Below are 72,089 nucleotides of genomic sequence, written 5' to 3'. Positions count from 1 at the left end.
ATTTGTATTTATTTTAAATACACATTTACACAAATAAATCTATCAATAATTATTTGTCAATCTGAAATTTTTAGACGCCAAGAAAAGGAAGATTGAATTTAAAAATTCTTAAAATGAAATTTCAATACCATAGACCTTTTCACGAAGTTGACGCTTATTAAAAAAACTTAGATGTCAATGTCACTTGATAGTATCAACGAAATGACAACCCGGGGTAAATAAAAACACGTGCGTTTTAGAATTAAAGTTACATATAAAAAGTAATTAACCATCTATGTTAATGTAATTTTATTTTTTCGAGTTGTGAATACATTTAATTACAATGACATCAAAATCCAGCAGTCAAATATTCACCGGTTCCAGAGTATTAGGTTATGTCAGTACACATGTACCTTTTGTGGCCAGATTTATTAAAAGACGCGGAGAAACACTGCTATGTACAAGTGTGGGAAAGTGGTTTCATACCTATGGATGTGATAAGTTTCGTTTGCTTAGTATAAGTGGTGAACATCCCGGGCCTATCACTTGTATGAGTGGCGACAACTTCCACGTATATACAGCTAGTGAGAACGATATATATGCTTGGAGACGAGGAAGCGAATTAAAGCATGTTTACAAAGGTCATCAAGCAGCTATCCACAAGATATTACCTTTTGGTATACATATCATATCAATTGATAAAAACAATGTACTAAAAATATTTGACATAAAAGAAGAGACGGAATTCTTGGAATTAGGTTTTAAAGAAAAAGATTTTAAAATAACTACCATATGTCATCCTCCAACATATTTGAATAAGATATTACTTGGTAGCCAGCAAGGAAAACTTCAAATATGGAATGTGCGTACTTCAAAGTTGGTGTTCACATTCAATGGTTGGAAATCTCCAGTGACAGTTACAGAACCCGCACCCGCTGTGGATGTCGTCGCTATAGCTTTAGCCAATGGGAAGATAATTTTACATAATTTGCGCTACAATGAGGTAGTTATGGAGTTTGTTCAAGATTGGGGCAAGGTCAGTTGCTTGTCATTTAGGTTGGATGGGATCCCTGTAATGGTGACTGGGAGTACTAAAGGACACATTGTGATATGGAATTTAGAAGAGAAGAGGGTAATGTCACAAATTCAATCGGCTCATTCATCCCGAGTGGCTGGTCTGCAATGCTTGGCATCAGAACCTTTAATGGTGACAAATTCGCAAGATAACTCTTTGAAGATGTGGATCTTTGATATGCCTGATGGTGGTGCTAGACTTTTGAAGATAAGGTAGGTTTAAACAAGTGTACAAAATTTTTCAGAGGAAAAAATAATACAATAATCTCCTATTAGGAGTCAATGAATATTTAAGTTTCCAAATTATATGTACTATATGTGCATAAACAACCCTTTTATGACACCCCTTTGGTGAAACTCACAAAAACAACAGATTTTTCAATGGAAATACTCAGTAATATTGTATTCAATAATTTCATGCTTTCCAGAGAAGGGCTTTCTCGGCCTCCAAACTTGGTGCGTCACTGTGAACCTACCGGAGAGAATCTTTTAGCCGCAGGACGTGACAGTAGTCTGCACATCATGAATACTGTCACAGAAACATTTAATAAAAGCATGGGAAAAGCATCTTATAATAGAAAGGCTTCTAAAAAGAAAAGTAAGTTCAATAATTTTTTTTAGCTTTTATATGAGGATGAAATTTGATTTTACTACAAAGAATGTGGTGCTTTTGCACATATGCCTTTATAGTCTATTTTATTTTTTCCAGAGTTAAATTAGTATAGTGTAATCCTATGAAAATGATTATTTTAATAAAGAATTTAATTTATTATCCCATAATAACTTTTTAAACATTTTCAGAGCGAACTGAAGTAGACTACTTAGTTTTACCACCAATAACAAAACTAAGTTCTTGTATGCAACGAGATAAACAATGGGACAGTATAGCTTCTCTTCACGATGGCATGTTTATGGCCACCACTTGGTCGTACAATAGGATATGTATGGGCGAACATAAGCTTAAACCACCCGATATGGAAAAAGGTGTTCAGGCTACATGTTTAACGGTTACACATTGTGGAAACTTTGTTGTTATAGGTATGAAATAGTTTTTGCAATACATGAAATAACTTGTTTAAAAATTTACTTTCAGAGCCAGACTGTGTAACATTTGAAAGTTATTTATTGCCAAATTTAAATAAGAATTGTCATGTTATGTCATTATAATTATTTTTTAAGCCATTTAATTTTATGTATTTTAATATTATATTATATTAAATTTCATTCTAGGATTTTATAAAATTTTTCAGACAGCATTTTTTTTAAAATATGAACATTTTCTAGGTTACACTAATGGACAAGTGCATAAATTTAATATGCAGTCAGGTATTTATCGAGGATTTTATGGCAAAGAGAAAAAAGCAGCTCATAAAGGTGCAATTAGAGGTGTTGAGACAGATCTTTGCAATCAAAGAGTATTTACAGTGGGTGCTGACGATAAAATAAAATTTTGGTATTTCAAATCAGGTAATTTATTCTATGTTAAAAACTTATTTGGTCGGGTGAGAGTAGCTGTGTTATCATGGTTAGTTCTGTCAGAAAATAGAAAAGTGTACTCGGACACTGAAAATGACATGACAAAATAGCTTTAGTTCAACAAAGATTTTTATTGCACTTTTTTTAAGTTGACACATTAATTTGTTAATAAAAAAGCAGTAGTAATTAAGCCTGAAGTGTAATCTATGTCTGACTAATAATATAAATCTTTGGGTGGATTGATGGATGTTTGTTAAAAGGTGCTCAGAATGGCTTCATTGATCACCTTAAAATTAGGCATTGTAGAACATAGTCTGGTAAAAAATTTTGCTACTAATTCAGTTCTTTTTAATTTGCCGTGGACGGAGTCGCGGGTTATAGCTAGTTTGCTATAAAATGGACAAAGTAAATAGAAAAATTGTGTTGTAGCGACCAGCCCATTCCATGTAATGAAGCTAGAAGAATCAGTTAACAGCACAAAATACCACAGAGACAGTGCCTTGTTGGCTCTGGCTAATGAAGATTTTACAATAACTTTGGTTGATGTGGATACTATGAAAGTTGTACGAAAATTCGACGGACATGTCGCTAAGATAAATGATATTGATTTCGATTGTCAAAGCAGGTGCGTAAAAAAAATTACTAGTGTAAGGAAAATATTGACCATAAATAATATTTAAGGAAAAACAGTATTTAAAAATAAAATCCAGCAAATTATAAAAGTTAATTTTTATTTTTATTTAGATGGTTGGTGACTGCATCAATGGATTGTACGATTTGTACTTGGGATATACCGAGCGCACAACTTGTGGATATATTCTATGTAAGTTATATTTATACTGTTTAATTAAATAATATTTCTTTCCAGTATTTTAATTTTGCTGATTTGTGACGACATAAATTGACTTATATAATATATTTTTTTTTTTTACAACTTGTAATTGCAAGATATTTTATGAACCATACAATTTTTTTTTGTTTTTATTTAAAGTTCTGATTTTTTTTTTCTTTAAATATTATCTTTTCATTTTTTTTTATTTTAGGTGGAACAGCCTTGTACATCATTAAGTATGTCTCCCACTGGAGATTATTTGGCCACAACACACGTCGGAGAGTTGGGTGTCTTTCTTTGGGCGAACAAACTCTTGTATGAAAGAGTTTTCCTCAAAGGAATTGACAGAAATTCAGTTGATATACCCAGATTAAGTATGTTTTACTCATTTTATTTATTAAATGTTTATATATAAAAGATTTTATTGTCATAAAAAAATTCATGTGATTTTTTGTTTTTCTCAGAATTACCAAATTCGTCAGTTGAAAAGCCCGAAATAGAAGATATAGGAATCATAGATTTGGGTGAACCCGAATATAAATCGCCCGAACAAATAAGTAAAGAACTTATAACTTTATCAGATCAACCAACTTCGAGATGGCTGAATCTTTTGAATTTGGACATCGTTAAAATGAGAAATAAACCAAAAACAGCAATAACGGTTCCAAAAGCCGCGCCATTCTTCCTTCCTACTATACCAAGTCTTGAACTTGAGTTCGATTTGGAGAAAGACAAAGATCAAAGTGATAGAAAGCTTTTGATACCAGAATCTTTATCAACGTTGTCGCCCTTCTCGAAAAAACTAATCGCTTGTAACAATCCAGAGGAATATGGACCTTGTGCGGATAAACTTAAGACTCTATCTCCCGCTGCCATAGAAGCAGAAATTATAAGTATGGGTGTAGACGCGGGTGGTTCAATAGAAGTCATGAAACACTTCTTGTCTTTGGTCGGCTGTATGCTTAAGACTAACAGAGATTTTGAATTGGCGCAGTCCTATTTAAGTTTATTCCTAAAGACTCATACTAAAGCTATATCTCAAAGTAAAGAGTTGCTAAACGTCCTTGAATCGGTGGAAGAGGCTGCAACTGAGACGTGGTCCCGATTACAGGCTCATCTCATGTATAATATTTGTGTTGTTAAAGCATTAAAAGATATGTAAGAGTTATGTGTTTTTTTCCTTTCCTTTTCTTATCTTTAAGCAGATTTAGACGTGAGTAGTACGGAAGAAAAAGATTCATATATAATTGCCAGAAAAAAAAACGCTACTTCTAACCGCCAGTCAAAGTAATTAAATGGTTACTTAAACATTACTTAGTGGCGATATCTATTAATACATCCTTACTAAAATTTTCCTATGTGTCAATTTATCACGTCTGACTTCGGCACCGTGTCTCAGTATTTTACGTTAATCTTTTTTACTTATTAAAAAGGGATACTAAGACGGAGAATAGGCTATTAGTGCCTCTAATGAGAACGGTTATTTTCCTAAAGAAGCCTAATAGGAGTTCTTGAATGGACGCTTTTCCTAATACTGTTTATTGTTAACCAAACTCGTTATGAGCATTAAACTTTTTAACGAGGAACAAAACAGGAAGCACTTAAGCTTTAAAAGAGAAAATTGGAAAAGACTTCCAATATTGTTTGTATTCATAATTATTATGGTACGTGAACTTTACTTTTTCAATATTTTATTAGTTTATAGAGTTTGCCAGCATTAATAATGCACGCAAATTCATGTAACAAATATATATATTTAAACGGAACAGTCTACGCAGTCTTAGTATTGTCTTTGTATAAAATATTAAGGAAAACTTTAATATAAATATGTAAAAATTGAACACGAACTCATTTATGATTTTTTTAAATAGTTATTAATGGACACTCATGAATTTACAAAACGATAAATAAATTAATTAATATTGACATCACAGGGGCCGAAGAGCTGTCAGCTACCTTGGAAAAAGAATTAGTTTAGCTATTCAAAGAGGGAACGCTGCCAGTATCTTCGGAACCTTGCTATAAAGGAACTCCTTTCAATAATATATTTTAGGTATTCGTTTTTAATGTTTTATTTAATATCATAGATTTAATTAATAAATTTTGTACATATCGTAGATCGGGTCAGCTTTTAACACAATTAGCTTTTACTACTAATGGGTAACAATATCGTTATCTCGTAATGACTACAACTGATACGTTTTAGTAGAAAATGATATAACTAAATTAGTAACAAAATGAATTGACGTAAATTAACTTAGATAATCGTTTCTCATTTAAACGTCTATTTATCAATCTTTATTTTATTTATTTAGACCACAATAATAATCAACGTTTTAACACACTTTTGTTAATAAAGACCCTCAACAGAACTACTGTGTTATAGAGGTTAAAATTTAAGTAAAATAATTATACTAATACATTTATTTTACTTAATATAGATTAATGGATGTTTGTTAGAATGTATGACCCTAATGGCTCAACGTACCTGGATGAAATTTGGCACAAAAGTAGAACATAGTCTGCAAGTACACGTAGGCTACTTATTATTTTTTTTAATTCCGCGCGACGGAGTCATGGGTGACAGCTAGTCCAATTTGAAAAGTATAAACCTTAAAGTCATATTTTTTTGAAAATTGTACATTTTGAATAGAAATTCTAATAGTAGAATATACCGAGCATAGGATAGATGCAGATTAGTCGTTAACAAAGGCATTTTTAATGGGGCGCAAGGGTAAACCACGAACCGCAGTACACAACGTAGCTTAATTCGTTGCTGCAATAGCAAATCACCGCGCGGAGGCTTAAAATCTGATTACACTGATTTGTGGTCAGGCGAGGCTGCGTCGCAACGTTTCGTGCTGTTTGCAAACTAAATATGTAGCTTACTATTTTTTCATGCTATACAAATAAGAGTCTCCAATTTAGATAAAATATCCAACTCGAAGGATCACCTCTGTTATTAATTTAAATACATTATTATTTTTAGAAATATTTAGAAGAGAACGGAATAAATAATAAATAAATAAAGAAGAAAATATATTAAAAATAAATACATAAAGTTTCTTGAATTCGAGGTAAGGTTTAAGGAATTTTCTTGTAATCATTCTACAGAATGCATTCCAAAATCAACTTCAATTCGCCAGTAAACACATCGCATTGATGTGAAACTTCAAAGAGCTTTGCTCATGGCGGCTCTGTTTGAAGTGCAAACAACTTGCGTTTCCTATCTCAATGGTAAATTAACCTAAACAAAAGTGAAGTAGTTTCTTTGACTTCAACTATTTAGCATTATTTTTTGATTCTCAAACATTTAATTGTTGGCTTACCGGTGAGAAATATATTGATGATGACAAGTTGATGATGATGGACTTTTGATTGTTGGTTCAACCGCTAGCAATTTAAAAAAAATAATTCAACCATATTGAATGTCTCTGTAAATCTACAAAATCCGAGGGTTTGTAAAATATTATTATAAGTTAACAAAGTGCGGTTTGAAGGAAAAAAACAGACGAAACGTAAAAGGAGACGTATCGTAGTAGACATAAATTGCATAGCAAAGCATTTGCTATTTGTCCGATGCCGTGCTATTAAGACATAAATCTAGGATTCAAAAGTAATAGAAGCAAATATATATTTTCTGTTTAATGAAACAAGTTTTGCATATTATTTTGTCGTTGTCTAAATAACTAATATAATTGTTCACAAATGCGACGAATGAAGTAGGAACATGGTAGGTAAATGGAAAGCATAATTTACCAGTAACAATAAACAGTGACTAATCGGATTTCGTTCACGAATCCAATATTGCATTCACATTCGCATGATCATTACTACAATGAAAATCGTAAGCTGCTTTGTTCATTAATTTCAATGAAGACGAATAGGAAGTATGAAAAGTATATCAAGAGTTATGTGCCATATCTGTTTCTTTCAATACGATGATGATATGTTGAACCGTTGCGGAGTTATCGAATAAATATGTAAATTAAATCTATCTCACGGCAAACAACAATGTCTGGAATTATACGTATCCTATGTTCTTCCAAAATATGTTTTGGAGATACCTTTTAGCAAACATCGGTTCATCTAAACATTCGCATTTATAACATTAGTAAGATTTATTGCTTAAAATATTATAAGCAATGAGACAATGATTTACAATGGTGTAAGCCAGTCTTTCCCAAAGTGGACGATAACGTCCCTTGTGGGCGCTGCAGGTCTCAAGTTGCGGGTTATAGTAAAAGTTTCGTTTAGAATTCTCCGTTAATATACATATATAGATCACAATAATTAATTAATTTAATTTGAAGTTATAGTGGTTTTAAAATATGTGAAAATATGGGGGTGCTAAAAAAATATTTAATATCAAGTGGGCAGTAGACAAAATAAGTTTGGGGACCACTGGTATAAGCAATGTCGGCCTCATAGTCAAGAACACAGACAGCGAAGGAAGAAAATCGAGAGTTTTGCACAATATAGTCCTACTAGTCAGGGGATAACGGAAAGTTAATGATTGCTTAAAGAAGTCATTGAAGAGTGTCATAGGTTGATACACGTTGATAAATTATGACTACATCTTTGAATTAAATTCGAATACAAAAATGAGAGTTTCGTGTAGAAAAGAACCGAAGGGTCTTCCGTAACATATTGTTTGGCTTTATCATTCGTTTTCAAGATAAATCCGTCCCCATTATATCTGTATAGTTAAATTATACGATTTTTTTCTTACAAAATGAAGGCGAAATTTCATTCGAAATGTTTTCTTTGAGGGTATTAATACAAAGAGGGTTTCGAAGCTACATTATGTAAAGATATGCGTAATCAATTGTTCATGGTATAACGGTAAAAGCGGTCAGGAATCTGAATGAATATTAAACAATTCTCAGTCTTTAAATAGCTCTCTCGACATTATTGACTTTAAGATTAATTAGCGAGCGTCGTAAATTAAAACCAGTAAGGCAGAAAAACAAGGATTCAACTTTTTAAACAAGTTTACTTTTTAAAACCTTTATTATAAATAATGAGTAGATGAAATCACAATGGTTGGTTGTTTTTAAATTGTTAAGTAATTAGTCCATTCGGTCAAATTTGAAACAAAATTTTGTTTCGTATCTGTTACAAAGTAATTCAAACTAACTAATTTATATTTGATCAATATGAAAACGAACTTTAAGCGTTGAAATGGGAGAATCAAAATTTCCAATATACTTCAGAATTGAACGAATTAAATATTGTTTTGTGTTGCAGGGAAATGAGGGTACCGTGTCAATACAGTAATTAAAAAATTATACGTATTTTCTGAACTTCTGATAAAATATTCATTAATTAGTAGGTTTTTTATCACCAACATATCAATTACGCTGTTGCGAAATAATCACAAATGATAAACTATTTGAACTCTAAGCGTATTTGTGTTAATAATTTGAAATAAGTATAAAGCTTCAACATTCATTACCAAAGAATACGAATAATAATCATTATAATAAATAAAATATTATTTTTGTTACATATGATATATTATCCATACAATTAGTAAAATTGTCTATATCTATATTGTAAAAAAAATTAACGAACACAATGTTTTTTGTCTATTTGTCCGCAATCCGCAAAAGAAAAGGGCTAAACTGATTTTGACTAGGCTTCCAGGAGATAGTAGATGTAGTCGATGCATGCCATTACAATTATATTCTACTATATTTCTTTTAATCACGAGCTGACGAAGTTGCGGGCGACCGTTAGTATTAAATGTCTTTGTTCACAACGATCCCAGGTCATTGTTTGCCCCGGGGCACTATTGTATGTATTTTTCGCGACACACGATTTGGGAAGTCATGCGTAAAAGCAAATAAACGATGAATTTTAAACTGGTTGAAAATACCTGCATTGCTGTAGCATGAATAAATAACTAAAATTGTGCCTGTTTCTGTTTTCAAAACGTAATGCGCTTGGAGCGTGGTGGTGTTGTGAAAATATTTTCTTACAGCAATGTAAAGACGATTCTTGTGATAATGTCTCGTTCTCTGCAAGATTTTGGACATATATTATGGTAACGGGTTTATTACTCATACGCCCTTTGTTCACTTGTAACATTTGGCAAACGAACAGATGAATTCGCCGAAATAGCGAAGCGTTCGCTGCCATAGACATTCACAATTGCAGTTGCGTTCCCTACCTTCCATAGACAAAGGAAGTGACGCACAAAAATAGGTTATTTCCTTTTCCTATGGGCCCCTCCTACGTAAAAAACAATATGAGTTACATTACAGCTGTTTGCTCATTTGCTTTCTCTTATAAAAGAAACAAAAAATACTGTATTATTAATTATGAGTAGAATTATTGTTTGGAATACTTCAGTTAGATTAATGTAAGTTTCTTGACAAACTAAAGTTTAGATTCGAATAGTAGTACTATAATTACGAACGTTTCGGTGACGAGTCGAGCCCAAGGGATGAATAATGGCAATAAATTAAGCTTAAATTTACAATGTGCCGTGAGTTCGCAAGTCAACACACAGACACTGATTTGTTTTAGTATCGCTTTTGCGAAATGAATAAGGATTTTCCATAATCTGAATACGCTTTCCTTAATAGGACAGAGTGTGGGCTTAACGTTTTAAATTAATAATGTATCGTCGCTTTTAGTAGCACGAAATTACGAAAATGCAGAAGAAAAATACAATTTCGATGCTAAAGCGAAATAGATTGTGTCATAAAACTGGGCGTCTATATTGATAGGCAATCGAATGACGTTTTATTATTTACGTAACTCGAAGTATTACTACTAAATACTCTATGTGGTATATTCATACTGGTCAGCTATTTAATTTATTAAAGTATAGTGAAAAGTTCATTTATTTCTGACGTGGTGAACTTAATTTTCGTTCACGTGTGCAAATGAAGACTGTAGCGGATGTGGTGCTCGTAAATTGTTGTACGTGGCGTTTTTCCGCTTCCACGCAGACTGTTGCCCGTAATTTTACCTCAAATTTATATTTACCTTTTAATTGGTGGATGTGGAACAAGTTTTCTTTAATTATACCCTATTTATTCACGAATATTACTATCGATTTTATAAGTTAAAAAATCAGAGCACCAGGAGCGTAGATACGCGGTAACACAGATAAAAAGAACAATGGAATTGATAAACTCCTTCTTTTAGAAGTCTGCTAACTATGATGCATTAATTATTGTTAAGGTAAATATAAATATAATCATGTAACATAATGTATTATACATAATTATAAAAAGAAGCAAAAACTAAATAATCAAGGCAATAGAGCACTACTTTTTTAAGAAAAACTTAGCGTAGGTTGTAAAAATGATTTGCCTCTTTGTATCCTTATTAAGGTGTTTAGCGTTTTCCTTGATATATATGAGGAAAATTAACAGGAGTGCATGAAATGTTAAACAGCGGTAATTTCTGTGCCGTAGAGGGAAACGAATGACTGAAATTTACGAGCAACGCTTCCGCCATGATTTGCGTACGCCGCAAGGTGCCGGCTGGTTGCCAGTTATTTGTTTGTTGGTTTTATAATTAAGAAAATTTAAGAAAAAGTATATTTTACATACGTTTTATTGCTTCACCAAATGTACAAAATATCGTCAAGAAAGGAGTACTAGGGAAATATAATTTATAAGAAATAAATATAAGTGCATTGAAAGCAGATTTGGAGCTTGACGATTACGAATCAGTTTAGAACAAATTGGATTTTGTTACGTCAGTTTATTATCGAAGTAAAAGTTTGTGGATAAATTGTAAGAGGAAATAAATAAAAATGTAGACTGCCAGACTTCGGCTTTAACAAAGCTTTGAGCTTGGTCTTGAAGCAGTGAACTTTGTACTTCGTTAACTATTAACAAACTACAAGGAAAGTTGTATACTCAAATTTACTTTCATTTGTAAGTTAGTCACGATATCCGTGAGCTTACCTCACTTTTCTAATTTATTTAATACAAAACGATTTATAAGTTTTGATCTTTAATTGTTTTTTAACAAACTATTGATTTAATAATTTACGAAATTGTATGTTAACAAGTTTTTATTTAATTTATTGTCGAAACTTATAATACACAATTTTATTTTTATCTCACCTTTTAAAAGATAATGATAGGGATAACATAAACGTTTTTGTACAAGTTTTTCGGTGATGGGAACGCACGGTTAAAAACTAACTTAGTTTCATTGCCGTTTATTTATATGCAGAGTCGTGACAGCGGTGTATTTTAAAGCGACTTGTATAAATTGATATCAATTAACCTTAATATTGGTCGTTCTACAGTTTTAAACGAGAACTTCAATAAACTAAGTTTCATTCTTAATTTGGGTTGAAAATAATGTCGATTTTATTCTATTTACTTCCTTTTTAAAAAAATCGTAAATAACGCGAAAATTTTATCAAAATACAAAATGGAATAAACATGAAGAAGTCCGAAAAGGATGATCCCGTGTTGCTTTTAATAATTTACATAAAAAGGAGAGATTCCATTGCGCCGGATTTAAATGTATAATTCATGTATTTTAAAATGTACAATAAAATATTTGTATACAATGTCAACCTGTGTGTTTTGACTGTCGTGAAATTTACACTTAAACATAATGTCACTTTTTTGTTAAAGAGACTGCAAGAATGACAATACAGTCGAACCTGGTTAAGGAAGAAACTCGGGCTAGAGATAAACCTATATAGACGATAAAAATATCGCTTTCCTAGGTTTGATTTTTTTTAACTCACCGGCGACTTCGTTAACTCAGAATTTTACAAAATAGCCTACAATAACATCGCATTCATCAGCTGCCTACCCGTCAAAGTCTCTTCAAAATCGGTTTTAGGGATTACCCATAATAAACACGGTCGTGCGGATTTACCGACAAAGAATATAAGAATTGGTTTTACGTTATCAAGAACGCAAATACGTCATATATACAGAAATATGATTTATGTTAGATATAAGACATTTCTATTTTATTAATATTAGGTTTATACAAGTGTAAGTTGAATTCTGGAGTAATTCTGAATAATTAGTCACAAGTCATTTGAGTATTAAATCAATTTCAATTGTTTTTCAGTTAATCGAATGTTTACGTGTAACACAAACAAACACCTGTTTGTTGTGCTACACATGTTTCATTAACATTGAATGGAATTCATTTGTTCGCATGTCATAGGTTAATTAAAAACAAACACAGGACAGTGTGTTCTGGCGAACCGGGGCCCTCTGGAGGCCGCAGCGAACATGTTTACATTGAAGTGATTCTATACATTAACATAGAGCGAAAGCGAATAACTGAAGTAGAAAACTAATAAAAAATACTGTACATACCTAAAGTTTTTTAAATGTTCTATAAGATTCAACTAGTCAGAGAGAAAAAATCCAATTAAAAAGTATTATAAAGAGATTAAACAAAAGAGATAGATCGTAATCCCTTATTCGAACGGGCGTTTTTTTAACGCCGCATTTTAACTGTATATATATAGCGGTTCTCGACCGATGAAACGTTTTAAAATCATTCTTCTTTCAGTCCAGTCTTAAAAATGCAACAGTGCGTTGTAAAAAAGCGTCGCGTTATAAAAGCGCATTGTTTTATTTGAACGTTTTTTTAACGCGCGTTAACAAAGCGCCCTTGCGCATAGAGGTTTAGTAATTATCTTGTAAAGGTGAGCTACAGATACAGAGTAATGATGGTACAGAGAGATTATTGTCTATGCACAGAGGTACAACATGAGATAGTGCGATAATGTAACGTTAGTTTCTATTGGTTAAGACAAGAACGATGGATCACGTCCTAAAGTCGAAATATCTCAGTGCTGACGAGGATCAATAGTAGTGTCATGTATCATGCTGCACACCTCCACTGTTGTGATTAATGCCATCTCTTTCATTCTCACGGAATAAACGGAGATAGCTATAGTATTCATATGCAAGTATCACAATATTTCAAATTCCTGGTTATTATGACAGACATCCAATAAATGCATTTAATACCGGCAAAGTTTACTTTGTGAGAACATTTTTGTACGGCAGAGCTTCATATGTTTCTTTTCTTTTCCTTTTGTACTCCGTCGGGAGTACCCTAAGTAAACTATATAAGACGTTTTTATAGTTCACTTTACTACAGTTGAGTTGTTTTTTTCTCTGTATTACTTGAAGAATTTATCATATATCCACAATGATGGACATAACATTAATCACCGGCGGTGAAAGGGTTAAAAATAGGGTTTAACTAAACAGTGTCTAACTGTACTTTCTGATAAAATACAGTTAGTCTTTTTGTATTGGAATGGAATGAAAAAAGTAATAATTAGTTCCCGGCAATTATTTGAATTTTTCTCAACTTTTAAACCTTCCCTAGATCGCCACGAACATTTCAAGACAAAGATAAGAAAAATCTGTTCAGCCGTTTTCGAGTTTTAGCGAGACTATTCGTTAGTCTCGCTAGCTATTGATTTTTATATAATACATATAAATAGATTACTTTATAAGAAAAATATATCTAAACGGAACTTTTAGTCGAAATAATTAAAGCAATGTAGACGACGTTATAAATTAAAAAAATATAGAGTAAAGGGCTTAGCTTCTTAGTATAAAAAACATAGTTTATTGAAAACACAGCACAGATAAAAAACCAAATGCTTTAATTGGTATTGCTGTACTACGCACACTATAAAAATTCTATTCTATTCACACGTATGTTTTCATAAAAAAAGATATAAAAAAGCATTGAAAAAGTTTTCAATTCAAATAAAATGTTGAAATATTTTTTAAGGGCTAGATAACAGGCGAATAGATTAGGTGTTCGAAAGGGAAATGAAATGTCATCGTTTGATATTAATCGCAGTAAATTGTTCTCGGACCATTACCTTTTCCAATTTCAAAAGTGATCTTTGTTAAATTAAAAAAAAAAAACGTTTTCAAATATTATATTTGTAGATTCATTCATGTGTTTAATTGATTTTTTATTAAGTATTATTACTTTTAATAACCTTGATGTGTACATATTTTTATCCCCCACATTCCTTTGGAGAAAAACAGAGACAACATGTGTCTAAAAAGTTTCACGTCATTCAAAGTTTACAATAAAAATACGAGCTGTATGTTCTTTTGTTTTCGATATCGCATTCATTCGTTTTAAATTCAAAATAATATTACTCGTATCCTCGAAACATAAAACCCAAAGCTCAATTTTCATAGCTTCATCATTCACTTTATTTCAGTCCATATGTACGTTTTGAGCCTCTTTTTTGTACTAACTACCGCACTCAGAGAATTTAAGTGATGACTGATGATCATCAGTATAGGTTTAGTATAAGAAATCTACACTAATCTATTTCACAATTTGTTGCCGTTGAATTTTACTAAGTAAAAATTATCTATATGTATACTCGAGACAGAAACAAAAGGCAATTATTTTGGATAACGCGTGTAATGTAGGTTACTTTGAGTAATTGAGTCATATTCATTATATAGAGTGTATACAAATACAACTTCCTTCTTACTAATATTATAAATGCGAATGTTTGGATGGATGTATGTTTGAAGGTATATCTAGAACGGCTGAACAGATCTCGTTGTTATTTCGCATAGATGCAGAACATAGTCTGGAAGAACACATAGACTTCAATTAAGTTTTCTTTTTAATTCCGCGCGGATGGAGTTGGGGGGGACATCTAGTAATTAATATATGATGAATTAATAACTAAATGGAAAAACGAATAATACTAAATTAAAGATTTAGTAAGGCCACTAATAGTAAAGTGAGTTTACTTGTAACATGTCTATTGCATGCAGTGTCTAATATTGTCCGTTACTGAATTGAAGATGCGAGTTTAAGCAACATGTTGTCCAAATATAACCTGCGACCGAAGCGTACATTTAATAGTAGGTACAAGATCGATGCGAACAAAGCGAACGTCGGCGTAACCTAAACAAAATTGAAGAGATTTCAAAGTTTTATTTCTATTCTTATCTATTTCATTGAAAAATAATAACTTTTCATTTAATTTCCGTTTAAAACTATAAATAGAATAAAACAACATTCTATTAATAGAACCTTTAAATTGAAAAACAACAAATATTCTATAAAAAAAGAGTCTTGATAGACGCACGGGCAACAAACTGATCCTAAAGGGTTCCATTTTTTTCCTATGATGTACGGAACCCTAAAAATAATTAAAAAAAGAGTCTTGACAGACAGACGGACGGACGACAAAGTGATTCTATAAGGGTTCCGTTTTTTTTCTTATGAGGAACGGAACCCTAAATAAAATTTAAAAAAAAGAGTCTTGACAGACAGACAGACGAACAACAAAGTGATCCTATAAGGGTTTCGGGTATTTCGGGGATAAAAACATTAAGTTCTACTGAAAAAATTCAAATATCCGCGATGAGCATTAGTCTACTTTCAGTAGTCGAGCAGAAACAAAATTTAATTGAAGAAGAATCGTTTCAAATACAATTAGGACGTAATTGTCACGTTACATCAATTGATTTCCTTTGTTAATGCAAACCTCTTTCGCAATAAAACCCTTTTAACATTTTTTGCCATCACTAATTTGTACCTTTTTGGGAAACGAACAATTTTACTTTTAATATTATCAACAGAAAAAAAAGTTTGCTGGATTCTCACAGTGAGCTGGGTTGACTAGAGAGATCCGTGATCATGAAAAATAAACGCAAGTAGTAGATTTGGGGAAACTATAATCCCTAATAAATTAATTTTGAAATACATTTTGTATTATTTATTTATAAATAATCAAATTATATTAAATTACGCCCGCGACTTCCTCCGCGTGAATATATAAAAAACTTAATTAGTGTAGCCCACCCATCCATCCATCTACATCACATCCATCTAAACATTCGCATTTATAATATTAGTAAGTTAAATAAAAAGGAGCATCTTCAAGGCATAAATTCGATAAAAAAAGAATAAATGGTATCCTATGTCCGTCTCCTGGCTCTAAGCTACCTCCTCACAAATTTTCAGCCATATCGGTAAAGCCGTTCATGAGTTACAAATAGTGTAACTAACAAGACTTTCTTTTATATATAGATCATCGTGTGATAATATTACAATATTATAACATTAATATTTTATTTAAAATATGAGTATTACGTGTGCTTATTTTAAATTGTTCAAAGCGGTACATTTTAAAATCTCTATTGATTGTCACAGCGCTTATGAATCTTTTACCGGCAATTCTTTAATGCACATCGTTGAAAGCACTTTAAATAATGGCTGTACATTACTCTTTTGATTCCGAGTTTTCATAACCCATTTTAATAAAAGTAAGTTTTAATTTATTAATAAACAACAAGAACAGGGTATTTAATAGTGAACTATCTTACTAATATTATAAAAACTTAGATGAATGGATAAAGAAGAATAAATATTTAATGATTTTTATAGCATACTAGCTGTCGCCCGCGATTCCGTCCGCATGAAATGAAAAAAAAATAGTTCACGACAATTATTCGAATTTATCTCACCGTAAAAACCATCTTTGAACTTCAACGAACATTTAAAAAAAAGAATTGTCCAAATTGGTATAGGCGTTGTTGAGTTATGCGCTTACCAATATATTTTGCGATTCATTCTTATATTATAAGATTAATTACAATATCAATGAACGGATGGATGTATGTTACGAGTATCATATATCTCCGAAACAGGCGAATAGATCTAGCTGAAATTCAACATAGATGTAGAACATCGTAGGCTACTAAGTATTTTTTAATTCAGTCAATTAGTGTTGCGGGCAAAAGTTAGTTTTACCATAAATTGAATAAACAGCAGAATAATTAACAATTTGTTAGTCTTGTGGTAGCAAATATAAAATAAAATTTAGTAATTAGAGCTGTACATAACGTAGAGAATACATACTCGTAGTTATACAATTATTAAGTTCTGACAAGGGTTTACTTGGATTCAGAAAGTTTTAAGAAACTGACAACAGTAATAAATTACTTAAGTTGATTACGTTTACATGATATATTTTTTACTAAAATATGCTTTTATATTTACTTAGCTCTCGCCCGCATCTCCGTCCGCGTGGGTATATAAAAAACTTAATTAGGCCACCCATCCATCCATCCATCCACATCACATCCATCTTAACATTTACACATATTTATAAGTTAAATAAAAAGCAGCGCGTCAAGGCGTATATTCGAAAAAAAAAGTATCCTATGTCCTTCTCCTGGCTCTAAGCTACCTCCTTACCAATTTTCAGCCATATCGGTAAAGCCGTTCTTGGGTTATAAATAGTGTAACTAACACGACTTTCTTTTATATACATATATATTAAATTCATTTTAATAATGGTATAAAAGTATAATTGAATTATAGTATAAATTTTAATCCAAGTTTTATCATAATTGAAAAGGTAATGGCAGAAATATAATTACGGGGACAGAATCAAGTTAGGGCCATTTAATTTCCTTTGTTAGTGTAAATCTCTTTTATATTTCAACCCTTTCGACGATTTTTACCGTCATAAATTTAATTACTATTGCGGGAAAGAACAATCTTGAAATTATATCATTATTTAATTTAAATATTGCATTCTTTTATATTAATGAAATCATTTTTAATACATTCCAATAGAATTTAACAAACCGGTAACAAGATATGGCTAAGTTATAAATATTTGTATTGAATATGAAAATTTATATTTGTATTTCGTAAAAATAAGTAAATCATCATCATCAGCTCACTATACGTCCCCACCGAGGGGCTCGGAGCCTACCCTAAGTTAAGGGTGATTAGGCCATGTCAACCACGCTGCAATAATGATTGGCCTGGCCCCGGAGAACCAGGGCAACGCCTTCACGTGCGTGCGCGCCCGGGGGGTTCAGTGGTAGATGTCACTTTCGCCACCCCCGGCATAGGCGCACGCATCGCGTGTTGGCGGGTCCTGCAGGACGTGGAGACTCTGTCTGACCACCTTTACATAAGGTTCAGGGTCTCCACCGCGCCCCCTGGGCTGCGGGCCTCGACGACGGGCGGTCGAAGCGCCTTTCCGAGGTGGCAGCTGTCGCGTCTCGACGCGGACCTGGCAGAAGAAGCGGCCGTAGTCCGTGCGTGGGCTGCGGACCCCCCCCAAACAGTGGGGGTCGACGAAAGGGCTGCCAGGTTCCGTCGGGACTTGACAGCGGTTTGCGACGCGGCGATGCCCAGGGCAAGCTGCCCTGCACCTCGGCAGGGCGTGTACTGGTGGACGCGGGACCTCGCAGTCCTGCGTGCCTCCAGCAATACCGCCCGCCGAGCCTTCACCCGATGCCGAATACGGCGGGCGCACTATAGAGGCCATACGCCCACAGCTCCCGGAGTGGCTCGGGAGGAGCCATGGCTCCCTGACCTTCCGGCTCACACAGGTGCTGTCTGGGCACGGATGCTTCGGGCGGTACCTGTGTCGAATCGGAAGGGAGGAAACGACGTCGTGCCACGGGTGCGGCGACGGGGATAATACTGCGCAGCACACCCTCGAGGTTTGCTGCGCGCATGAAGAGGAGCGCCGCACCCTGGTGGCGACGATCGGGAGCGACCTCTCGCTTCCTGGCGTCATACGCGCTATGCTGGGAACCGAGAGGTCATGGACAGCGGTTGCCTCCTTCTGCGAGTCAGTTATCTCGCAGAGGGAGGCAAAAGAGCAGGAGCGCGAGGGAGATCCCCTGGCGCCCCCGCTCAGACGTAGAAGAGTGGGGCGGAGAAGGCGGCAGTATATCGCCGCCCTCCCCCCCCCACAATAGCCCTCTGGTGATGGACACGGGGGAGTCCATCACCGGCGACTGAGGGTCGCCTCCCCCCCGAGAGGGAGCTGCCTCGGCAGCTGGCGCAGACGGGGCCGCGGACGAGAGCGAAAGCGTGCCCGTGGTCCCGTCCCGATGCGTTGGAGGAACAGAGGGGTTTAGTGGGTATGCTTCCCATCCGGAAGAGAATCCCACATAACTACCGCGTCCCCCCCGGGGCGCGGAGTATGCATAAAGCATTCCCCTCTGAAAAAAGAAAAAAAAAATGTCAACCACGCTGGCTAAGTGCGGGTTGGTTGACTTCACACATATCTTTGAATTTCTTCTCAGATATGTGCAGGTTGCATCACGATGTTTTCCTTCACCGTAAGAACGTCGGATAAATGTACATATGTAAATCGGAAATCGAAAAACACATTAGTACATGGCGTGATTCGAACCCAGGACATGCAGATTGCAAGTCAAGTGCTTGACCACTGAGCCACCGACGTCTCATAAGTAAATAAGTAAAAGTAATTCTACTATGTACATAACATTTATGTGTTACGTTAGAATTTATTATTGCGTTTCCTGTAGATGTAAATAACTTCAATCTGTTTATTTAATCTTTAATCATCTAACACTTTTGTATCTTGTTAATTAATATTATAAATACGAATGTTTAGATGGATGTTTATTGGAAAGTATCTCCAGAACGACTTAAAGAATCTCGCTGAAATTTTTCATAGATGTAGAACTTGGTCTGTAAGAACACTTAGGGTACTAATTAAGTTTAATATTTTAATTCTGACCGTCAGAATCACGGACTACAGCTATTAAGTAAAAAAAAATACTGTGATCAGTCTTGCCGCGACGAAAACAAAATATACATTAGTCAACGGAATAAGAATGAAGAGATTAATTAACACCATTACTAACCTCCAGCTAGGGTTGATTTAGGCTTCGAAAGTTATTTGTTTCACGTTGAATGTGAACTAACAAAGGTTGACAATTAATTACTTGTGTTTAGTTAAAATATTTTAAAAGATCGATTAGTCTAACTTTTCATTGTGGAAGAGAAATAATGCCGCAGACAAAAGCATAAAGTTTTATAATTCGTACTAACTATAAGATACTTTATGTTATACTATTTAAACTTATACGTTATTTAAAATCGCCCTACATGACCTGTCGACGTATGGGCATGAGTAAAACTGCAAGACAAAGCTCGATAATTATATTAGGTGCGCAACTAAGTTCTCCTGTTTATCAGTAGATGGCTCTAGCAGTAAGAGCTGGTCGATTTTGACATATCCAAAACGTCATGAACCAAGCTTAGACATATGGTAAAGAAACCGTTGCGACACATGAGTAATTTTGTTTTCGCATTATATACTTCTGGTCAAGTATAATAATTATGAAAAGAATAAAGGGACACAAATTAACAAATCTAATTCCATTCCATTTAAATTGAGTATAAAGCTAGTTCCATTTTTGTCAAGAATTTGCAGAAAAAATGCGACTTTAAATTTCATTTTATCGTAATGTCTTTATAGCGCTTCCCATTTATCTATTGTCAAGTCGTCTGGAAAATTCGTCTGAAAAAATCAAGGATAAATTATTAAAAGAGTTTATATTTGTTATTATTATCATTTTGACGATAAATACATGAAAAAAGTAAAATAATAAATGATATTATACTTTTAAATTGTACAGTAACAGAACATACGCCAAAAAAACAATTATCACATTTGGGTTGTAAAAAAATAGCGTATTTATACTATTTCAATATATGTTTTATTATATTTTATTATCGTATTATCTGAATATACTAATTTCACGCAGAAATAATATAAAAAAAATAAGAAATTACTTTTTTTATGATAAAAAATAAGAAATATTCCATGTAATTATTGTACAATTCATGTTACCATTACCGTTTATTATGTATTTTTTGTTATATCTTTTACCATTTCCAAAGAAATAATATTCAAAATGGTTCTCCAATATAAATAGAATGTTTTCTGTAAAATTATTTATTATTTTCTCCCGTTGTTGGAATTCGTAATTGATATCAGTTTCGTCTTATTATTACAGCCATTACGCTCCAAGAAAAGTAAGCTTTAATCTCCAGATAATACAAATGACGAATGAAATATATACATACTGACATGAAGATATTTAATACTTCAAATAGTCCCGGCTTTGCTTCTGTAGTCATTTATTTTATGTTCATTTTATAAATAAACTTTAGTTCGTATTACCCAAAGATAATGTAGCATAGTCAAAGAATGTTTCAAAAGATTACGGTTCAGTTGTTTTTGAATTTCATATTTACAAAAATATATTATTTTCCGCTTTGTTATATTAATATTAGTGTGTATTATGTATTAAAATATCAATATAAAGAGGTTGGCTTTAACATTTTATATATTATGTCGGTATATAAAGTCATTTGAGGTGAACAGTAAATAAAACATATTTTATTATTTGTTATTTACAACTTCTGTTCGGATTCATTATGTGGTTTTGTTTATGTAACGTTATTTAACTTACACAATAATACTTTAAGTATCGGATTCAAAATCAACGAGTATTAAATCTATAGTTGACATTAATTTGCGGTGTGACAGGACAGTATCGGATATACACAGCGAGTCAATGTGTAACTATATCCTTTGTAATGTTAATGAAATACGATGTCATATATATAATTATTTACCTAATCACAATTGTATAACAAAACAAAAAGGTAATGAGATTGATGATGGGTACAAAGGTAGAGGAAGACCAAAGAAAGTATATACGGATTGTGTAAGAATAAGAAGTGAATTCAGATATGACGGCTGATAGAGATGTAGAGTAATATGTGCCGCCCTCCGTAGGGATAAGGTCAAGTTGATAAACCTAATCACGATTATTTTGTGTTATTGTATTAAAAAAATTGTAATTTAATTTATTATGCTCATGTTTTTTAATTTCGCAATCGATATACATCGTCTTTCTTTGATAACATTGTAGATCTTACCGATTATAGCGTTTATTTTTTTATTTAGCGTTATTGACCTCTATTGCTACATCGTCCAGGGTCATTGACACATTATACCTTGACTTCAACGAATTGTTCGGGTTCTTAGTAATTTCTTTTGTTATTTTTATTTTATATTAAAAAAAATATCCTATTCATTGTGGTTCATTATTATTAGTACTGTTAAATACTATCGAAATATAAGTTCGTGTGTTAGCTTGTATATCCGGCAATTGTTGCTTATACTGAAGAAAAAAATCGTTTATAGAGACAATGTCTGCCACTGTTTTAAAATGATTCACAAAATAAATTCTATGGCCTCTGTTTCTTTGTATTTGAAATGTATATGAGAAATAAAAATATATGTTAACGTAAACAACGTAGAACCACATTTTCCTGGAATTTAATTTGCTTCGACTGAAGATCCCTAAATAAACAAGATCTAAGAATTTTTGTTTTTCTTATATTGAAGAGCACGACAAAGCGACGTAATAAGTGTTTTTGACATCAACATCAATATATTCTAGGGTCAATCGGCATAACAAGGATGTTCCTTTGTAATTCATACCGCCTTTACGAACCAAAATCGTTGTTATTTTTTACAATCGCGAGTTTCTTACAGCCGAAATACCTGAACAAAAATATATAATGTTCTCTGTTTCATTGAAGAGAATGTGACAGAAAATAGTTGCTAGTGGAAACTCACCCTAAGAAATAAACCCCAAATAACTGAATCTCTATGACATAGCTAGTATGGATACGCATCAATTGACATCTAACTGTCTATGATTGAGGCTTCAGATTGTTGCTTGTACTTAGTGTGCCGTAACCGACGCGTTAGAATCCCGTGGCACAACCACATAATATTGTAAATAAATTAAGTAGCTCTTACCAACTCGATGGCCCGTTCACAGCTTGCAAGTGCCTGATCACTCTGTCAATGTCGATGATGATGCGCCCGATGCACTTCTTCCCGTAAGCGCACTATAAACGTGTCGATACCGATCCCAACACGGCGTAAAGTTAAGCGACCCTGCACGCTACACAGTCGACACGTCCTATGTGTAATTCTTTCCGTCCACCTTCCGTCGACTATCGATGCTAACACTCAACTGTGCCGACTTACTGCCCTACCCGCACAGCCCCCCCCCCACCTCGCGCTTTACAGTGATTTCTAACTACCCTCTTTTGCGGTAGAATAAAAAGGAATCGAGTTGTTTAAAATATCGAGATCGAGATGTTTATAGTTGTTTAAAAATGTAGTTCATTATAGAAGATGATAAATCACACTGCTTCTGTGCCTAAAACTTACTATATATTGTTATTAGTCTTCGTTTTACCAAATTAAAGCAAAAATATCCATAATAAAATAAGATTTTTGCATGAATGCTTTTGATATAGCCCAAAAATATTATAGTCCCAATATATTACACAGTTAATGTCATTTGTTGAACTTTGCAAGCGTTGCTTTAGTGTAAAGGCTACGCTTAATGAACCGAACGGAAAATTCCCGCTGTGCCAATTATTATTTATTTAATGCTAAAATTTGAGAAGTACTATTATATTTATGTATTTATTATTATTCTATTATACATAAAAACACACATTAAATAAAACAGTGCTATATCGTTCCTATGATCTTTTAAGTAGCTTTACTGTAACATGCGACTGGTATTCGTAGCATAACAGTAGGACGTTACGAATTAGGACATAGTTTCATTAATCAATAATTCGGTCGTTATATAGCATGAGCGTCGGTGGCTCAGTGGTCAAGCACTTGACTTGTAATCTGCAGGTCCTGGGTTCGAATCCCGCCATGTACCAATGTGTTTTTCGATTTCCGATTTACATATGTACATTTATCCGACGTTCTTACGGTGAAGGAAAACATCGTGATGCAACCTACACATAGTCGGTGCCGCCACCGGACGTATATACGTGAGTGTTCAGTCGTGTTTATATATCAGTTTAGTAGAATGTCTCACGAAAGTTTGAATAATTTATTAGCAACCTACACATGTCTAAGAAATTCAAAGATATTTGTGAAGTCAACCAACCCGCACTTGGCCAGCGTGGTTGACTATGGCCTAATCACCCTTAACTAAGGGTAGGCTGCGAGATCCTCGGTACGGACGTATAGTGAGCTGATACGAGACATTTCTTGTTCTCGCATGCCATAGCGCTCGCATAAAAGAACCGTTTACATTAGTCGTTGGCACCCGCATGCGTTTGTTGATAGTCCTTATTTTTATTTACCGCGCATTGTATTCCTATTTTTCGAAACAATCTACTCATTCATCTTCGTTTACATAATCAATAACACTGATTTAAATTGATATATTGCTTATATTTTAGCAAGTTCAATACAGCAAGATTTATGTTTGATTTTCTAACATCAATTTGTTTTTAGTTTTGAAGCACTTGTCATGTAGCGATGGCACTGGTATATTCTTTTATAGGTAGGGGAATGTTTTGAAAACACTTAAAATATATAAGTTATTTCATATATAAAATAACTGTTGGAATATGTGACCACAACATTTAATAAAATAGAGTAACAGACATGTAACAAATGGGTAGCCATTTTTTATAATGATTCAGTTTTCTTAGCTCACATTTTCATTTCTAAATAATATCGCACAATAAAAGTATAAATGCGAAGAAAGATTTTTCTATTATATTACATCCGTGTGAAATTTCCTCCGGACACTAATACTTCGAGGATTTGATTCCAATAAGGAAGCGCTGCCTTTTGAGGATTTTATATTTTTAAATTGCTTTCGGATTATATTTCAACAGTTCCAATGAATTCGAAATATTGTACTAAGCTTTTAATAATTTAGTTGAATTGAGATACAATGGCGGAGTCAAAAAGTATACTTCGTAGTATGAATTTAAAATATTTATAAAGGAAATTACGTTTTATATGTATGTATACGAGTGTCGGTGGCTCAGAGGTTGAGCAAGACTTGTTATCTGCAAGCCCTGGGTTCGAATCCCACTATGTAACAATGTGTTTTTCAATTTACATGAGTACATTTATCCGACTTTTTTACAGTGAAGGAAAATATCGTGATGCAACCTGCACATACCTACGAAGAAATCGTAAGATATGTGTCGACGTATAGTAAGCTGATGATGATGAATGTTTGTATACTTTATATCTTGTTTATTAAGATACTTTTGTATCGTAGAATACTGAAATTCAGTGGACGTAATCGTAAAAGAATAAATGAAATGTTACAACGTTGTCTTCTACTCGTAACAAATAAAATACGTAACGTAGTAAAAGGATACTCGTATAAGTGGAAAAGCCGTTACGTGACTTATACGTGATGCAATCGAACGTGAGGCCACGTAAATGTCCAACATAACTTGATTTACAGCAAAATTAAGTTACAAACTATGCCATGTGAATATAAACCACGAAGGACAGTTTGTTGAAATGAAATTGTATAGCAATAGTAAATTGTATTTCGTCCTTACTCTGTGCAACTATCATACTAATCATACTTCATACTAATATTATAATATAAATGTTAATGTTTGGATGGATGGATGTTTGTTTGAAGGTATCTACAGACCAGCTGCATGGATCTCGCTGGAATTCGGCATACATGTAGAACATAGTCTGCGAGAACGCATAGGCTACTTATTAAGTTTTTTTTTAAATTCTGTGCTGACGGAGTGGCGGGCGACAGCTAGTAGTAGTATAGATTAATAAAAAAAGTGGTTGATAAGTTGATTATGTTCCTCTTTTTGTTAGTGAATTTTGTAAATTGGTTCGGTATTTTTTGGATTTATCCAAATAAACCAAATCAATCTAATCTTTTTACAATATTATTATTATACATGTTATTCATAATTTAGTACATTTGTTAAGATGTCTGTGGAAATGTAGGTCATGCATTTAAAATGTGTCTGTACTTTTTGTAAAGAAAGGTTTTAGAAATAATATATGAAATTCTTAACATCTCTGGACAATTTTAAATCAAATGTTTTATATGTATGTTAGTTGATTTAACTACTTCGTCCTCCTTACAAAATACACAAGTCCTAGCTAAAAGTTTTTACTGACCACTTCGAAATAGCTTGTGCTCGTACCTGCATTGAAGTGTGGCCGCGCGCTAACCTAATTCAAAAAGTAAAGAGAGCTTTGATGCAGGTCATCTATACAAAGATAGCTCGCGGTCTAAGCAAACACCACTGGTAGTCCATTAGTGTTATGAGATTTCTAAGCCGATATTCTATTTTATACAACTTAACTACTTCTGTTTATATCGAAACATAAATATTTACGCTTATAAAAGAGCTTTGGTAGCACAGTTATGCGCTTAATCGGACCGGATCGTAATCTAAAACGTGCAGGTTCTTCCCCACCATATAGCAATGTGTTTTAAATTTTTGAATTTTATGTAAATTTATGTGACGTTCTTAGGGTAAAGTAAAACATCGTGATGCAACATGTGCATATAAACGAAGAAATTCATATGTGTGAAGTCAACCAAACCGCATTGGCCAGCGTGGTTGCCTATGGTCTAGTCACCCCTAAATTAAGTAGATTCTGAGCCTCACAATGATGATGTATAATGAGCTATCGACGAAATATACTCGTAATAATTATTGAAATCGTATGTATGTATCATATAAAAACGATATTTTAAGAAACAGTGTTAGCTATTCATAGTATTAAATTGTATACTTACAATAAGCTTTATGTTTGTAGGTCCTATAAAGCCTTGAGCTTATTCATTGTCTTGGAAATCGGCAACGTCGTTATAACAATTGCAAGTAAACGAACTTTAAATCAAGAAGCTAGAAGAGATAAGTGAATAAAAAACAAAAAAATAAATCAATAACAAAAAACAAATAAATAACAAAAAATAAGTTCATAGCCAATAGGACAATAAATAAAACGCACAAATTTAAATGTAACAATATATTTGTGTATTTACAATATAACCGATTAGAGTAAAAAGCGTTGACTTAATATTTAAATAGTCATTTAACACTAGTTTGGAAGCCCGACTTCGTTTCTGTGCCTCAAGTTCACTCACGTCTAGGCTTTTATCGAATACATTGACATCGTTATATTGCAGGTCTTCATATTTACTTGATATTGCTGCAAAAAACTATAAATTTAATATCAAAAGATAAAACCCCGCAATATTATATTATCAAATGCACGTTTCACTGTTCGAAACAATTATATATGATCTGAAATAAAAGTCAATTAATTATAAAACCACAACTTGTTCGTTTCTGCGAAATATTAATAGGCGTAGATTCCCTTTTTAAAGTACATCAAAGGAATAACCATGGAATCTAGGTAACGAGTGTACGTAAAAAGAGTAAAACAAACAGTAAATCGTGGGACGTATTATAAAAGATTATGAGCCTTACAGTGCTTTTCGTGGAAATATAATGAGCTAAAAAAAAACTTGGTTTTATTTAGAATATTGAACACTGTTTCTGACTTTGAAGTTTTAGCTTTCATTTTATAATCTTCTTAATGTCATTTTTCTTTGTCTACTTTAAACTTGACTGCGATATTAAAAATAAGGGAAAAATAATACTACAATTATTATTACCTAACATTATTAAGTCAAGTACCTTCTCTGGAAAGTTTTGCGAGTTTTATTTAAATGGATAATTCGTTAGAACACATTAATTTTTTTGAAAGTCAACAATTGGTCGAATTTCGACCATAATGCAAAGCCAAAGGATGGATGTTTGAAGGTATCGCCAGAACGGCTGAACGGATCTTGATAAAATTTGACACAGACATAGATCATACTCTGGAAGAACATATAGGCTACTTAAGTTTTTTTTTAATTCCGCGCGGAGGAAGTCGCAGGCGACATTTAGCTTGAAATAAAAATCGTTATATGCACTTATTCTCCAGAACTTTAATTATGCTAAATTTCAAGTCCAATCCGTTTTAACAATTTAAAAAGAGTTACAAAGTTTTCGCTTCACGTTTTAAAAATTTTATGATATTTTTATTTATTACATCCATAGAAGATTTACATTTATAAGGTCACCAGCTGTCGCCTAAAACACCGTTGTTGCGCAACTAAAACCTAACTTAATAAGTAGTAGGTGTTCTACCAGACTATGTTTCTACATCTATGCAAAATTTCAGCGAGGACCATGCAGCCGTTCCGGAGATACTTTTAAATAAACATCCATCCATCAATCAGTCCATTTATAAATTCGCATTTATAACATCAGTAAGAGTTAGTAATATAACTAAGATCGAAATCAGTTCAGTAGTTATTAATATTTACACATGTTATTCTAAAAAGAGAACATTTTTTCTATTTCTAATAACCTACATGAGAGTGAAATAAGCCTACGAGATTGCATGGATCGTTGTTGACTTTTACAATCCTAACGATTCTTGTGAAAGCGAAATATATGATTTTATTGGTTTTTTATGTTTGCCAACGTTTCATAGCTTTTATGTTTATTTTTAATAGCTTTCTACAAATCACGTGTGATATGATTTTCTTTATTGGTTCTGTAATATGTCTTTGGTGGTATCGAAACTAAAAAAAAAACTATCGAATAGACATCTATTTGAAAGAGTGAATCTGATAATTTATTTACGTTGTTATCATGAGTCCTTAGTAACGATAATATTTAATTTGATGACAATTTACTATGAGCATGATGAAGTCGAAATAATGTTTTACTTTTTATCGACCCATCATTAACTTGCTCTTTCTTATCTCTACGTGGGGTCGGCATAGTATGTACTGTTCCTCCATACATATCAGCTATCAACCTTCATATCTGAATCTACCCCCTTCCTACGCATATCATCTTTCACACAATCCATCCATACTTTCTTTGGTTTTCCTCTACCTTTGGAGCCATCCACATTTAACGTCAATACTTTTTTGTTTACATCATCATCCCTCCGCCTGATATGTCCAAACCACGCTAACCTTGTCCTTGCTAACCACGTTAACTATTTGCCGTCCCAATGTTATAAAACGTATCAGAGTAAAAACATACAACTTACGATATAACTTTATACTGCCGTCGGTGTCTCCGAGTGAATTTTTCGATACACATGTATATGTACCATAGGAATCTCTGTTTACTTTTTTAATTTTTAATTTCATATCTACTTCATAGCCTCGATCAATAGCTTTAATCTCATATTTCTTGTCATCTGTAAAAATAAATCAGTATAATATCTGTAATTGAATAGTTTAGTTCAAAGCGCCAATAGCCTAATGGTTAAGGGTACGGATTTCCGATCATGTGGTCAGAGTTCGAATCCCATCATTCGACTATAGTCTTAAACCATATTCTAGCACAAGCCTAGAGTTTAGTTGGAATGGTACAAGAAATATTAGTAAATTAAGACAAAAATCTGCTAATATTAAAAAAAAAGTTCTAGAACTTAAAAGATATACTCACTTTGTGAAATAATACGACCGTTAAATGTCCAATAATTAATAGAATTAGGAAATGCTTCCGAATGACATTCTAGTACAATCGATTCTCCATCCATACTTCCAACTAGTTGATTTTGTATTGTCATTATTGGTGGAACTGTAAAATGATATTTAACACGTTCAATGCCACTACGATTTTCACATACTACAGTAAACTTGCAGTCGAATCGGTGGCATAGAATGTGTTGAGTTTTGCTTATATCTAAAATCATAAGGCTGATGGTGTAAATGCCAATATCAAGCTACGTTACGGAGTTAAATCTTTTATTAATCTCTATCTCTAATATAGTATTAGTTCTAATCCACACCACCTCTAGAAACTCCTACTATCAGCTCCAAAATGGCGAAAATCAAATATGCACAATTAACTACGTCTTATAGCCAGTCATTTTGTAGAAGTCAGTAGATACCAGTGTAATATTTTTCATCGCATGGGTTATGTGTTTACTTACAATGTACAATTAACGTGATTCTCTTGCTAACTGAAGGCGGCACTCCATTGCTGGCTATACAGAGGTACGCGCCCATGTGTACACGTGATATCTTCACTATTTCTAACTTTGATCCGCTTATCGATTGATCTGTAAATAATGCCTAGAAAATAAATTAAAAGAGCACTCGTCGTTGTCACCGGAACGGGAAACAGAGACTTCGTATTCGTGCTGGTTCTCTTACCATCTTTTTAATGCGATAATCTCGTTGATAATGCAGATTCGTATAAAATAAATTTCGTTTTGTAAATAACACTCGATACTTATATATTATAAAGTAAATAAATATAAGAGGTTCTTATTCTTTCTTTTTGAGTATATATAAAAAAGAATCTCAAAAAGTGAAGACTTAATGTGCACTTAGTTTGGTTGTAATTTGTAGTGCATTAAAACAACTTATGGTAACCTCTAACTCAAGATTATGCGGTGGCGAGATCGTTTATTTATGTTGTGGATGTACGAGTAGTTGCAGAGAAGCTTTCCCTGTATAACATAGTTCGCGGAGCACTCGTTTTAATGTAAAAAGTTTTATAAGTTCAACTTCCTCATTGGTGGTGTGTAATTTATTCGCTACAACTTGTTAACATTTTCCGTGAAATATGTGAAACATTTGATCATTAATATCCCAAAAATATATAATTTTGTTCAAATGACCTGGCTACAACAATAAAAATTAGTGTCGATAATGCTGAGAATTAATTGAATGAAATGATAAAAAATTTCAAGGAACGATCATTTTTATGTCTTGGCATCATGTTAATAAAAACTACATTTACGCAGGATAAGAATTACTGTAAGAACTTGATAATATTTTGACCTTACTTTGGACATCACTGAAGTTCTTTGTGTCAAGCAAATCACCGGTTTCCTTTCTCCAAATAACAGTGGGCGTGGGAACACCGTGGGCGGCACAACGTAGAGTTATGTTAGAACCTTCTAGCACAACTTGATCCCCACTCGTTGCATAGTCCAATATGTCCGGTGGCACTAAATAAGAAAATATTAAATAAATAAACAATCCCACTGACAAAATCCTATCATCAAAAGTGGTAGAGCTAGCCAATGTCGAATAATCGTCTTTTAGCATAACATATCGTGATCTTTTCAATTATTAGGAGTAAAATTATTCCATAGAACGCAAAATTATGTTAAAAGTAATAACTGATTTCAAATATCGACTTCAAAACAAATTGTAATCGAGCTAATAATTAAATGAATACGATAATGAAAATGGACTCGAAATGATAAAAAGCTTTCAACGAAATGTGGTTGATTATATGTTGTAGTGTTTATTTTATAATATTTATTCATAGGAGTTTTAATACTTCCCTATAAATGTTAATATTTACCCTTTTGAAATCATGAGAAATTATATATACAAATTACTTTTGAGTATTTACATAAAATAAATATTATATGTAAAATTATAGTTTTAAATTCAGTAGATGATTGACCATTGATTGTTCTCAGAACTAAGAACGCCATTTCGTAATTCCGAGGTTTGCTACAGATTTAATAGAATTATGTTCGAAGTCGTATTGTAGGTTGACCATTAAAACGTGCGATAGCCTGACTACGAGTTACGTCGGCTTCAGTAAAATTTATTATACAGTTGTTGCACATAGTTCAAGATGTGTATGATTCTAAACACACGTCAGTTTCTATAGACCCTACGACTACAATGAAGACTGCAGCAAGGAAGAGTAATGAATAAAAACCGTACCAATGTCGTATGATTCTTTTTCTACTGAACTAGCCGCGCGATTTGATATTTCGCTCAAGAAAATAGCAAGCGAGATTGGTAAGCCTTAGCTGTTTTACTTCTACATTTGTTATTGTCGCTAGCATTCCATGTAACTAATATTATGAATTCGAATATTTGGATGGATGTTTGTTAAAAGGTACATCTAGAACGTCTTAATGGTTCTCGCTGAAATTTGGCATTGATGTAGAACAGCTTGGAAGAACACATAGGCTACTTATTATTTTTTAATAATACTGCGCGGGCGGAGTCGCGGGCGACAGCTTATGTTTCATAATCATGTGACTTACCTACTACATCTAGATGAGCGACTTGACTCTTCATAGGGTCAGTGTTGAGCTGGCACATATACCAGCCTCGGTCGGCTTGCCGAACCTCTAAAATATGCAGGAACCATACGCGCCTGTCGCTATGAGTTACTGCGATACGATGATTCTTGGTGATAACATGGCCAGCTATAGATAATATGGTCTGTGTATCCACGCGCAACCACGCCACCTATTGTAGAAAACAATAATTATAGGGGTTTAATAAAACGAAGTATAGTACTTCAAATAAAGGACGATGGATAAAGTAAAGGTTTTCGGTAGTTAAATGATACTATTTGTATTGTTAGGGTGCTACATACTCGTAATTCCCATTAATTATGTAGTAAGGTATTAAAGTGTACAAACAGTGGTACAGTCTATTAAATATTAACGATAGCACTGAATGTTTAACATAGTTTCACTTAATTTATATACGTAGTAGATACTAACAATGCTGTTATGATTTTAGTGAGTTTGTCTCAACATTGAACATTTTATAGATTACAATTTTAATAAAATAAAACAAATATAATTAAAGTTTTAGAATAGTTATGTCTTTGTTAATTATTCGAATAAAACGGGTTACAGATAATGACATTGGTTCCATGAACATATCACTTTAAAAATAAGTGACTCGTGAACACAGAACTCTTCTACGGAAATATCACAAAATACTTATAGAATGTCAAATAAAAGCTATGTTTATGTATACGTATTGTCAGTATGGTTCTAGTTTTAACTCATTACAAGCTCTGCTCAGTAGGCCTCTCTAATTAACGTCATGCTTGTTAGACGAACGACCCTAGTTAGGAACTTAGAAAATGTGTAGTTCAGAAACACAATGTTCTATTAAATATGTTCACGTAAGATATTTATTGGTATAACATAATTATAGTATTATGAAGCAATTGAAGAAAATTGTTGTATTTGGATAGCAATGTTAGCTAAACATTGTTGTATTTTGCTGTGTGTAACTTTTTTATTATTTTCCTTTTTACTTTGTATACCCCATATTGTAAACTGTTTTATAATGTACGTATAGTAACGATATTATATTGAAAATAAATTGAAAGAAAAAATCACCTTCAGACCTAATATTTTTAATTTTCTATCACAGTTGACGTTTGAGTTGTTAACGAACGTGAATTAACGATCTTTGTGATTTTACTTTTATAATTGAAATAAAATTGTAGACATCTTTAGTGAAAATAAACAAATACACACCCTGTATAAGCCCAGGTCATTTACGACGCAGGTAAATATAGCTTCTCTTCCCAGTGATACTGTCAGGTTGGGCATGTTGTTTTCGAAGCGTGGAACCTCTGGAAACAAATCTCAATATAAGAAATGATAATTATAAATTATAGTTAATTAAGTCTTATAGCTACTTAGTATAGTTAAAAGTCGAGCAACCTGTACATTAGAATTTCGGTCCATAGTTATCAAGTGATAATGGAACTGCAGTTCCACAGTCAGAGTTTAGGGAGATACATTATTTACAATAAAGCTTTAAGGTCACTTTCCAAATCAATACATCATACTCCATATTGTCGAGGTAATAAAAATATAACATATATATATGTATTATTAGGAAGAAAATCCGACACTGTGCCGGTGTATCAGCGCGACATCAGCCTTTTTAAAACATCAACATATATTCGCGCCAAAGGATTCTATCAAGGTCTAAAAGTATTGATACTGTAACTATTACAATTTATTTGACAGTAAGGTAAAAATAGAAACGAATATCATCTCGTAAAGCGATACGTCTTTTAAATGGGTTTTGGACATCGACGAAAACGCGTAGAATTCCTTTATAAAAGTTCAATCAGTCTGATTGATGTTAGCTACACGTACTACCGAAGCCTGCTTTTAAATAGAAGTCGAGAGTTCGATGAATGAAAAGGTCCACTCTCTTTCTACTTGATGATTGAATACGTCGATTGCTAGGAAATAAAACTAAATAGTAATACTCTCGAGTCCCTTAAACTATATATTCTCCTACAATACTTGGAATACAGACATATTCTTGGAAATAGTAGTGTGTAGACGAGTTAAGAACAAAACTAGCTGTTGTCCGATGCTCCATCCGCGCGGAATTAAAAAAAAAACATAATTAGTAGCCGAGGAGTTCTTCCAGATTTAGTTCTATGTGTGCCAAATTTCATCGAGATCCGTTTAGCCGTTCTTTGAATACATTCAGACAAACATCCATCCATCCATCTAAATATTCGAATTTATAATATTAGCAAAAGTAAGATTTATTTTGAGCTGTTATCCTACCCGGGTCATAGTACTTTGTTATAACTTAAGCTAATTTAAAAGTCTAGTTAAAAATATCTAAATCACAAAGGTTTTTAAGTAACAAAAAAAAGATTAAAGTAAGCAATTTATAACAATTTTATCTTGACTTCACGTCAACAGTTTTGAATAACTTAAATAATGGTTTTTAATGTTACCAAATATAACAATTGTAAAAATAAACATTTCTAAAATGTCTTTATAATTTTATGATTTATTATGTGCAATAAATTTAAAGTACGAAATAATGTTTTTGAGATATAAAGTTCTGCTAGTCAGTATAAATATCTGCGTATCGCCGTAAGCCCGGCGGCGACCCCTCGGCTCACACCTTAGCCCTATACAATTGTTCCTTGACACGCGAGCTTTTGCCTAAGCATAAGAAATTCATTTCTCTTTAAGCGACCGATCAATATCTTTTAGGGTAATATTGATGAATTAATTTACCCCAAAATTTATTACATCTTGAATAATTTAATAAATCCTTTTTTTTGGTATTGCACAACTTTTATTCTTAATTATTATTAATAGTCTATTGCACGTGTCCAGTATCGCCATTTATTGTCGTTTATGATAAACTTTATTTAGAAATTTTAAGATACAGATTTTAATAATCAGTTATTAATATCATTATCAATAGTGACTATGAATTTCTTATCTGTTCTAGAATGTGTACTTGAAGTCACCGAAAACAACACACAGACAATGTTATAAGGCAGTTAAGACTTTCGATAAGTCACGTGATCGGCGACTGGGGGGTAGTATAATGTACCAATCTGTTCTATACTAATATGAATTATTACTACTTTTCTGTCGCGTAGCATTGTCCCTCTGGGTTTCATTAAAACTAAATTCTAACGTTGAAATAACGTCTAGGTAAGGCGCTTATAACTAAAGTGAGTCGGTTGCGTGCAAACATTTCTTCGTTCCGGTTGGCCAGGCGGCGTACGCTAATGAAATAGCTGTACTAACGAGACGTACCATCTGATGTCTTAGGCAGCAAAGGTTAACGCGATATCAACCATCTAAACATATAGGAATAACCTATAGTATTAATGCGGGATTGTCAAGATAGGAAATCAATTTAAATTATATGATGTTCCTAATAATAGTATGGCAACCTTTAGAGTTCAAGTTTAAATAAGAAAAGACAATGGTTATTTTCAATATTGGCAAATTATAGCCATGAGATGTTTTATTTTGAATTATATTTCATGTAGTGATTTTTAAGTTTATTCGAATTATTTATATTCAAATAATTATGTATGAATGTTAGCAAATGTATTGATAGAATGCCTGAGAGTTAAAAATATAGGTCGATAAAAGTGGACTCGAGGTATGGGCCAGTTGGAAAGCTTGTATATCGTAGTAAGAAGTGTGTTAAGTGAAATAAACACTGATTTTATAGATTATTACTTGCATAACTAAGTATTATATATCTTGGATCGACTCAATAAGTGTATTAATAAAAAATATTAAAATATAACAATGCTATTTATCATATCGAGTATTTTTTTTCATTATTAATTAAAGATTTAAAGTTGATGGCTTTTCGTATGTAAGACAAATGTATAGAATTTTTTAATATTTTTTTTAAAGACCAGCTGTCGCCCTGTCTCCGTCCACGTGGAAAAAAAACTTAATTAGTTCCCGGCAGTTATTCGAATTTTTCTCACTTTTAAAACCTTCCCTAAACCACCACAAACATTTCAAGACCAAGATAAAATAAATCTGTTCAGCCGTTCTCGAGTTTTTGCGAGATTAACGATCAGCAATTGATATTTATATTAAAGATACATAACAAAATATAGTAGTAACTTATCGGCCAATAAAAAGAACATTTCGCCGTTGTGATAATTCAAGAATCGCAGTAGAGCGGGATTTCCTGAATCGCTAAATCCACGCGTCATTATTGAGATACGACTCACTGGGCACGCTTTTATTCTCACATCTGCCGAGCACAGATACTTTCTGCGTCGCTGTCATTACGATAATAGAATTATTTTGTATGAATAGTCACAATAAATATAATAATAATTATATTTATTGTGATAAAAAAAAAAAAACTTAATAAGTACTATATGTGGGTAGTTGTGCCACAACAAACAAGTTCTCCGTAATTATTTCTCTTATATTTAATTGCTTTTGATCAAAGTGATAGAACAGTGGTGTACTCTTATTCCTCCCAGTCCGCCCAAAGTCTACAATTGTTATCTCCAATTAGTTTAACCTCACACGAAAGTTTTAGTGCTTAACATAAAATGTTCGCGTAACCAACATTATCTAACAATATCGTGTACTGTTCACCGATATTTATGTGTTCTGTGCCTGAAAGTAATCTCACATAACTATAAATAGTGTAAACACTCGATAAAAGTGCAAAACAAAGTGACTGACTAAAAGTGACTAAATATCCGAATAACAATCTAAGGTCATTTGAAAACAAGTTCAACGGGTTTATACGAACAAAATTTTCAACTGTCTGTCTAAACGAACACTGGCCTAACGGATAAACATCTCTAGCGTACGCAGAAAGTTGGGAATTCGCGTCCGGCCCACCGATAATCTTTTTGTCAATATTTCGCACATGTTTTCCTTTAAATATTTTACTTGATAATTTTTTTTTTTTTTATTATTATTTTATTCTAAATTAATTTTTTGCTGCCGAAGTAAACAATTTAAACGGCTTACTTGAGAAATAAGATTATCGCAATGACGACAATTGGCCAAAGCTGCGCGGGCTGCCGTAGAACCATACAAACAAAAGAAATGCTCGCATGTCATACATGTAAACGCAAGTATGATATTGTCTGTGCGAATATATCCGAGAAACATTTCCGTTCAATGACACCAGAACGTAAACTAGCATGGATTTGCCCTCAATGCCACAGCCGTCAACCCAAAGGAGACAATACAATCTCACCACCTAGTCGAGCCGGCTCAGTTGCAGCAGATCTCGCCCATCACGCGGAAGACAATCACCTGAACGTGACTAAAAGAAAAAAAGGCAAAAGCCCTCCATCATCCGTACCCACCTGTAACTATATACCTGATGACCAAATGCAGCTGCTAATTAAAGAACTATCTAACTCAGTGGAGGTTAAAATTAAGGAACTAGTCACAGAAGAGCTTAAGAACATCAAAACGCAACTATGCGAATTTCAAAGCTCTCTGTCCTTTTTCAACACTCAAGTCGAAGAGATCAAGACCAGTCTAAATCAAAAAGACGAGATGATAAGAAAATTAAAAATCGAAAACGAAAGTCTTCAATCTGCATCCAAAGATTACGCCAACCGGTTGTGTCTAATCGAACAAAATCTACGACAAAGCAATATAGAAATCAACGGCGTTCCAGAACATAGAACCGAAAACATCATCTTAGCAGTGAATCATCTTGCAAAGACTGTTGGCGAACCCCTAACCGATTCAGATATAGTACAGGCAACCAGAGTTGCCAAGGTAAACAAGGATAATAACAAGCCCAGGGCTATCGTCGTGAAGTTACGAACACCACGCGTGCGCGACAGTCTACTGGCAGCAGTCTCACGGTTCAACAAAAAACAGCCCCTAGACAAATTAAGTTCTCAGCATCTAGGAATTTCGGGTGATCGCAAGCCGGTATACGTGTCGGAGCACTTGTGTCCAGCTAGTAAACAATTGCACGCCGCTACTAGAATAATGGCTAAAGACCTCTCCTACAAATTTGTATGGGTGCGAAATGGCAAGATATTTGTTCGAAAAGACGAACTAAGCCCTGCTTTGCTTGTGCGCAACCAAGAATTCTTATTACAGCTCAGTAAAAAAAAATAAAAATTAGAGATAATATATTATTTAACAAAATTATTTGCGAATGATCTAAAAGTTACTCGGTTCCCTTTATGGAAGAAGTTGTTATATACTACCAGAACGCCAGAGGCATTAGAACTAAGACGAATGAAGTGTACGAAAACGTCTTATGTAACAATTATAGTATAATCGCATTTACTGAAACATGGCTGAACCACAATATTCTTACTAATGAGATGATCGATAGTAGATATACAGTTTATCGCAGGGACAGACTATGCTGCCGCGGTACAAAAATGGATGGTGGTGGGGTCATGTTGGCAGTATTGCGTACTATTCCATCCTACCGATTGTATAGCTTCGAAAGTAATAACGAGGACCTCTGGGTGTCCGTACAGCTTTGTTTAAATAACGTTATTAAAAATGTCGCCATCTGTGTTGTTTACCTACCACCGCCAATGAAATTTCATATCTTGTCTGACTTCCTCGACAATACTCAAAAGGTCCTACATAATGTATCTGACGTTATACTCTTAGGAGATTTCAATTTAAATTTTATTAACTGGCTACCTGAAGACAGTAATTTGCATCTAACTCCTTCAAACTGCTCAAACTCATTAGGATCAGTTTTCACGGACTTCTTGGCAGTTAATCATTTATTCCAGTACAATAGTGCATTGAATGTTGATAACCGAATACTAGACCTAGTTATAAGTAATATTAGTAACCTTGTTGTAACTGTTGCCTCTGACACACTAACGAAATTAGACTCAAAACATCCACCACTCACAACATGCTTATCTTCTATGACTAAAAAATATCTGACAAAAAACAAAAACAAGCGTTTAAACTACTACAGAGCTGATTACGCGTCCATAAATAAATGTATAAACTCAATCGATTGGGCTGAAAAACTTAATCACGACGACATTAATGAATCTGTATCCTATTTTTACTCAAAAATCTATGAGATAATTGATAAGCATGTACCCTTATATCGACCCAAAAATTGTAACTTTCCTATTTGGTTTACACGGGGGATCATCAAAATTTTACGTGAAAAAGAAAAGTTTAGACGTAGGTATCGTAGATTCAACAATCCGCGTGATAAACTTAGTTATGATATCTTACGTGCTCGTAGTCATCAGCTAATTCGGAAGGCTCACTTACAATACAAAGATAACATCGAACACAATATAGCTAAAAATCCTAAATCATTCTGGCGATATATTAACAACAAACGAACCAACAAAGCATCAATACCTGCATCAATGCACAGCAAGGACAACGTTGCAGATAACGGCTCCGATATCGCCAACCTCTTTGCCAGCCACTTTTCTTCCGTGTATACAAAGACGTCAGCCACTGTATCGCCTGTGTTCTCAGAGCCACACACTGCGCTAGGCAGCATACAGTTCACGGTACAAGAAGTAGCCACTAAAATTAAAAAACTTAAAGACGACAAATCTGCAGGACCTGACTCTATACCACCGTATTTTATAAAAAAATGTGGCCATACGCTCTCTCCTCCGTTGTGTATGTTATACAACAAGTCCTTGCGATTAGGAGTTTTTCCCGATGTCTGGAAGAGAGCTAAGATTATACCCATTCACAAAAAAGGTGACTTAAGCGACGTTAGTAACTACAGACCTATTTCTATCCTGTCGTCCATTTCAAAAATGTTTGAATCTTTAGTGAATCCTACGCTAACAAACTACCTGGAACCATTATTGTCTGAAAGTCAGCACGGCTTCAGAACCGGTCGATCAACTCAGACAAACCTGGTTAAATATGTTACTGATATAGCGGATGCCCTAGATGAAAGATGTGAAGTCGACTCAATTTATACCGATTTTAGTAGCGCCTTCGACAAAGTTAGTCATTCTCTTCTAGTAGCTAAGCTACAGGGGGTCGGTATTCACGGTTCGCTTCTTAGGTGGTTTACGTCTTATCTACTGAACCGCTCACAAATCGTAGTTGTTGGTGGTTACACATCAACGAGCTACATAGCGCATTCGGGAGTTCCACAGGGGTCCCATATTGGCCCCATCCTTTTTTTATTATTCATTAACGATATAACAGCTCACATCAAACATTGCAACGCTCTGTTGTTCGCAGACGACTTAAAAATCTATACCAAAGTTACTAGTATTACTTCCCAAAGACTACTTCAAGACGATTTAAAACGCGTAGAAGAGTGGTGCAATGCAAACTGTATGTCATTAAATATAAATAAATGTTTCCATATAAAATTTTCTAAAAAAAAACGTACTAATAATTTTACCTATAGTTTGTGCGGCACCAACCTGTCTAGTGTAAGTGTGATCAAAGACTTAGGTGTCACACTTGATAAATCACTTAACTTTAAAAGTCACATTGATACTATAGTTAAACAGTCAGCGCAACTTTTAGGCCTCATAAAACGTAACACCCGTGACTTTAAAAACAACAAAACTAGAATAACCCTGTTCCATGCATTAGTACGCAGTCAGTTGGAATATGCTAGCTCTGTGTGGAATCCTTTCTACTCAGTGGATTCCCAAAGAATAGAGAGAATACAGAGATGTTTCACTAAACATGTAGCATTTATTTCGCAAGGTATTAGCCACCGCTGTCCATACGAGCAAAGGCTGAAGTTTCTCAAAATGGAATCTCTACGAAATCGACGCCGCACGAACGACCTTTTATTCTTGTTTAAAATTGTTAGGGGTCATATTAGCAGTAGCAACTTGGTTAGTCAAATAATGTACAGTGTACCACTTAGACCACCCAGGCAACCAATAAGCAAATTATTTTATATACCCTTTTATAAATCAAACATAGGCCTTAACTCACCCATCCCACGGATATGTCGGACATACAACGAATTAAAAAGAGGAAAGGATATTACTGATATTTTCTGCACCTCCTTACGTAATTACAAAAAACTAATTTCCACACCTCCAGAGGCACAGACCTAAATATATTGTTAGATTATTATTTTATTTTTTTTTTGTTTTCTTTCCTTAGTTAGTTTGTTCATATAATTTTTTTTGTGTTTTATACTTGTTTGTTTTGTATGAATGTTGTACACCTGTTATTGGATAAATTATCAGTTTTATTGTGTTGTATATTGTATTACTTTGGTCAATGTTGCATAATTTATCTGTTGTGTGTACTTGTCTAATAAATAAATAAATAAATAAATAAATATTCAATATATGTAAATTATGACTAGCGGCCAATTCTGGTTTCGGTTGGATATTTATGAATAATATTTCATAATGATATAAAATACAATTTAGTTAAGAATAACGTTGAATTCTAATAATATAAGATTTTCTGAAATCGATTTAAAAGTTTATGAGTTACAAACATACGAATATATAAATCCTGACTCTTCATTTCAGAGTAATAAAAATATATTATAAAGTTATTTTACTAATTAAAATATACTATATAACTTCTAAAGTAACTACAGATATATGTATATAATTTATACATATACCTTGAGTAAGTTATTGATTTCTTTGAATGAAACGTTATGAGAATATTCTGACATAATTTGATTCCCGGGAACAAGAAAGTATTTAATAGAATACGATGTAGTTAATGGAAAAATACTTTCATAATAAGAAAGATGATAATGAAATGAAGTGTAACAGGTTGCGAGACATAACTCATTAAATTAACAATCTTATGCGTAAAACCGCAGAAACATATCGTCATGAATAAAAGCAGTGTAAAGGTTTTATTGTTCATATTACATACAAAAACATCAAAGGGTTACTTCAAGGTACTTAATGAGATTTGAGCGATTCCTGTGAAACACACTCCTTTGTTTATGATGCCAAAGTTACTGAGATATCTTCGTATAACTTAAAGTTAAGTGACATAGTATAACTTGATATTACTTAAACCTAAAGTGGATTACATGACATCAAGATTCTAGAGTTGTATCAGTTGGTAGGTGTATTATATATGTATATAATAGCCATTGATACTTTTACTACGGGCGGGATTCGATATTTGGAATTTGAAACGTGTCTTTCAATTGGTCCTGAAATAAATTCTATACGAACTTATGTGATACGGAGGTTTTATTCTGTTATGTTTTATTATATACCCGGAAAATATATAATCATCAGTAATACCATTTAATTTAACTATAATATATATTTTACGAACAATAAATATTGTTTCGGACTGGAAGTTTCTGAAAAATAATTTAGATATAATTAGCTTTACTAAACATAGGCAAATTGTAAACGTGACTAATACTACGAGCCTTTTCTTATCGAAAATATTTTTAAAAAACTAACTGTCAAGATAGTTTAAATATATAATTATTTTTACATATTATCAGTGACTGAAAACAATAAAATAACTTACCAGTAATTACTTTTAAGTATGGGTCATATACTAATCAATACAGTTTAGATTTATTATCTTGCTATTTGTTGCACACCTCTTTGTCTTCTTAACCCATTTCATTTTGTATATACCATACATACTATATTAAAAATATACGATTACTATAAAATAATTTTTAACTTAGTTTTTTTTAATTAGTTTTTTGCTTTTCTTCAAAAAATAAATCTTGCCACAATAAAGCTTATATAGATATTTCAATGGAAACTTAAACAATTGTTGATGTTGCTTTTATAGTGAGGAACTTCAAATATATTTTGAAATTAATAAAAATTAATAAACCTAAACAAATGACTACAATCAATTCTTAAAATTTTATAAATAACACTCCAACAGTGTCCCATCGTCAAAATTTATGTTAATTTAAAGTAGTACATAAATTATATAAAATACTTAAAAACTATAGTAAATAAAATTCGGCATTCAATAAGGAAATGAAAATGGTAAACGAATACTCACCACCGGTGTCCTTTAAAGAAATAACGGTTTGTAATACAAGTCCAAAATGTAAACAGAGCAAGAGATTACGGAACATTTTTCATTTCACATTTCAATCTTTAATATAAAAACACTAAACAACTATAAATAATATTGAATCATCTTTAATGAAGCAATAGAAGAATTTGAATTTAATATACGTAGCGTTGTAGCGGCGTAGCAGACACCTACCGTGTAGACGCCTACGCCGTAGGAAAAGGACTGCCGGAACGCTACGGCGTAAGCGGTGTTTTCATAAATTCGTCGTTCCGTCCGGTGCACATGCGCTTCCAATATTATTCGTTATATTCGACTTATATATTTATCAATTTGAATTAATAAGTAGAAGATAAGCAGAAATAGAAATAAATATTTATAACATCTGTAAATTTTTATATATTTGAATTTGTCTACTTCGGACATCATACTAGAAAATTGTTGACCACATTTGTACATTTTTTTTGGCAAAAGTTATAAACGTACAAAATTAAAAATAATATTTTGTATAAAACGTTGTCTTCTATTTACAGCGGGCATGTTAAAAGAGGTCACCTACTTATCTATAAAAAATAAGTTACGAGACACATTTTTTACTTAAAAATGTAGTTAAATCTGAGCTCCCTCACCTTGGAATCATAATATCTGAATAAAATATGTTTAATAGTGAATAATGATATGTTACGCAGAACGCAAGCTATATTTAGGAAATCTATACATATCGTCGCGATCAATTATTAATTAAAAACGAAACTTCCTTATAAGACTTCCTTATTATAACATGCTGAAATTACTGCAGGCCGAACAAATTAAAAAAAAAACAATATCTAATTAATTACATGTTACCTGAAATAATTCTGGCCGGCACGGTAAAAAGTATCGTCGTAATAAAAAAGGAAAATATTTAGCAATAAACAAAATGTTAACCATTTATTTGTAACTGATGACTACTGTTTATTTTGAGGCTACGTCTACAGGTTACCGGGCTTGAAGTGGTCTAGCGCTGAGAGTGCTAGACTAAATCTCTTTAACTTTAACTAAGCTGAAAGCCTCTACTACCGAGTCGTCACTTTAGTTAATAAACACGTGTATACAAGAGTGTAATATTGGTCGTGTACATTAAACTAATTTTATTATCCGAAAAGCTAAAATCTAGGAGAGTTTTTTTATTGAAGGGCTAAAAACGAAGTATTAGGAATCAAGTAAAATATCGCTATCTCAAGTACTAAGACATCAAGATTATTTTAAAAGAATAACCAATATTCTAAGATTGGTATATTTGGTTTATCATTTGAATTAAAATACAGAAATCCAAACTGAGTTTATTATAAATGCGGGATAGTCGCTTAGCAACTTTTGTTGCGTCACCGTGCAAACAATTGCCAACTTAGCGGAGACCTTGACTGTCGCTCTCAACACTGGGGTGATCAACTTTCGCGCAGGTTAAAAATAATTGCTAATTGGCAGCTGCCAGTGACGTGATCAAAATCGGCCTAGTTGTTTCGGAGATTACTCGTAACAAATGCAAACTTGCAAACAGACAAGCAAACATTGTAATTTTAATATTGTATGATTATTTAACAATAGCTATCGGCCACGACGCCGTCCACGCGGATTAAAAAAAAACTAGAAATAGCTTTTACACCATGATTTCCTTCACAGATAAAATTCAGAAATAAAGTTATATGTTAACGAATATCCTTGCACATTACAGTGTAAAGGCGTCTCGAGTTTTGTTTCTATTCACCCCTATTTACAGGTATCATATGATACGCTTAAGTCGTAATTTATATTCATATTTAAAGTTAAAAACTAATACAAAATAAATGAATTATATGTCATAAAATAAATGAATCAGTGTGAATATAAAATGCTTTCCTAACCCCAATCAAATTTGTTTGATTGACTCTCATTATATGTAACACGTCACTAAACGATGTTCATAAATCCATGTCGACGTAAATCCGACTGCACGGAATTTAACAACTATAATTAGTTTCCAAATATATTTGTCAGATGTACGTTTGTATAGTACGAATATAGCAATTTGTGTGGCCTACATTTGAATTTTAGGACTCCATTTTTAAAAGTAAAAATAACGTTTTTTTACATATGAGTTATTTTTGTTTGCATGCGTTAAAAGCAGAATGGAACATGAGATAAATACCATAGTTTGGTACACACTAATATTTATGGATGTAGTGTTTACAAGTCGGTCCTTTGTGCACTCCATGCTGTATGTTCGGGGAAAAAGTAATCTTAACAGTGGTAGAGCCCGCTTTAACATCTTCGCACGAATTGGCCTGGCTCGCCCGGTGAAATACTACGACCACATAGAAGACAGGCGTGAAGTGGAAGCAATTCCGCGTTTCGTCTGATGAGTGTGCGTCCCGGAGGCCTAATTTAGTCCTCTTTTCCTTCCCACCCTTTTTCTTATAAGGAAAAGATGGGAAGTGGAAGTGGACTTACCGGATGAGAAGATGAATGGAAAGCGAAAATATTTTTTCTTTCTGTGCATCCTCTCCTCCATCGATTAAAGGTAGGCAAGACATATGCAATTGCGTATGTCTATGGGCAACGGTCACTTCGCTATTTCAGTGATTTCAGGTGACCGCTCGCTCGTTTGCCACATTATGATATAAAAAAAACACAATTTTTTATCTACCCACACTGATTATTTAAACTAATACTTAATGTTGTTTTTTCAAAACTTCCTAACTTCTTTTACTTGTACACAATTTTGTGCGAATAAGAAATTGCTACCAAAGAAAGAAGAAAAAAGTATATGAGAAATGTTGTCAGATAAATCTTCACCGTATTTAATTACAAGGCTGCAACTCCGCTTGGGTTTTGTTCGGAGACTTATGACAACCATGTGTCATGTTTTATAAGTTACGATCTGTTATACCGTTAAAGAAATTCCTGAACACGGTAAATGTTATGTTATACCGTTTATTAATATAAATCCCTTTAATTTTGTATGAAACCAAGTTGAAATATTAATTCATTCTATCACATTGGATAGTGACAATCGCGATGACTTTGCGATATAAAATAATGTTGATAACAAACAAACTTGATAATAGTAAAGACTCTTCGTACATAAGGCAAGTACACAGCTACGCAAAGCTTCAAAACCTGACGATTCTAGTCGCTAAGAGTATTCTATGGGGTGAAAGAAATGTTTTAAAATTACGTTATATTTCACAGTGTTGACTTAATAAAGGTATTAATTAATACACATGGCTTTCGTTTGCCGATATACAGTGTATTAATGTTACCATTAAGTAAAAAACGTTACAATACTTTCTGGAGTCCAGCCAAAAAATATGTGCATTTGAAAAGAAGTTAATTCAATAAAATTCAAACATATAGATTCTAATAATTTTATTATAGCTCGAGATTCCATTTTGAAATACTTGAATCAAAAATTCATGTATTCTAATTCTTTTATAGAATGTCCAACATATTAATGAACCGATGAATCGGTAGAAGCAACCCATACTTAAAAGTACAAGTATTTGATATAAGTAAATTAAAAAAAAAAGCACGGGCTATGACTTTTCCTTAAAATAGTTGAAACGTTCAATTTCGTAAATCGTATAAGCAAGATAAGGTCACGCTTTACGAGGGATGAAAGTGGCGGGTCATCTCAAAAGAAGCAATTCTTGCGGCACTAGATTGAATGCAAAATTGGATGAAACTCTAACGGCAAGGCTCTAGTATAATGTACGGTTTCCATTGCCGAAACACATATACAAAACAGATTGCTGTCTCTTTCATTTTCAGTGAAAAAACAGAGATAAAGAAGTATGAGATATTTCGGTAAGATCTATCGTACTTAGTACTGTGATAATGATTTAAATAATAAGTTGTGGTGAATTTAAAGGCGAATAAGATATTTATTACAGACTTTTTACTTGTATTGTTAATAAAAACCTCAGAATTTAACTAAAATTTACAATTAAATTAATAAAATGAAAATCTTTAGAAACATCGGAATAGTTAGATATATAAAACAGTCTTATTATGGTTATGCCCAAAGAATACTGTTCACACACACCGTGTTTACCTGAAAAAAAGGTTTCCCATGTTTCAGAGTAAAGTATGAACGTGACGTCATGTCGATATGGGGAGAATAAAGCGAAGTTGGCTATCATTGTTTTATTATCAGAGAACACGAGGTAATGAGTGCCGTAAAAAGAGGACGTGTCTCAGGGAGCTTATTACCATACATAATTAAACGCGCCGCTGCCTCCCAACTGTGTATCAACAACTCTGACTTAAGTTAATTAATAAATTTTAAATCTGCTTTTGTGTATACACTGTAATATCTTTAGTAAATTTCTCTTTTAGGATACAAGACTTAGAAACAATTTCCTCTATTATTTTACAATATTTAAAAAATAAACTAATATAATCTTATTGTAATTTAGATTGATTATACACCTTGCACAAAAATAATCCATTTAGTCTTACATATAATTGTACATAGTAGGTACCTATCATATTTAGTCACCTATCACTCATACATTAAATAGCCATCATACATTTTTATAGTATTATCTTGTTCTAATTATAAATGCAAAATATATTTTGACATATAATGAGTTCTTTCATTGCAAAGAGGATTAACTCATAAAGTCCTCAATTTATTAAAATATCCAAGTTTTTATAGTCGTTGCAAGTTTGAAGTAACATTTTTCAGCTTTATTAAATTAAGTCACTTTAATTCTCCATTTCTCTGAAGAGGTATCATCCAAACGATTATAATTATTTTATTTAAAAAGTTTACGAAATATTTTAAATATTATTTGCCCAGTAGCTTAATGAAAGCGTATACATCTCGAGAGTACGTAGTTGAGGATATAATAAACTTCGTAAAGCTATTTATTTCTCATTAATGTAACATTTAAAAAAAATGACCTATTTATTTTTCTTTCAGCGTCATTGCCTTTGCGTACTTAACCATTAAAATTACAAAACAAGGATTTCTAGTGTCTCTGAACGTTTCCGAAACCAAAATCTGTATAAAACATATCGTCATCCTTATCATAATCTTTGACGAAACTGAGAAAACAAATATGGTTTGAACGAGAATTTGGTCTGAGAAACTCGGAATAAGAAATACATTTACGATGATTATATCAGGAAGTAGTAACTAGCTTGTTAGATGTTGCGTCCGTAGATATTTATGTTGTGTATATATATGGATGTAAAAGAAGCGAGATAATTCACATCAAGTGGAAATCCCTAATCCCTGTCTACCCTTTAGATTATTAGCGTGAGTGTATATACATAAAACTTATACAGTTATTCAGTTTATAAAGGCAAGAGGCCGCAAGTACGTCAGCAGGACGACCCTTGGGATAGACTCATTTGAACGTGAAGCAAATTTACACGAGGCCAATCTAATCCTAACATGCACGTACGAGATTACTACAACGCTCTTTGGCCTATTCCTTTAATTTCGATATGTTACCGTCTGTGTAAACTAATCTTTGAGCTTCAATTTTGATATAAAGTTAACTATATCTATATTTTATTTACGTTACGTCGCTATTCCAAAGACTTACATCACTATATTGTGACTATTTATCCAATAACTAAATTGATTGTTAAAGCCTATTTTCAGATATAATTACGAACAAACACCACGTGTATAGCAACAAGATTATTTAAAATAAAACTGAAAATAATTGAGGTTGTTCTCTTTCGTTTTCGCCTTTCTCGGCATCCAATTGGATCGCTATGATTACAAACTCAATAACTGGATTTTATTAAAATTCAATATGTTTTCAAATGCATTTTGCTTGTCCTTGCAGTTTTTATTAAAAATGTTTTCGATTTGATATCGAAACGAGTTTTTAGTTTCATATTAAATATTTTAGTCATATTTTTTTCACCATTAAATGAATGCAAATGACAAAAGTTTGTGTTATAAAATGAAATATGATTTAATAAAAGACGGTTAAAATTTAACCGTTCCACTAACTTAGCGAAAGGCTTAACCCTAAGGATTATAAAACTTTAATCACATAAGATGAATAAGGATGAAAATGGTATAAATTCTAAAAGTATTATAAACTATCATACTTTTTCTCTAAATGGAATTGTTAAAATTACTTGATGAAAAATTACAAAATATTTTTTAAAATATGTCTCGTATAATTACGGTTAAAAGTGCAATTGAATGTAGCCTTGACTTTATGAATTCGTATGAAGTTTTGTGTATTTCAGCTTTTAAACCAAAATATGAGTAACTTCAGTTATTTAGGTTAAACAGTATCCATGACCTGGGGGTATTCTCTGTGGCTTACCAGTATAAATGCAGATAGCACCAAGATTTTCTTAATATTTCATTTCACTACTCAAGGCCATCGTCTATTTTACGTTTGGGTTTAAAGATGATTCTCAAATGTCACCATAGAGAGAAAAATGTGAACTTACTTTCTGAATACATCTCTAATGACTTTTTGACTTATATTTACGAGAAACAGATGGTTTCTGAGACCAAAGACTCGGTATAAAACATATCGTCGTCTCTGTCATTATATTTGACAAAACAAAAAACAATCTGGTATTTTATTATACATATAAAAGTAAACAATTTATTTTTGTATAATTTTATTTATTTTTAATGATTCGGAAAACAAATGCCGCGAGACTTTTTGCTTTTCAATAAAATAAAACTAAATATATAGTGCTTTTATAAGTTTAAAAAGTTAAAGTTTGTGAAGAATTTCATTTATTACCATATTAAAAAATAATGCACTGAGAAGTAATAAATATAGTAGTAATTGGTTTAACTTTCCGAATTTTTTAGAAAGGCGTAGAAAGAGTAAGAACTTTTAACTATCTGGAATGCAAAGAGAACAGATAAAACAAAACCTTAAGTAGAATAATAAAAATCTTTTCTTAAAAATATTGTCATATTACAGATTTTAGAATTCAGATTTAGAAGTTGCTCTACCACTACGGACGGTAGAGTTATTAAATAAAATTGACGGTGTTTAGTTGAAAATGAATTCTAGAAACTTACTGAAACGAATGTAGTATTTGCAAGCGGCGCTATTGAACCCGCAGTGGGCATTATCGGTTTCTTTATCATCTCCATAAATAACATTAGATCTTTTTTATGTTTAATTGGAATTTCTACCCAATCCAAAAAATACGCCGAATCCATTAACTTTTCACTCTAGAAGAGAACGAAAAATATTTACATTTCAGCTCGGTTATAGAAAACGGAAAACATTGCTTTTATGTTAGAGTTATAACTAAAATTAAAATATTGTAAACTTGCTTTCGCCCGCGACTTCGTCAGTACGAATTATGAAATGTAGTAAAATAGTCTTTGTAATTCAGTGATAATGTAGCTTTCTAATGGCAAAAGAATTTTTGAAATAAGTCCAGAAGTTTTTGAGTTTATTCGTTACATGTTAATATATAAATTTTTCCTCTTTATATTACTAGTATAGATGTTAATCATAAACAACCACTTACTAGAAATGACCGTGATGTTTTAATTTTGTGGAAAAATTAAGAGCATTCTTGTATTTATTAAAATGGAATACCAACCGCATCCGTTAGTTTGCTGCCATAGAAACAAAACAAAAATAATTCCGCAAATATGCACATCAAAAATAATATGATTGTAAAACAGGCTAATGATGTTTTGTCAATCTGCAAAAAATACAATATGTTATATTATAATTTTTTTTACTTCCTTTCGAGATAACCAAGGTATGTTCAAAATTAAATTTTAATGCAAATAAGTGTTATACATACTTCAACAAATCTGTAGGCGGTGGTGCACAGAATCCAGGCACCAAACAAAAACTGACAAAATATAGCCCCACTGTATGTCGCTTCGACTTTTGCAAAAAATCTAAAAAATAGAGACAGTTTACAAAAAATTTTGTTGGTCGTCATCCTAAAACATTCTCCTCATCTGATAAATATTGCTCAATTCGCCTGACAGTATGGTTTCAATGTGAACTATGTATAAATACTTACTTATGAATTTCTAAAAAATGTAGAGCCATATTCTTGAATTTCATATCATAGGCTTGCGATAAAGGTATTTTTGAATTTGTAGATTTAATTTTACAGGATTCTACAAAATTTTCCAGGTCGTACCTAAAAAAAACCTCATAAACGACATGACATTTTATTGTGCCTATAAAATTTAAAATATTGTAGTGTCTAGAATGTCTAACCTTAAAATATTCATTTGTGTTGTACATTGATGCAAAAAGAATGTTATAAATGCATCTAGCGTTGTTATATTAAACGCAATCCAAGTAATCTGGATATAGTAATAAAATAAAGCAAAATAAAATCTGAAACAACATGACTTGTTAACACCATATCGTAAAAAGATATAACAGTACAAGCTACAACTAAATTCCAATTGTATTCAATTTTACTATTCAATAGAGTGGCAAATGTCTATGCTATCGCTTTACAAAGAATCTGCGTCCATAATCTTATGGTAGCTTTACTAAACTTTTTATTTGTGAGAAGGGAAAACATCAAAGAAAGTTTATAGAATCTACTATCACTATCAAGGTGTTCATATCAGTTAAACCTAGAAAGAAGTTATCATTAAATGAATTAAATGAATGAACAAAATAACTTAAGGAACTTACTTCGGTTTTGTATCTGGTTCAAAAGGAAACCAAATAGAAAATTCGACGTGCGTTCCTTGAGAATATAAAATGTGTAGATACAAGGCCATAAGAAAACAAGTAACTACTGATGTTGAACTGTATATATTTACAAGAATTTTTGCTTCACGAGCTGTATCTTTGAGCAGCTCATGGTGTTTTTCTTCTGGTTGATTAAATAAATCTCCTATAAAAATATACATCTAGATTACAAATACAAAATTATACGCCTTCTTTTCAGTTCTTATTAGAAATGTTTCCCAGAATACTAAGACCAATATTTGTTTAAAGTTATTAATTGACAAAGAAATTCCCAAAGCAGATTTATTCCACTGGTTTAATTCAAGCAAAATATTTACGCAATAAGATATTAATTTCTCATTGATACACGACAATAAAATGAAATAGCCGAAAACATAATTGGTCTTTGTTATTTTTCATTCATTCGTTAATAATACATTCAATTATTATTGTTTTACTTATTCCTTGAATTGATCAAGCGTACTCTACCAATTGTGTTCATTCATTTCATGTCATTCTTCCCGGTAACAGTAATCCGATTTCAAAAATATTGTAACAACGCATTAACCCATTTTATATTTCTATGTATAGAGTAACTACGATAAAAATGTTTTCAGAAGATTTTTATTTTGAAAATTTCTAATGTTTATCAATAAAAAGTTATTTAAAAAAAAAGATATATATCGTAATTTAGAAAAATTTATTGACTTTTTTTTTGATACACGTCATTTTTATTTGATCTGATTTCATTTTCATTCGATAGACGAATAAGAGAACCTTTTATAACACAATTTTAGTAATTTACCAAAAATATCTTTAACAGTGAAGTAGGCTAAAAATATGTATATTTTATTAGTTTTTACTATGAAATATAGTTTACTTGTCCGATACGTAGATAATTCATAATTCTTTTAATTGATTCAATTAATATATAATAATATAATAAGAAAGTATAAAAAATACACGGCATACCTTTCATTGTGTTTAAAAGTTCTTGCACTTGTTTAGCTTTTACAAGCATAATTATTTGCTTATAAATAGAGCCGAAGTAAGTGAACAATAGAAACATCGTGTCCATCAATGTGTTCATATCATTACGCACCTCAAAAAGAAAAAAATGTTAACCATTTTAATCCTATTACTTTGCCTAAAGGTAAGCATTCAGGTATCGAGCATCAAAAGGGTTATCGCGTCATTATTTTTGAAACGCTTGAAATATATATTAATAATTAAATGTGGATTGTGTCCCTGCAGCCCTGACCACTGCTTGCTTGAGTCATGGGATTCCGCAGCCGATGGGCACACTATTTCATACAATATATTTTGACGCTATTTTTTAAATAAAATATATATAAAATAAGTTAATAAATGATTATTTATATTATTATACTAAAGTAAATACTAACTTCATAAACTTTAATCGCGTGTTGAATCATAAAAATGATTGCAGCGAATAATACAAATCTCATGTATGTATTGTGAAGATATAAACGTCTCGGTGGGGTACTGGGATCTAATGCGCAGTACCCACCGAAGCGCAAATTCCTTAAATGCGGCTTCAAACTGAAATACGACCATTTCTCTTCCATTATGTTAAATACGTTTATTAAGCTCAACGTGAACACTGAAAGTAATATGTTAGAATACGTGCTACTGAAGCTTTTTTATAGCAATTGTTATCTGGTAACATATTATTACACCCTGTATAATTATCATTGGATTCATAATGGTGTCATTAGTTCTACATCTGACATCATAATAATATGCACCGCATTTCATTTCATGTGAACAGTCAATTGGTTTATTTACTAATTCCATTGCTATTTCTTTGTTCATATAATATACTTGTTTAATTACAGAATTGCTATTTTTTTCTTTAAGGGATATTAAATTAAAATGTCATAAAGTATTTTTAGCACCTAAGAAAAGCACAAAACACGTATGTTTTCAAGTATAATTCGCAGAGGAAAATTGCTCAAAATCAGACAAATCCTTTTTACCTTTACCTTTAACACTAAATATGTTATAGAAGTGTTTACACCAACGTTATCATAAGTACTTAATATTACATATAACTTTAAGGAACACGACCAAAGTGAAACAATAGCTTTTTGAAACAACGACATCCTTTATCCCAACACGTGAGCCAAAAGACAAGACAAAGTGACGCCGACACATTTAGCTTTTCCTTTTCCTTTGTACAAAAGATACAGGTAATGAGCAACAAAACATTTTAAAATAACTGTAGAAAATGAACGGTAAATAAGATAGAATTTTTGTCTAATTAATTTTTTTTCGATATATTAATTTAAAATAATTTTAAACATATCACAACAGCGCCGAGATATTTTCTGGTGCTATTTGAAAAGGGCTTGATAGTCTACCTCAGTAGGCTGGAGTCATGATTATTTATTCAAAGCGTTTTGAACGAACGAACATTTTCGGACGAACGGGCTTATACGATTAAAAACTTATCATAATTAACACCAAAAAGTATGATTACATCTTAGAACATATTGCTTCTATCTCCGTGTATAGGTACACAGGTGGTATTAAATGCCGACTTTGTAACAATAACCATAGTCTTTAGTTAGGGAAAACTTCATTTTAACTTAAAGCGTGAAACAGATGCTGTTGATATTTTAAATATGTGTATACTTATATAATACGAGTATGTGAAAAATAGGACAAAACATTTTTTAACCCAATATTACATTTTGTAGACTTAGTTCAACTATTCTCCAACACAATGTTGTTCTTATTATACTAGCTTTTGACTGCGGCTTCGTCCGCGCGGAACTAAAATAAAAACTTTATATACCCTATGTGTTCTTCTAGACCAGTGGTTCCCAAACTTATTTTGTCTATTGTCCACTTTGAGAATAAATATATATTTAGCGCCCCCATATTTTTACATATTTAAAAAATTCAAATTAAATTAATTAATTATTATGACCTATATGAGTATATTAACGGAGAATTCTAAACGATACTTTTACTATAACCCGCAACTAGAGACCTGCAGCGCCCACAAGGGGACGTTATCGCCCACTTTGGGAAAGACTGTTCTAGACTGTGTTCTACAGTTGTGCCCAATTTCATGGAGATCCGTTAAGCCAATTTGAACATACGTCGTAACAAACTTCCATCCATCCATCCATCTATAGAACTTTCGGATTTATAATATTAAATATGAAGTATGTAGTTCTATAATTAATTGTATTTCATCACATATTCTCCATAAAAAGATATTTCTCTTTCCCTTCTAATCAGATCTTGAATGAATTTACAAAATGACGACTTCCAGATATGTGCGGCCTACGAATTGTATTAATTTTGTTCCACGTACTCTCATAATTGAGGTAGAGATAGTAGAGTCGTATCATTTTCCTCTGCGCATTCCAAACATTAAAATTAATTCCCGCATCGCCTACCGCAACCTAAATATTTGATAATATTTCAACAGAGCAAGAAACATTATGAAATAACCTTTTAAAATTAAATATCAGTGAAGTCGGTTTGTGGATGGTAACCTACATTTCTGTAAAAAATATTTGATTGTTATTATACTTATGTCAGAAAAATAAATTGCGTTTAAATGTTCAACAAAGATTTACCTAATAAATATACATTTTTCCTGCAACTAGCTGTGACCCGCGACTCCGTCAGCGTGTAATTATAAAAAAAAAACTTAATTAGCGGCCTATGTGTTCTTAAATCGTTTTACATTTATTCCAAATTTTACCGAGATCCATGGAGCCGTTCTGAGGATACCTTCAAACAAACATCCATCCATCCGACCATCTTATAAATGCGAATGTTTATTCGCATTTATAATATTAGTAAGAAGTAAGATATAAAGAGACGGAGATCTTTTTTAATGTTTGAATGTATGAGATAATTTGTGTAGTAAATATTTGAACAAATATAAATAGAGCTATTCGTCAATTTATTTTAAATGTTTAATTCTAAGATTTATTTTTCATTTCATTTATAAAATTAAACCTTAGAATTAAACATACCTTTCTTTTGTGTGAAACAATGGAACTATTATTTGGAGCTTAGATCGTTTTCACACCTTGAGGATGTATCAAATTAAATGTTACATTAACGAACAAAAGACGACCAAATTGAAACCATTTGAACTCCGTTATTGTAAACACAATGCCAAGTTGAAGGGATCGTAAAGAAAATTCGTTGCTACTTCGAATGTAATTGTTTCAGGATTTTATGAAGTCAGGAAGCTTGTAATATGTTATTTTTAGATTTAGATATTGAATACATTTATTTGAAATCCTATCATAAGTTTAACCATGTAATTATTTTAATTTAGTGATGATTATTTTAGATATTAGAATAGGTGAATAATTATTTATGTAATTACAGTTTTAGCAATACAAAGTAACATGATCATCAAAATACGCAAATATAAAAATGTATATCTTGCATATGCATGCGATGCGAACAAATTTTTAATCATAATAAGCGTACTTGAAATATGTATGGTTTTTTATGCTGCGTTCATTTCGAGAGGTATTTCCGTGTCCATTTCATAAATGAAATTTGAACGAGCCCACGTGTACGTGAAAGAGATTTCATATATTCATTCAAAGAGGCTAAAATGATAGAATAGGCTTTAGAGTATAATTTCTGAAATATTGCAATACTTTTTAGCTCTGCTAGAGTTAATTTGATGTGATGGAATAGTAAAATGTTAAGCTCTTACGGCATTTCTATCGTAAACAAACCATGTTACTTACCGGTCTCTTGCCTTAGAGTTTATTTTAAAAAGCCCCTGAATCACAACATCGTTTTTCTTATGGGAAGCGTTCTTCTTAATCGTTACAGGTTTTTTGAGACTGGGCGTGGTCGTCAGGTATCAGCGACCTTCTTTACAAGCCATCGCCACTTCTTCCTAATCTCCAATTTTTTTAAATCATATAAAAGCCAGACCTTACTACAGCCGCTCTGATCAGTTCATCGTGTAGGCGACCTTCTCCGTGGTCTGGAGCTGTCCACATTGGAAGTTTAATTATACTTAATAGGTGAGTTTGTTTTTCGTACGTATTAAATTATATCTCAGTTTGTCGAAACCTTATTGGGAGCAAACATGGGAGCAAGTATGAAGCAGATCAAAATCATGGTAAAAAATGACTTTATAAAATTTCAATATTATATTTCTATCTGCAAATACATGATATTCATATTCCATTGATTACTTTTGTATGTGATGTTATTCGCGTAGCATTTTATTCAAAAGTTATCATAAAAGAGCACTACGTTTAATTTATAAAGCAGACTGTTTCGTCAAAAACTGCTTACCATGGCATAACAGACGCAATGTCGTGACGTATCACTAAAACTCATGTATTGTTTCCCTTTCCTGTTTTGAAAAATATTACAATACCCAAATATGAGAAAAAAAAATTAAAACATTCCTACCTCTTTCATTTAAATGAACGGTTCTTCGCACAACTGTAAAATGTAGTACGTTGTAAAAAAAGTTAGAATGCAACTAGCATTCTAACTTTTTGTTAAAAGAATCATCAAAAACTTTAAGCATACTTCATTGGTTAACTCGTCACTAACGTATCCCGTGATCTCGGTATTAGGTCTTAAGTTGTAGCTCGAAAGCCTTTGCAGGTAAATTCTTGTTTATTAAAAAGAAAAAACGTGTTACACATAACATTCATCTAGGTTAAACATGACTAACGACGCTGCATTCACCGGGGAAAATTCTAAACGTAGTACTGCACCACTAACTTTCTTAATATTTCTCCCTATTCATCAAAAGCGACATAATTTTTCGTTTCTTCAACTTCTTATATGTTATCGACATTATAAATTGTCAATTAAAAAAATGTTTTGAACAGTAAACGACGTTACAAGAGATAAAGTCTAAACAAATTCCTTTATAATCTTACAAATATATGGATATCAATGCATATTAATCTGTAGATAATTTCCAATTGTATTTATAATTTAACGAAAAGAAATGATTATACTAAAAGTATGACGCTCTATGTAAACAGAATAATGACTTACCATTCGACGCCCGTTTCAGCTTTCACAGGATTTCATCAATAGATCACAATACAACGTCTCTACACATAAAAGCACTCCGTACATCATGAAAAAAAACACTATCACATTTCAAAAAATAAAATGCGGACCTTAGGTATGCAAACACAATCGACACAAGGCGGTGTACAGTACCAGACACGACTGCATTCCCTACGAAATCACACACGTTGTGCACTTTTTAATAATACCCACAAAATTATTACTTATACACCTAATGTTTTATTGACATTTTAGTATTGCGGAAGAATAACTAGAATTGCCAGTACCTTAAATTAGGTTAAGTTGTACCGAAAAAAAATAATTCGAAAAGTTTTCCTAACTTCTTCATGAAATAATAGAACGGCAAAAGTTTTTTCGTCGTGATTTAAAGTTTTTTGTTGAGAATCTAGTAAATCTAACATTTTTCTGTAAAATCTTTTTTTACAGAAAAATGTTCTAAATTCTTTTTTTTATTTTAAATTGTTTTACATTTTGCCGACAACTAACAGGACAGTAATTTATTAAAGTATGTACCAGTACATTTGTATAAGTATATCTACGGATACATATCCGTTATTCATTTTCACACTGCTTTTACTTGTAGGATTAAGAAAATCAAGAATTATAGGGTTAAACTAGGCTGACGATTAAAAAATTAAGGCATATTATTTCTATCATCTGGTGTTTTATATTATTCTTACGATTGCAGAATACTAGCACAATCATTAGAATGATTAGCTGGACAATCATTAGAATTATATTATGTCTTAAAAAAAAATTCTGAGAAAATCACGTTCGAAAGTTATGTAATAGGCGTAGTTTTCCTTCCCGTTACTTTTTGTCCTTTCTCATTCTATATTGCAAAGGGCGACTAAATAGGGTCGCAACGCCGCAGTTTCGTGTGAATTATCCCGCGGAGATTTTGGGACATTAGCTTTACGTTATTGCGAATTGCCCAAAAGACTAGCACACTGGAGGACAATTCATTGGGTTAATATGGGATCCTTTTATTTTTTCTTTTCTACGGATAAATATATTTTACTTAATGGAAGTTCAACTTCAAGTTCATTCTTTTTAAATTTCTGAATACGGAAATGTTAATTAACTTATTTATTACGTTACTAGAAAAGTACATAAACACTTGCAACTTAAACGTACGTAACTTAAAATTGTGTAGAAACCCGGAGCAACTTTCTTATTTTTTTTTCTTATGTTAGTCAGGTAACAAAATTTTACCACTACATAAAATTATGGCAGCGCCATCTTAGGCCACGTTCGAGACACTAGCCAATAGTCAACGCGACGCGGGCAACCTTTAACATTAATTTGTTGGTTTTATTATTTTTCATTTATTTCATAAAAAATCCTTATTGTAACTAGGGGATAGTTTATCAATTTTCGGTTTACCTTTTATTTGGGTTATTTTGATAGTGGTTTATTTTTCTAAAGTTGGGCTGGCAACATTGTCTACGTTAACGTCAATGTCGTTCGAGATGTGAGTGAGCTTCAGCTTCAATCTAAAATATATTTGCATTGTATAAAAGTGTTTGCTGTGTAGAAAAATCGATTTGTATTTCATTTTAAAACTTATACTTCAAAAAATTACGATGTTTCGTTTTATAATTGCAATATTGTTAATAAATACGTGCTATCGTAGTTTAGGCAATCCAATCGGTACCCACATAACTGTATACTCAATAGATAATTCCCTCAAAGCTCTTGCAAACCGCTGCGAAAACCAGTTTCTTGTATCACAAATCAAGGAGAAGATTTCGGAATGCAATTTCACTGTGCCGCCGTTAAAAATTAAAGAGATGCAATGCTTAATTTTTTATGATATAAATACCCAGCTTTGTGACGCAATTGGAAGTTCAAATTTAAAACAGCAAAACGATTTAATAAACAATATGCAGAACGTAATTAATTTAGACTCAATGTGCACAGATATTACTAAAGACTGGAAATTTACAAATTTTAGTGACATACCTTTGTATAAAAAGGTAGCGGAAGATGTTTTTAATAATAAAAAGCGATGTGACAAGGTATGTGAAGTGGCAGACATTACGAGTGATGACAGCAACAACTTTTGTAAATATTACAAATGGGGGTCAGACACATTAAAAATAATTCAAGCAAGTGTTCACAGCTCACAAATTAAATCTGCAAGTAATGTGATAGTTCCTGCAGTTCCTGTTGTTACTAGTACGGACACAAAGGTTGCTGAACCTGTTATTGCTAACACCACAGTTATTTCCACTACTAAAAATAATATTCCGAGCTCAAATGATGAAACAAAAGTTGTCAATGCTGTCAAGCCTGAAACAACTGGAACAAACATTGTTAAACCTGACATCAAAGAACGCAAAGAACCTAATCCCAATATGGTTGATCAACATACTAATTCTGAGCTGACGGCTATAAAAGTAAATGAAGGTGTAAAGAAAACAAGTGAACCTAGCATACCAAAAGTTGATGAAGGCGTAAATAATAGTGAGAAGTCAGTAGTAGCTCAAAAAGATAAAGTAACAATTGAATCGGAGGGCGAAAAACCATTACTAGAAGAAGAACAACCACCAAAAAAAGTTGATATTGAAAAAGAAGATCAGCTGCTAAACAATCAGATGAAAGATAAAGATTTTAATGTTGATGATATTGAAGATGATATGGGTGAGTTATTTGCATTTTTAACCGTGAGTTTCTGAGACTAAAATGTCAATTTAAAAAAATATTGTTATCTCTGTCATTATATTTGCCAAAACAGAGATAATGATATGTTTTAAACAGAGATTTTGGTCAGAAACTCATGGTAAGTCTTTAATAAGTAACTTTGTATGGGTAGTAAAACCTGGATAAGCGAGAGTCAAAAGGTTGGCACTGTTCTCACTAATAGAGGTTTCTCTCTAACTCAAGTTTCTCACTACAGACATCATCTGTTGACACTGAACTAAGGCTATTGCAAATCTTGTTTTGAATTTTTATTTTACATTACTATGATGTAGGGAATGCATCGTTGATTCATTCTTACTGTGAGTTACTCCTTCCTATTAAGGAGAATAAGATGATTAATATTTGTGGGTGTAATCACAATAAAACCCACTATGATTCCATTGTTTTGACATATTATGCAGTTATCTTCATAATGATTCAAAGTAATATTACTGACATGAACAAAGTATAAATAGGCAAATAGTAGTGAATATAATAACTCAATTATTGTTTTTAATTTGCACATTAATTTGCTTGCACAATATTTGAGAATCATGCAATGTACCACCTTAACCTTTTAACATTGTCACTTATATTGCGCAATTTTGTGCAATAATACATCAATGTCTACAAACCATAATTTACTTACTTTTACAAATTAGAGTAGAGTTTTCATCTTTACCTATGCCATTAATCCATATAAATTAAACACAACTAGGCAATTCTCATTATTTTATTAGTATGAAGGTATTTTTCATACAAAAAACTAAGTGATTTCCTATAGGTCAGTTGTTAAACACCTGATTTACTTGATAATTGTAATCAACTTGATTCGATCCTAACCACATGCCAATGTATTTTCGAATTTCATATTTACATTACTATGACATTCTTATTGCAAATGAAAAGTGTGACCTGAACAGCTTGTGTGAAGTCAACCAAACTGCACTTGACAAATGTTTGACTATGGCTTAGTCACCTCTTACTATGGACACTCTAGCCCCTCAGTTCCAACATCCCTGCTATTATAAGCTAACAACTTTAAGATAAAATTAACTATTGCCTATAACATTGTAGTCAAAGCAGCGCAGACTTTAATAATTATGGTTATATATGTTTTTTCATTAATTTTAACTACTTTATTATGAAATTTTCAGATTCAGAAGAAGATGAAAAGACTGATCTTCAAGATAATTCTGAGATTAGTATCGGCCAAGGAGATAAACAAAATGTTGAGGAAAAACCAAAGGATAACTCTAAAAGTATTGCCCCAATAATAACATCTTATGCAGATAAATCTTCAGGCGGTATGTATTATAATTGCAAAAGTTTAGATGGATGGATGGATGTTTGATGGTATCTTCAGAACAACAGATTTTGATGAAATTTGGCTCAGATGTAGAACATAGTTTGTAAGAACACATATGCTTATTAAGTATTTTATTAATTCCGCGAGGACAGGGGCGGGCAACAGCTAGTACTTTTATACTTTTCTCCCTCTCATTCTTTATGGAAAAGACGCAGATAACAATGTTGTTCATAAATATATGTTGCAATAGTTAAAATTTGTGTAAAACATTTTATAATAGTGTTTGATATAAAAATCTCATGTTTATTTGTTTTTTCAAAACATTTACATGAGAACCCACAAGTTGATAATTGTATCAAGTTGGTAGAAAAGATATAATTTGTAAAAGAATTTAAGGATAGAAATTATGATCAATTTCATAGCAATTTTGTTTTACTGCTATTGTAATAAACCGTTCTGGTTAAGAATAATCAAAAATATAAATTATGTAAAAGTAAATATGAGTTCATTGTATAATAAAGGTATTGTTATGAGTTTGTTTGAATAAATATGGTTTTCAAGGCTATTAATTCGTAAATAGTCGTACGTAATTCGTGCCTTTGTAGTCACAGTTATGTTATTTAGGTTTTAAATTATATTATGATTTTTTTAAAGTAGCCATCTATTTTATTAATGTGAGGAGGTTGCAAATGACTATGTTACTTCTTACTAATATTACAAATGCGAATGTTTAGATGGATGGATAGATGTTTGTTTAAAGGTATCTCCGGAACGGCACAACCGATTTTGCTGAAATTTCGAACAAATGTAGAACAAAGTCTGGAAGAACACATAGGCTACTTATTAATTTTTTTTCTTATTTAATTTCAAATAAATATTTTGCGTGTCGATGTGCTTTCATGTGTGAAATATTTTTTTACAGAATTCATCTCCAAAATGCCACAAGATGAGTTTGCAGAAGATGATGATCATTTCTTCTCATTTTTCCTAACTGCAGTGATTATTGTAGTTCTTCTCTACATATTGTATCATAACAAGAGCAAATTTACTAAAGTGGTAAGTTACCATCTAAATTATTATTGTTAATTATTAATTAGTCAATCCTAATATACTTTGCAATGCCAAAGCCAATTGTTATTGTCTAAATAATCTGAAGTGGGTTGATTAATATGAATTATACACAAACTATTTTGAGAATTCCCTAAAGTTTCATCAAAATCAAATTTAATTTGTCATTTAGTTAATGCTACAACACAAACAATCTCATGGAATCCTTATTGCACCATCTTACTAATGGTATAATATTTGGATGGATGGATGTTTGTTAGAAAGTATCTTCAGAACAGCTACATGGATCTCGCTGAAAGGCATAGATGTAGACCACAGCCTCATAAGCTACTAATTTTTTTTTTATTTCCACTCTGATGGTGTTGCAGGCAAATCTAGTAATATACATTAGTACTAATGAATATATAAAGTGTTTTATAGATAATTTATGATATTTATTTTCAGATCCTCGGTCTGATTGTGGAAGGTCGTCAAACAGGTCGTCGCAGGAACAGTCGTGGTCATGCGTACCGAAGACTGGATACGCTGGAGCAAGCTATGAGTACAAATAATCCCGCACCACCTAGTAAAATTATATATTGAACACTTTTCTACTTTAATATTTGCATAAACTATTCTCTAGTAAGAGTTGGTAGAAATATTTGTATCTGGCAACACTACTTTTCTACTATTCTTCATACAAAAAGTACTAGATATTCTAGTTCTTGTCTATTTATGAAATATGAATTAGTGGAAATGTATTGGAATTTTTGTGGTCTACTTAAATAAGACTAGAACTTTTTAATGTTGATTAGCGTAGCTTAAAGCTATCTATGAACTTTTAACATCTTATTAAAATAGATAAAGGTGGATATACACATACTGCTTTAAGTTGTGTACAGGTGAACATTTTAGCAGCAACTAAATATTCAGAGATTTATATGTCAAACATTCACTATATCTTGTTTCAATCTTAACCTTTAACCATAGACAAGCTGATACGCTGAAAATGTTTTTGGTAAAAGATTTTTTCACATGACTGTAATATTCCATCCTTTATCATTTTATATACCATTTTTTTTTGCAAAAGTAAATAATGTTAATGCCTACTATTTATGGAATTTTCTGTTTACTTTATTTCGACTGTGGTTTAAAACGAATACCGATTGCCCGGAGAAAATTTTCAACACAGCTGAAAGAAGTCGTGTATGTCAGCCTTAAGGCGTCAAAATCGTACGTGTACTTCTTAATTGAAGTGTTACTCAGTGCGATTTGTTTCTTTTGCATATTTATTGAGTATGTAATCTACTTATTTACCGATTTTATTCACAATTCTTTAAATAATAAACTTCTTATAATTCTTCTAAATTAATTGTATCGTCGTGTATCGTTATATTTTTGATGAGCAAAAGGAACAATTTGTGGTAAAATCTGGTCTGATGTTTTTAGAATTAATTTATTTTATAATGGCTGGAAATTAAAGATAAAAAAAATTAAATGTTAGATTGAAATTTTTTTTCCGATATAACTTCGTTGGAAATATTCTCGATTTTTTTTTATTTTAATATATATAATAAGCTATCATAGTATAATTATTTAAAGAATTGTGATCCAAAACTGATGTTCCTTTTTTATTTTGACTAATATTTGATTTTGTCAAAATTTAAAATATACATAAAATCCTATTCATGTTAAAATATCTACGCGATATTTAATTGGATGGATTCGTGACCATTTTTTACAATTCAAATTTTTGCCAAGTTTTTAACTCTAAGTTAAATATTTAAATTGTATTAACAAATTAAATTATAATAAGTACAATAATAAGGGTAGAAATCTTCATTATTATATTGAAAAACATTTAAAAAATATTTAATTCACCTTAGCACATGTATTAACTCTGAAATCCAGGTGTTTTTCTATTTGTGTATTGTAATTTTAAGATTTTTTATTTATTTTACAAAAAAAAAAACTAGATACTTGGAAAATTTGACTGTCTTGATTCAATGTGGATCTCAATGTATGTAGTTATTTATCAAAAGTAAAATTTCTAAAAGAGTTCATTTTTGTTTTATTTTGTAAGAAAAAAATATGTTTATGTTTTGTAAATATGTATAGGTTAGGTAAACCACTGCATAACTGAAAAAAAAACAAATTTCTATAATATTACAAAGAAGTAAGATTTGATTGTTTGTTTGTATTGAATAGGCTTCGAAAGTACTGAATCGATTAAAAAAAAACACTTTTACTGTTGGGAAGTTATACTATTCCCGGAAGACACAGTATATTTATTACTAGATTTTTTAATTCTACGCGAATGAAGTCGCAGGCAACTGCTAGTACATTTTAAAAATAGTACCTCAATAAATAGTAAATTATCGTCTATGAAGACGTCCTTCTTTTCGCATAATACCTAGAATTTCCTACTTAACTCGCTACTAGTTGTCGCCTGAATTAAAAAACCTAGTAGCCTATGAGTTCCTCCAGACGTTCTACATCTATGCCAAATTAAAGCTAGATCCATGCAGCCTTCACATTTATAATAGAAGTAAGATTATATGATGTTGAATTAGACATTGAAGCGATACTTCTAACCAGATGGAAGCGATATGCTTGTTTATGACAAGTTGACAACCAATTTAACAGAGTGACAGGGATCGCAGATTCGAATGCCACTGCGATTCGCGCTTGCATCACATATGCAAACTGAACAAATGTTTAGGCTATGAAAACTCACTGTTCGATTTCAATAAACACTCATCTAATGAAGTACCAATTTTCAAAATATTCCAAGTCATTTGTATGACGTCACAAGGTCGTCGGTGTAATATAGGATATGAAATCTGAGCTGGAAGCATTTTAACTATTTTATTCGATAACGCACGAGGGACACGTTTACAGACGCTTTACTAACATTATAACAAAATTTATTGCTCGTTAATCATATTATGATTGCCAAAGATAATACAGGTCTTTAGAATTTATCTAGTACTAGCTTAACTAAAAATCCGTTTTGAGGTTTTTGATACGAGGTTTTTTGGATTCGTTCATAGATTACGATGAAGAATTCACGAGCAATAGTATTTTTGGGAGAGACAAAACCAAACACAACTCAAGCCTGTAACCCGGCGCGCTCCTGGCTACCACTCCAGGGCCGGCTTTAGCATTTCTGGCGCCCTTTGCGAGATTTTTGCGCCACCTTTTTTTTGTGTTGGAGGAATCTTATAAAGATAGGGTAGAGTCGGGTATAAAGACTGGTGCTTGCGGTGCCCCCTTAAGCACGGTGCTCTGGGCGGTATCCCCAGCTCACCCTACCCTAACCCCCTTATTGATCCTCTTACTTCTTTGATATTCATACAAAAAGCTACTATGCTCCAAGTAAGTTGAGGCGTATAAGTAGACTTTTAATCAAAAACCTAGTAAAACGCGATATTCGAAAAGATCTTTATAATTTTTCTAATAGATAAAATTTTAAATAACATATTTGAACATTCTTAGCGCTTATCATTATATTTAAGTATGCACCATTTAGGAGAAGGGTCTTTGAATATTTAAATTAATCATCGTTATTCCAGTTAAACGGCTGGAAGTGTCTGAAATTGCCAACATTTTGACGTCGGCAACGCTACCTCCCTCATTGATTATTCACACTGAGTCTAGCGCGGCTGGTATTCTTGCGAACATTGTCTTAGCTTTACATATTTGTCTAAACGGCACTTTTGTTTCCTTTCTTATAAATATAGACCAAATAACCAGTTTTTAGCAATATATCAAGTTGATTGTACTTTATTGGCCATACTGTTTCACTTACAAATAAGCTGTTAAAGTTAAGTTAAACTATTAGGTGTATGTTTGACAATCATGTTTGATTATAGTGTTCTTATGACATTATATTATATGTAAATATATCTGTAATTCTGTTTGTGTGATTTCCATGAACATATATAAAACAGACGGACTTCCTTTATTTTTCTTCGTAGTCCACGGTCAGTTAATGAATACGTCGACTCTAATAAAGTTTTATCTTGACCTTTGTCTGTAAACAATGAGTCCTTTACGACACAGTTTCGACCAAATATATCCTTTGCTCTAAGAATATTGCATCTTAAATACTATTCCAACGTTCTTTGATATGTACATGAAGTTATGAAAGCTACATTAATTAAAATGTTATTCCTCTAATGAGTATCAAAATACACAACCCGAATAACAGATTGACAGATAAAGGTTAACCTTAATTAAGTCTTTACAGACATAAAATTCACTGATATACTTTACTAAAATGTTTAGTTAAATATTTCAGATATTGCATTGCGTGCAAGGTGCCTGATAGTCTAGTCTTCAATGCCATGCGATACCAATAAAATAAGACAAAACAAACAATATACATATAGATAAATAAAATTAAAATGTCTGTATGTTATGTGAGAAAACATATATTTCGTTCATATGACGTATTTACTTTACTACTAACAATAACAAAATATCTGTCCGTTCACAAGACCGCGTCCCGTGTTATTTCTATAACGGCTGGACCGCTTTTGACGGATCTTACGTAGAATGCTTGAGGCGGGGGTAATATAGGTTATTTCCACGCTGACGAAGCCGCGTGCAACAACTAGTACATAATAAATAAAAGAGTTTTACGATACGATAAACTCGTCCGTGAACAACTTAATGGCACAAATAATATAATTTCATTACGTGGAGACATTATCAAGGGAACTCAGTCACAGTAAACGCTCAATAAAATCCGTTCTCACGACACTAATGTGTGATTAAAATTAATCGTCTTTGCTATAACGGATGCACTGATTACCTTTAGAACAGTTTATAATATGTACCTTTACTTTTATTTTGTCTACGCATACAGGTTATGAGAAACAAAATGTCGTAATAGATATTAAATTATTTATGCTATTTGAATATAAAACATATTAAACGAATTAAAAATAAATGTAAAAATGTTGAATATTCTTGCTGTCACATTTCAGTCTGAAATTACGATCGTTTTAATATGTTCTTATTAAGTAAGAGTACTAAAAATTACAACTATTCGACAAGACACAAACGAGCGCTAACTACAAGAGATTGTGTCGATTTGAGATGAAGTTCCACCTCTATCATCATATCAGCACCACGTTATCATAATATTTCATTGTCGTGCGATTTACAAATGTATGCAAAATTTCAGCTCAATCAGTAACCGGGAAGTGGATCAAATTTAATTTGCAAGGTTTGATGACAAACATCGGGACGGGCGAAACTGAATAAAAGCTTGTAAAATGCTATGATACATTTTCTTATCGCATAGCTTTCAAACAGTTTCTATAAATTTCTATGGCAATAATTCTTGTCACAAACATGTATTTTGTGATAAACTACAGTCGATTATGTCGATTTATGACTCTCTATGTATTTTTCGACCTGTGGATCTTTATGTTCTTCTAAAGTTTTTCGGAGTAAAGACACGACATAGTATGATTTATTTACTTTTATTAATATTAATGTTTTAGTTAAGTGTATAGTCATCGTTGTTATGGAAACATTAATACTGAATGCTATAACTAATTAGTGTTAGTTTACTACGTTTATTGCGTATTTTAAAAGCAATTGCGATAATAATTTTAAATATTTTAGTGAAACCACAATTTCATTAAAACAATGGCTACAAAGTTAAAGGGATTATAAAAAAAAATCGACAGACGGCAGAAATACTTACAAAGTAAATATAAATTATGATTTTAATTATGAGAACGAGCAAATACTAATTTGGAGTTGCAAAAATATTGTGTTCTTACCAGTTTTTTTTTTAGTTTTTGTTCTTTTTGGATTATTGTTCTCTCGTTTTTAAGATCTTGAATAATTTGTGCATGTCAACTTAATTAGCGTGAAACGATAAATAGCTGACAAATGGTTAAACACGTGTATCGTTTGTTAAGAGCCGCGGCGAACACGTATAAATATCACATTATTTTTGTAACTAGGTGTATTCGTTTAGGTGTAATAGAGGCGACAGTTTTTCCGATCAAGAAGAGCTTTCATTTACCGTATACAGTCCACTACAGTGTTAATACAAGAGAGTTATGAGGTCAAAGTTAAAACTAGCTAAATTAGAACTTGTAGAAACTTTGCTCAGACTTTCAATGCGAGATATTGAATCAAATATGAAAATTACATTAATTCCTACTATCCATATTGTTAAAGTTTCAACTACATTGTTACAGTATAAATTTAGTACTCTCTCGACGTATGAAATTATAACTTAATATAAAGGAAAATTGAATTAAATCTTTAGTAACTAGTCGTTATTAAAACAATCAAATCAAAATAAAAGTCAGCGTATGTAGGATTGTCTTACGATATTTTTGTATAAGTAGTAAGCCTAAATAACTTATACTATATTCTAATAAAAGCTCCAAACACAGAAGTAGATAGATGAGGAAAAGAAACAAGATATGCGAAAATGTATCTTAATAAATTTTGTTTTATAAGCATAACAATATAATTATTATTCATGAGATTATATTGTTTGTTTGGGTATACAACCCTTTACAAAGTTTACCTTTTAAATTGTTGTTTTAGGGTTCGTTGAGGAAATATCCTCTTTTTGTGCGTCCTCTCCTTTGTCCTAAGGGCAGCGGTCACTTTGCAATTTTGACGAATTCAGGTGTTCGCTTGCTCGTTGGCCACCAAAATAACAGAAAAAAGAACTCGACATAAGACAAATATATCTTCTTAATTAACATTTAAATCTCCCGATAACGAAAACATTTATTTGGATAAAGAAAATTAAAATGTTGCAAATAACTTTTCATTTGTAATAATATTTTTTAAGAAGTACTATTTTCTCATATATCTGTATCTAAAATAGATCCACGTTCTGCTGCATTAGCAATACCAAAACAATGGTTAATGCTATTTAGTAAAAGTTTATTCATTCTTTCAACAGTAAAATCTCCGCATTCACGTGGCTAACGTTCCGTAAATGTGCCGCGAACATCGAAACTTATATATATATAGCAAATATTTTGGCGTTAATACGGAATCCATCGACAATTTTTTACCTGAGAATTATAAAACTGCGATTAACAGGATTTCAAATAAGTTTATTTGACTGTACGTTGAAAATAAATACGTTCTTTTTGAAGCTTTCAAATCATATGCTTAAGCGCCGAACAATCACCGATTGAATATCTAAGGCACAATAAACGTACGCGTATTTCGTGCTATCGTCAACAACAAGGAAATGTAATAATGCGAGTACAACGCCCTCTGAAATCAATAAGGACGAAGGTTGCTTACAATATATTTCTTAGACGAATAGTGAAAATGCTACTTAATATTCCAAAGCCGGAGTATCTATCAATAACAACTGATTTCATTCACAATAGATAAAGGGTTTTGAAATCAAGGGAATATGCAGTGTCGAATATATTTTGATAAAAAATATTTAAAGTAGCGAAGGAATTTTTGGAAAAGTTTAAGACTAGATGTTTAAGATTCAATGCCTCGCGTGTCCAATCAGTAAAAAGGATGTTAATTTTAGCTACTCACCAGTTACTGTTTTGAACAAAAAAAAACTTAAATAAAAAAATCTAGTCCTATGAAAAATTTACCTGCACATTTAAGAACGCTAAAGTATAACTTTATCACTGAAAATTGAATATGTCTGTGTCTGTCTGTGATTAATTTTTCTGTTCGATTTTGTTAAATTTATTTTTCTATTCGAATATTTCAATAATTCAATTAATTTGTCGGTCGATTTCTCTTAAATAACTTGGTTCACGGTACATTTACAATTTAACCAAAATATTTCAACAATTTCGCCAAACTCTAACACAATTTCCTTGTCGGAACGTAAAATGCTTAACTTCTCTTTTTAATCTTAATCTACTTATTATACAATTTATATTTCTGTATTTTATAATTACGGCTGCATGGATCTCGATTAAATATAGAACATAGTCTGGAATAGAACCTATGATCTTGGAAGTACGTACTGTTCCCGTGGGATATGTTTGATTCACATATTTACTCAGTACAAGACAGATACAGAGCTAAAGAACACAGTCTCAAATAACACATGAGAGACTTTTTACCTTTTTAAATTCTGCGTAAACGAAGTCGCGGTCAAAAGCTAGTATGTTGATAAATTCGTAAATGAAATTCAAAGATACGATTACATTAAATTATTACCGGACTTAGTTATAAAACATTTCAGAGTCTGTATTTTCAAAGTTCAAGCATTCTCTTAGCTCACAATTTTGTACGCTTTCAAACTAATGTCAATTCTGTATGGAAATTAGTAATATTACTTCTTATTAATACTATAAATGCGAATGTTTGAATGGCTGGATGTTTTTTTACCAAGTATCTCAAGAAGGACTGCATGGATCTCTTTGAAATTTGTCGTAGATATAGAATATAGTTTGGAATAACACATAGCTTACTAATTAAGTTTTTTAAATTATGCGCGAACGGAGGCGCGGGCGACAGCTAGTATATAAACACGCTTATTTATGTCTTAAAATAACAAGGTTAACATTGATGTATACTGGAGTAAGTCAGAGCTTGCCTTTAATTGCAATGTGAATAGTTAGCATAAAGCAATTACTGCGTGATAGCTGTTTCCTTTGATCATTTACTCGAGGGTCAAACTATGAATAGAATGGATTAAAGTTTTTCTCAAAACCTTTGAATGTTTAGAATTACCATGATATACATATGTACCATTTTTAGTATCATCAACATGAATTATTTTTTTGCTTCTGGGTTCCTTTTAGCCTAACATATTATAATAATATTTTCTATCTGTTTTTTATTTACGTCTGCGTTATTTCAGAATACAATACTTAAATATTTCAATCGATAGATAAATCTTCCAGTTTATTGTGCGGGCGTTAAAGCTGGGATACGAACAAATAGCAAGGATGTTCCAAGGGCGAAATTTACTTCTTACGAAAGACCATTATTTTAGTCAACGTTTAAACAGGCGATTTTCGTGGCCGTACTGAGCTTTACCGATTATATATACAAACAATAAATAGGTATTGGTGCCCTTTTCACTGAACGCATAGACATTGCGTGCAGTCAGTTAGCATTAGATATTTGTTTTACGTTCCTTACGTATGATTACAAGAAAAATAA

General features: G+C 32.3%; 4 protein-coding genes across 4 annotated transcripts; 2 read left to right on the top strand and 2 right to left on the bottom strand.

Moving 5' to 3' along the window:
• The first annotated feature begins 179 nt into the window (after window positions 1–179).
• LOC106122587 (WD repeat-containing protein 36) lies at window positions 180–4,529 on the top strand. Its single transcript, XM_013318650.1, has 8 exons — window positions 180–1,266; window positions 1,482–1,651; window positions 1,855–2,091; window positions 2,338–2,520; window positions 2,959–3,154; window positions 3,274–3,352; window positions 3,573–3,735; window positions 3,826–4,529. The coding sequence occupies exons 1-8, from the start codon at window positions 323–325 to the stop codon at window positions 4,521–4,523; spliced, it is 2,670 nt and encodes an 889-aa protein (XP_013174104.1). The 5' UTR covers window positions 180–322; the 3' UTR covers window positions 4,524–4,529.
• A 13,686-nt stretch (window positions 4,530–18,215) lies between these two features.
• On the bottom strand, window positions 18,216–43,216 carry LOC106122332 (basement membrane-specific heparan sulfate proteoglycan core protein). The gene is made up of 9 exons (XM_013318272.1): window positions 43,110–43,216; window positions 33,378–33,475; window positions 32,136–32,343; window positions 30,906–31,070; window positions 30,045–30,173; window positions 29,555–29,689; window positions 29,151–29,303; window positions 27,084–27,242; window positions 18,216–19,117 (listed from the first exon to the last, which is right to left on the bottom strand). Exons 1-9 carry the CDS (start codon window positions 43,183–43,185, stop codon window positions 18,216–18,218), a joined length of 2,025 nt encoding a protein of 674 aa, XP_013173726.1. The 5' UTR covers window positions 43,186–43,216.
• A 6,713-nt stretch (window positions 43,217–49,929) lies between these two features.
• LOC106122331 (odorant receptor 94b-like) lies at window positions 49,930–58,056 on the bottom strand. Its single transcript, XM_013318271.1, has 9 exons — window positions 57,860–58,056; window positions 52,787–52,916; window positions 51,776–51,980; window positions 51,344–51,466; window positions 51,141–51,263; window positions 50,913–51,012; window positions 50,703–50,807; window positions 50,167–50,322; window positions 49,930–49,983 (listed from the first exon to the last, which is right to left on the bottom strand). Exons 1-9 carry the CDS (start codon window positions 57,860–57,862, stop codon window positions 49,930–49,932), a joined length of 999 nt encoding a protein of 332 aa, XP_013173725.1. The 5' UTR covers window positions 57,863–58,056.
• Window positions 58,057–59,354: 1,298 nt separating this feature from the next.
• On the top strand, window positions 59,355–65,000 carry LOC106122595 (uncharacterized). The gene is made up of 4 exons (XM_013318662.1): window positions 59,355–60,544; window positions 61,741–61,890; window positions 62,815–62,948; window positions 63,405–65,000. The coding sequence occupies exons 1-4, from the start codon at window positions 59,485–59,487 to the stop codon at window positions 63,540–63,542; spliced, it is 1,482 nt and encodes a 493-aa protein (XP_013174116.1). The 5' UTR covers window positions 59,355–59,484; the 3' UTR covers window positions 63,543–65,000.
• Window positions 65,001–72,089: the final 7,089 nt, after the last annotated feature.

The sequence above is a fragment of the Papilio xuthus genome, unplaced genomic scaffold, assembly GCF_000836235.2.
Source record: "Papilio xuthus unplaced genomic scaffold, Pxut_1.1 DF826923.1, whole genome shotgun sequence".
Taxonomy (NCBI): Eukaryota; Metazoa; Arthropoda; class Insecta; order Lepidoptera; family Papilionidae; genus Papilio; species Papilio xuthus.
Note: the sequence above shows the minus strand (reverse complement) of the source record. Positions and strands in the feature narration are given on the sequence as shown.

What these genes read in the sequence shown, in the direction of transcription:
- LOC106122331 (XM_013318271.1), bottom strand. An exon ending in GAACCAGATACAAAACCGAA is followed by an intron (nt 51,467 to 51,775) that starts GTAAGTTCCTTA and finishes ATGTTGTTTCAG; the next exon opens with ATTTTATTTTGCTTTATTTT. An exon ending in CCGCCTACAGATTTGTTGAA is followed by an intron (nt 50,808 to 50,912) that starts GTATGTATAACA and finishes TATTTTTTGCAG; the next exon opens with ATTGACAAAACATCATTAGC.
- LOC106122595 (XM_013318662.1), top strand. Translation starts at nt 59,485, where the DNA reads ATGTTTCGTTTTATAATTGCAATATTGTTAATAAATACGTGCTATCGT. An exon ending in TGATATTGAAGATGATATGG is followed by an intron (nt 60,545 to 61,740) that starts GTGAGTTATTTG and finishes TGAAATTTTCAG; the next exon opens with ATTCAGAAGAAGATGAAAAG. An exon ending in TGCAGATAAATCTTCAGGCG is followed by an intron (nt 61,891 to 62,814) that starts GTATGTATTATA and finishes ATTTTTTTACAG; the next exon opens with AATTCATCTCCAAAATGCCA.
- LOC106122332 (XM_013318272.1), bottom strand. Translation starts at nt 43,185, where the DNA reads ATGTTCCGTAATCTCTTGCTCTGTTTACATTTTGGACTTGTATTACAA. An exon ending in ATGACCTGGGCTTATACAGG is followed by an intron (nt 32,344 to 33,377) that starts GTGTGTATTTGT and finishes TTTCTACAATAG; the next exon opens with GTGGCGTGGTTGCGCGTGGA. An exon ending in CGCTCATCTAGATGTAGTAG is followed by an intron (nt 31,071 to 32,135) that starts GTAAGTCACATG and finishes TTTCTTATTTAG; the next exon opens with TGCCACCGGACATATTGGAC.
- LOC106122587 (XM_013318650.1), top strand. Translation starts at nt 323, where the DNA reads ATGACATCAAAATCCAGCAGTCAAATATTCACCGGTTCCAGAGTATTA. An exon ending in GCTAGACTTTTGAAGATAAG is followed by an intron (nt 1,267 to 1,481) that starts GTAGGTTTAAAC and finishes CATGCTTTCCAG; the next exon opens with AGAAGGGCTTTCTCGGCCTC. An exon ending in AGTTGATATACCCAGATTAA is followed by an intron (nt 3,736 to 3,825) that starts GTATGTTTTACT and finishes TGTTTTTCTCAG; the next exon opens with AATTACCAAATTCGTCAGTT.